This window comes from Solanum stenotomum, chromosome 4 (assembly GCF_019186545.1).
Source record: "Solanum stenotomum isolate F172 chromosome 4, ASM1918654v1, whole genome shotgun sequence".
In the NCBI taxonomy this organism is placed as follows: Eukaryota; Viridiplantae; Streptophyta; class Magnoliopsida; order Solanales; family Solanaceae; genus Solanum; species Solanum stenotomum.
Window position 1 is genome coordinate 24466037 of NC_064285.1, and position 69145 is coordinate 24535181.

The following is a 69145-nucleotide window of genomic DNA, read 5'->3' on the forward strand; positions in this document are numbered from 1 at the left end:
TTTATACCCCTGGCAAGGTATATTGGGTCCTCTCGATGAGGCATATACATAGGACTCCATGTTTAGCTCACGTGGTTGATGTCGGTTAATAGTAGCTCCCATAATCATACTCTTACCGCATTAACTATGTTATTGACATTTATTTCAGTATTCAGTTCAATATATTATCTTCATGATTAGTACTTGGTCATTGCATTTAGCTCAGTTTTTAATTATACTTCAGTACAACCTATTTCCATAATCAGTCTATATTGTTAAGTCTATATTGTCAGTATTATATTGTTAAGTTTATATTGTTCAGCTTAGTATCTATATCCTGCATGCTCAGTTTATTCAAAGTACTGACGCATACTTTGCGCTGCATCATTTTATTATATAGGTTCAGGCGCACAACATCCAAATAACACTTAGTTTGACTTCCAGCCGATACTCATCAACTTTAGTGGTAAGTCCTATTAGTTTAAGGATGTTTCTTTATTCTTGGTTTAGTTAGATTATTTTAAGTTTTTCAGTTTTTTTTAGTTAGATGGGGACTTGTCCCAATAGCTCATCAGTAGTAGAGGCTTTTAGACATATAGTCAATGTTCAGTGTTTTGGGGTTATTTCCCACAACTATTCAAATATATTATCATTTGAAGTCCTTTAGTTTTGACTCATTTATTAGTTATGCTTCCGCTTATCTTTGTTATATATATATTTAGTATGCTTGTGATATGCCAGACTTAGGGTTAGTTTGGGATCACTTGTGATCCTAGGTCCCGTCTTACGTCTAGAGGATAGCCTTAAGGCGTGAAAAATCTCACTTATGATTTTTGCAGTGTTACACTTAAGGGAAGATCTAGGGAGACAAAGAAGAAAAGGACCGGTGATGGTTACTTTTCACATTCAAGGTTTGATGGATGTGGTTGTTCTAGGTTCCAGCAAAGGTTTTCCGGTCAAGGCTTCTAAAATGCTCCTTCTAGATTCAACAAAGATAGGGTGTCTAACCCCAAACCTCAAGGAGTAAATGGTAGTGGATCTTCATTCTCTACTTGTGCAAAGTGTGGAAGGAAGCATGAGGGTAAATGCTTAGCCGATATGGATGGTTGCTATGGTTGTGGTAAGAGTGGCCATAAGATAAGGGATTGTCCAACACTGACGGCTAAGGGAAGAGAAGGTAGGAAAGCTCCTACTAGTGGTTCAGGTTCAAGTGCTCCAAAGAAAAAAAAATTATGCACTCTGATGTACCGTAAGTTTATCATATTTTGATGCATTAAAATTAGAGTTTTGCATGAGTCTTAGGCATTTTGTTATTAGATATGATGGTATTTTAATCTAATTTTGCAGGAAATATTTTGGAGTAATTAGTGTTGAAAGTGTCTGAAGCAATAAGATTTTGGCAACAGACGAGCCCACCTACAAGCCGTCGTTCAATTGACGAGCCGTAGGTGGAGGTGTGGATCAAGAGTTCAAGGAAGTCTGACTAAGGGTGGAACCATAGAAGCACTGCTAAGGTGTGAATCAAATGACAAACCCTCGTTGATGGGTCATCGATAACTTCAGAGAAGATAAGTTCCAGTACTTGAACAAAGATTGAACAATATGGAATGTGCTTATACTATGGGCCATAGGTCGTGACCGTCGTTAACATCCACATGATTTTTGGCCAACTGCTGAGCAATGGTGGAGACCACAGATCGTAGGTGGCCAGCCGTTGACAATACTGCCCAAACTGGAATTTCCTAAACTTCCTTTTGCTACTTGGTTTAGGATTTAGTTTATATAAATATTAGTTCTAATTTTCGTTTTTGGGTTATTAGACTTTTACTTTGTTTTATTCTTGGGAATTATTTTGTGAATACTTTGGACAATAAATTCTTGAAGCTTCGTTTATGATATTTTTATTTGATTTTCAATTCAAGATTCCATATTTCATCTATTCTAATTGTAAGTTCATGATTTATTTTATTAATCCTAATATGATTGTGAATTCTTAAGCATGAGTTGCTAAATACACAACTAGGGTTGTGGGAACCATGAGTAATTAATAATGTATGATGAATAATTAAGTAATTCTGAAATAATGTTTATGCATGTATTGTTAATCTCTTCGTTTTGAATGCTTTTTAACAGTGCGCAACGTTAGAACTTGCCTCATTCCTACTTGACCGATCAAAAGAAGTAATGACTGAGAAAAGGGTTGAACAACACAGATTTAGACATGATAATCCGCTATCTAATAGCCTAAACCACCTAATGTGAGGGCTAATCTGAGTTTAAGGGTAAGGGTTATTAAAACATACACCAGTAGGCTGATCAAGTTGTGTGGTGAAATTCCCTACTTGGACGATCAATCACTTAGGAGATACTTAACTTACAAACCTTGCATGTTAACACTAGGAAAGAGTTATTATTAGGAATATTGTGTTAAGAGCTTATGAGGAATACATATGCCCTAGTTTTCATCTCATATTGATAATCATAACTGCGAATCCTGATTACTTGTTACTACAAATCAATCAACTGTTATTTTATTTACAAATCCCCCATTTTTACGGAAAATAAACTTGACGAAAAGTACAATTAACTGTGAATTAGCCTAAGTCTAGACCATATTCCTCGTGGGATCGATCCCAACCTCAGTTAGGTTCTTTATTTGGAAACAACTGCTTATACTTCTTTAGGGTGGTGTAATTTGGGCGTGTTCAAATTTTGGCGCTGCTGCCGAGGAATAAGGCTTTTAGATTAGACTCATTTTGTTATTGGACTTTAGTCAATTATTTCCTATTTACATTATGTCTTATTTTTGTTTTTGTTTTCTACAGGACTTATTTCCGGTGTAATCCAAGTACACAGAGTCAAGGCAATCCCCTGACCCCTTACGATCCTGAACTAAGAAGAACTTTGATAAGAATGGCTGGAAGAGGACTAAATCTTGAGGCATCGAATGATCCAATCAGAGCAGGTCTAGGGGGTATTGTTGGAGTGCAACATCCTGGGGTTGTGGAAGTAAACAGAAATGTCCAAGTGAACCCGCAAGTTGAAAATGCTGAATAAGCACAAAATCAGCAAACACCCACTGTGTGTGAAAACTACAAGGTTGATTTTAATGTTGTGGGGTCAACTGGTGCTATTGTTGTTCCTCCACTACCTCCTGGACATACTTTTATGGTGACTAGAAGTCTGATGCAAATGCTTACATCTAGAGGGTTGTTTGTTGGGTTACCTTCGAAGGATTCATATGCTCATATGAGTAAAGTTAAGAGTGTTTGTCTAAGTAGCGTGGGATGACCAGATTTAGACATGGATGTGATCGACTTAAGAATGTTTCCACTTTCGTTGACAAGTGATGCTATTGTATGGCTATCTGAGCTGCTATATAACTCAATCACCACTTGGGATGAGTTGTAAAAAGTATTCATGGAAAAGTATTTTCCATTGTCGAAGAATTTAAACCCCAAGGATAAACTCAATAACTTCATAGCATTGCATGGTGAGTCAGTTAGCAGTTCTAGGGATAGATTCACTGGGTTTGTGAGGAGTGTGCCTAATCACCGCATAGATGACGAGTCGCTGAAAGAGTATTTCTATAAAGGGCAAGATGATAATGGAAAAGATGTGCTAGATACTATAGCTGGAGGATCTTATGGATCAAACACATTCCAAGAGATCGCTGAGAAAATTGAAGAGATCTCTAAGAATAACAAGGCATGAAGCACTAGTATGGCGAATACTGGAAGGAATACGTTGCAGTCCAAGCCATACCAAATCAGTCCAATGATGATATTCATGAGGAGATGCACTATTGAGAACATAGGTTGGCTTGGTATTAAAACATGTGAGTAGAAGTGCAAAGAAAGTCAATGTAGTGAACTACCAGAATAGGGCACCACCAACTGATGAGTATATTTATGAAGAGGATGTGAATCTTGTGAATGATCAGACGAGGATTTTTTGGACCAACATCCAAGGATCAAATTCAGATAATTGGCCCTAAAGTCAAGGAAACCAAGGTCGGATCTATGGTAACTACAATTTTGAAGGGAACTATGTATATGATGGGAACTACAATCGTGGCAACAACTACAACCACAATGAGTATGGTAACATGAATGATACGAGTGGACCCTATGTTCCACCAGAAACCATGATGCTGGATCTAGTGTGAATTACATTAAAGACATAATGAATAAGACGATGAAAGGATTTGATTCAATTGATGACAATGTGAAGGAGATGTGTAATGACTTATCGGGCATTTGTCAAAAATGTAAGTCCCGTGCAATATCGATTAAACAAATTGAGCAGCAGTTGACACAATTATCCACAAGTGTAAATCCTCGTCAGTAAGGGACATTTCCTAGAAATACTATCCAGAATCCAAAGAATGACGAGAATTGTATGATAGTTACTACTAGGGGTGGAAAGCAAACTATAGACCATCCTATGCCGATTGGAGTGGAAAGTGCGAAAGAGTAAGATGAGGATGAAGTTGAGGAGCCAAAAGATCAGAATGAGAAAGAGGTTGAGGTGATGGAAAAGATCATCTCTATGACGAGACCTCCACCTCCCTTCCCACAAAAGTTGGTAAAGAAAGCAAAAGAAGGAAAGTATCGCAGGTTCATAGCTATGCTGAAGTAGTTGTCCATAAATGTTCCTTTGATTGAGGCACAAGATAAAATTTAGGGTTACGCAAAGTTCATGAAGGATTTGGTGACTAAGAAGAGGGTTGTCAGTTTCGAAGGCGATGACAAGTTGCAACATTGTAGCGCTAATGCTACTAGATCATTAGTGTAGAAGAAGAAGGATCCTAGAGCATTTACTATTCCATGTATTATTGGTATGTTTCATTTTTCAAAGGACCTATGTGACTTGGGTGCTAGCATTAACTTGATGTCGTTGTCTATCTACAAGAAGTTGTGTTTAGGAAGCCCTAAACCGACTAAATTCAGCTACTTATGGTTGATAGAACTGTGAAGAAACCTATTGGAGTTCTTCAAGATTTCCTTGTGAAAGTTGAGACATTCATTTTTTCGCCAAACTTTGTGATACTAGATTGCAAGACTGACTTTGAGGTCCCCATCATCTTAAGGAGACCATTCCTTGCTATTGGATATGCTTTGGTTGATATGGAAAGAGGGCAGATAAAGTTTCAATTGAAAAATAAAGAGGTAACTTTTAATAGCTGCAGATCTATGAAGCATAGAAGTGATCTTAAGTTGGTGTTGGTAGTAAATCATATTGTTGAGAAAGAACCAGAAGTGTCTATTGAAGAGAGGGTGGGTGTTAAAGGACTAGCGGTTGTGATCATGAACTTTGATGGAGATGGTATTGATGAATATTATGAGCTAGTTGTTGCATTTGATGGGGTAGATTTTTCTCGTCGTCAACCAAAGAAACTGAATCTGGACTTAAAGAATCGAGACACTTCTCCTGCAAAACCACCTGTTGATGAGCCTCTGAAATTGGAGCTTTAGGCTCTCCCATCTCACTTGTGGTATGTGCTCTTGGGCCAAAATAGTACTTTGCTAGTTAATTTTGTTGCTAATTTGAATGAAGGGCAAGTAGAGGCTTTGACATCGGTATTGAAGCGATTCAAAAGGGTTATAGAATGGACTATTGCTAACATTATTGGTATTCTACTGGGTATTTGTTCTCACAAAATTCAACTTATATCAGACAGCAAGCCAAGTATTAAGCACCAATGAAGATTGAATCCACAGATGCAAGAGGTTTTGAAGAAATAAATCATTAAGTGGTTAGATGTTGGAGTTGTGTATCCTATTATTGACAGTAGTTGGGTGTGTTTAGTGAAATGTGTGCCAAAGAAGGGAGAAATCACTATGGTTCCCAATGCAAATAATGAGCTCGTGCCAATGAGGCTAGTTGGAGAGTGTGTATGGATTATCACAAGTTGAATGTGTGGACTGAAAAAAGATGCCTTTCCAATGTTGTTCATGGACCAAATGTTAGATTGTCTTGCTGGAAAGGGTTGGTATTGTTTCCTAGATGTGTATTCGGGCTACAATCAGATCTTCATATCTCTGGAAGACCAAGATAAGATTATTTTCACTTGTCCTTATGGGACTTTTGCTTTCAAGAGGGTGCCATTCAAGTTGTGTAATGCGTCGCCGACTTTTCTGCATTGCATGATGTCTATATTTTCTGATATGGTGGAAGACACAATAGAGGTATTTATGGATGATTTCTCAGTTGTTGGTGACTCGTTTGATGATTGCTTGGTTCATTTAGGTGAAGTGTTGAAACGGTGTGAAGAGTGCAGTCTTGTGATGAATTTGGAAAAATGTCACTTTATGGTAAAAGAGGGTATAGTTCTGGGCCATAGAATTTCACCGAAAGGAATCAAAGTTGATAGAGAAAAAGTTGAAGTGATAGAAAAGCTACCACAACTCATTTCTGTAAAAGGTGTTAGAAGTTTTCTAGGGCATGCAGGTTTTTACAGGAGGTTCATAAAGGATTTCTCAAAAATTGCACACCCATTGTGCAAACTACTCGAAAAAGAGTCAAAGTTTGAGTTTGATGATTCTTGTCTGAGAGCATTTGAGGGGCTAAAGGAGAAGTTGGCTTCTGCACTAATTATTATTTCATAGGATTGGGGACAATTGTTTGAAGTGATGTGTGATGCGAGTGGGGTGACACTTGGCGTAGTATTAGGGCAGAGGCGAGAGAAGATTCTTCATCATATATACTATGAGAGCAAAGCTTTGAATATTGCTTAAAAGAACTATACTATTATTGAACAAGAATTGCTTGTTGTAGTCTTCGCGTTTGAGAAGTTTAGATCCTATTTACTGGGCACTAAAGTTATTGTGCATACTGATCATTTGGCATTAAGGTATCTTGTGGCAAAAAAGGATGCAAAACTAAGACTGATTAGATGGGTATTGTTGTTACAAGAGTTCGACTTTGAAGTGAAAGATAGAAAGGGAATAGAAGCCCAAGTGGTTGATCATTTGTCCAGATTAGAAGAAGAGGCAGTGATAAAGTTAGCTGAAGGAGTTGAGGTAAATGATGTGTTCCCGAAGAACATGTATTGGCTGCTTCTTTTGACCTTATCCCTTTGTTTGATTATTTTGTCAATTATTTGGCAAGTGATTTGGTGCCTTCAGATCTATCATTCCACCAAAGAAGAAAATTCATGTCTGATGTGAAGAAATTTTTTTGGGAAGATCCTTACTTGTTTTGTATCTGTGCTGATGGGATTATTCGTTGCTATGGGCCTGAGGCTGAGATGATAAGTATATTTGTAACATCCCGGAAAACTAGTACGTGAAACTAGAGCCTTACGTGAGATTTTTTGAGTTTGGTGTGGGGTTTAGAAGTGAAAAATGATTTCCCAAACTTAGGCAGAGGGGTTTAGGGGTTAAACACCAAGGTACGAACCCCAAGGACCAACCAAGGGGTCCTTGAGGAGGACCCTAAAGCCTAACCCCAAGTTGCCCCAAAACTGCCCAATTATGTGACCTACGGATGGGACCTACTGGGCGTAGGTTCATCCATCCCCCGTGGAACCAAGTCGTGGATCAAGGGCCAAGTTGAGGAGCTGCAGACCCCAACCCACGAGTGACTAGTACTGTCCGTGGGTCCATCCACGCCCCGTGGATGGGGCCTGCAATGCTGCCTCAATCTTGGCCAAATGTGAATTGTTTTAGGAAATTCCTAATTTTATTATTTTAGCTTAGGATCATTTTATATTATTTTAATAGACCTATATAAGTATTTTTAGACCATTAACTAACCTATTAACTTCATAAATCACAAGACCCAAGTCATTACCAACTTCCCTCTCCAATATCTCTCTCTCTAAAACCTCCATTGAAGAAGAAGAAGAAGTCAACGTCTAGGGCTCAAGAACTCATCTTTTCCACTCAATTTCGTGAGGAATCTTCATCAGGTATGGTGGCTTTTCATCTATGGGCAGCCTTCACCCATAGAGTCCTTTCAAAACTTGATTTCAAAGCTTCCAACTTCCCCCAAAAGCTAGGGTTTCAATCTAAGTCATGGGTTCTCTTTCAAAACGTTTTCAATGGTTGATTTATGATGGACTATGATTGAATTGATGATTTATGATGAAATCCACCCATGAACCTAGGAATCCCCCATATTGCTAAATTGTGACTTCATTATGTGAGTTGATTGATTAAGAAAGTATGTGAATTGATTATGTATATATTGATTGAGTTTATATGATGCCATATGAGTACAATTGATTAAATCATGTGGTTGGATTACCTTGATAATTAGGTATACATGATTATCATGTGAGGCATTGCTTGAGAAATAAGGCTTGTAGCATGAAGATGACTTCTAGGGCCTTAAGGGAAGCTAATTTGAATAAACCAAGGATGTAAGGCTTTAAGAAGGAAGCTATTATGTATGTTGAATTGTATATGGCATTATTGTGAGAGGACTTCACCCACATGACCTATAATATGAGTACATGAGTTTATGCATGAAATGAATGATTTACTTGAATCATGATATTCCCCTTATCTAATGTAGTAATTCTAGATGTTTGGGTTGAGTTTGATTCAAAGCCCTTGAAGGGCACATTATGAGGGTTTGTACATGTTGATAAGAATTGTGTATGAGCTTGTGACTCACTTAGAAAGTGAAGGTACTATGATTATGATATTAGGTGAATGTTTTATGAACACTTTGAGAGTGAAGTGTCTATGATGATAATGTTGTTGTTATGTTATTGAAAGGACAATCACACACACCCCATGCATGAACATGACTATGATGTGACTAAGGTGTTGTTGAAAGGCTAATTCTCATATGCACCTTTACACATGACTATGCATGAAATGTATATGATTATGATAATGTTGTTGTGTTGATTGAAAGATTATTCTCATGAACACAATATGAACATGATGTGAAAAGTTTAATCACATATTAATGATTCTAAGGTTGAAAGACCATTCTCACCTAATGAATCTATGAGCTATCATGATACCATGTTAGTTTGAGTACTAGGGCATTCTTTCATGAACATGAACTTAAGTAAAGACTTAACATGAACTTAAAGGGAAATATGTTTAGCACCGAGTGGATATGAATATAAGATGAAATCTTTTACGCCCGCAGTCCACTTCCTAATGGGTTCCTTTTATGCCAGTAGTCCGGGTTCCCAAAACAATTATCTCATGAGATGGAAACCTTCTATACCAGAAGTTCGGGTTTCTAGTAGCAATCTCCCTATCCAGGAACTATGTGCCCACGTAGGTCTTTAGCTAGTGGATCCACCTAAGCTAGCAAACTAGGTCTACCTTAGGCAAGTAGGACACCTCTTTTCGGTGTGGGGCAGTACATCGGATTCCATGTAGCTCACATGGTCTATGTCGGTTAAGGCTTTTTCCCTCCATGAACAAGAACATGATTTATGTACTATGGTTCCTCAAGAGGTTCCACTTAGTATGAATGGGGGTATGAGACTTCATTCATGTATTGCACAAGTAGGCTTTGGGAGTAGTCGTGGTATGTTTCTCTTATGACATGATGAATTATGAGTTAATGTATGCTTTAAATGAATTATGAACATGAACATGAACTATACTTATGACTTCTCAATGAACTCTACTTAGTATGAGTGAGGGTATGGGACTTCACATATGCATTGCACAAGTAGACCATGAAAGGGGTTATGGTGTGATTTCCTTATGCTATGAAGATATGTGAATTTAAGCATGTATGTTGTGGATTGTTGCTAAGAGTGGTTTTCCTTGTTATAAGCTATGAACATGAATGTTTCCTTGACAATGAGTATTGACTATGGATGGGATCAAAGCATGATAAGTATGAGCATGGTGGCCTAAAAGTGGTACTTGGTGTAGATGGTATTATGGGATCTTATCTATGCATTGCACAAGTATAACATAGGGTTACGTATGTGATGGTTCAATTATGATGAGATGATCTTAGTATTTAACTACATATGTGAATTATGTCTTATGATGATTGGGGTATGCATTATGTTTATGTTGGAGGCTATGCCTGTGATTATGTTGATATCCTTTATGCTATGATGAATTGTACATGAGTTGTCTTATGAGCTACTTTCCCCAACTATTTCAAAGATGATGTTCAAAGGCATATAGCATGGTTTCAACGAAAATGTCCCTTTTTGCATGTTTTAAGAATTTGTATGCATGGCTTCCATACTTAGTACAATTTTGTGCTAACCCATATTTCTACATTTTCTATAAGTGTAGGGTTCAGCGATATTGACTTCCACCTTCGTGGCTAGGACCATAGTAGATCAAGAAGAGGAAGATTGGTGAGTCCTCATAGTATTCGAGGACTTCACTGTTAAGTCCTTTTTGTCTTTCTTATGTTTTAGACTTTTGTAAGGGTTGTGTCTTAAGATTGTATTCAAGTGTTATAGATGGTTTGAGACATAGTGTTGTAGACTCCCACTTGTTTTTATAAGATACTTCGATTGGAAAGAAAAGTTTTAAATTTCCGCACTATTTCCTATGTTCTTATGTTATGATATGCTATGAGGCTTTTCGGAGTCTTGTACGCCGTGTCACATCTAGGGGGTAGACTTGGGTCATGACAATATAGGAGGATTTTCATTCGTCTACTATTGGTGGACATCATGGTGGTATCCAGACTACTCATAAAATCTTGCAGTGTGGGTATTATTGGCCTATTATTCACCAAGATGCTCATGACTTCTCCAAGTCTTGTGATTGTTGTCAAAGAGAATGAGGTATTTTAAGGACGCAAGAACTCCCAATGAATCCTATACTGGTGATTGAGTTGTGTTATGTTTGGGGTCTTGACTTCATGGGCCCGTTTGTAAGTTCAAATGGATTGAAGTATATACTTGTAGCAATCGACTATATGTCTAAATGGGAGGAAGCAGTTGTGCTTTCAAACAATAAAGGGAAGAGTGTCACCAATTTTTTGAAAAAGAGTATTTTCTCTAAATTTGGTACACCAAGGGCGATTATTAGCGATGGAGGTTCTCACTTTTGTAATAATTTATTCAAGACGTTGCTTCAAAAGTATAGTGTTCGTCACAATGTAGCAACTCCTTATCATCTGCAGTCTAGTGGGCAAGTTGAAGTATCGAGAGATATTAAGCAAATCCTTGCAAAGACTGTGAATGCGAACATAATTGATTGGTCAACAAGGCTTGATGATGCTTTATGGGCCTATCGCACTGCATTCAATACTCCTATAGGTATGTCCCCCTACCAACTTGTATTTGAGAAGTCTTGCCATTTGCCTGTAGAGTTAGAGCATAAAGCGTTGTTGGCACTCAAGAAGATGAATTTGGATTGGGATGCCGTATCAAGTCAAAGATTGAATGAGATGAATGAGCTCGATGGGTTTCACCTAAAAGCGTATGAAAGTGTAGCCTTGTATAAGGAGAAGATGAAGAAGTACCATGATCAAAAGATTGATAAGCGTGAGTTTGTCCCCGGTGACTTGGTACTCTTATTCAATTCAAGGTTACGCCTGTTTCCTAGCAAGCTAAAGTCCAAGTGGACCGGGCAATTCAAACTGGTACAAGTATTTCCACATGGAGTGGTTAAACTTGAGAAAAATGACGGATTGAGGTTTAAGGTGAATGGTCAAAGGATCAAAATCTACTTGGGGCAATCGAAAGAAGTCAAAGAGGTGATAGAGGAATAGGGTCTTGATGAAGTCTGAGTAATCAAGGTGTCTGCGTTGTACTGTGATGTTAAATCAAGAGCTACTTGGGAGGCAAACCAAGATGTAAAATTTAGCCAATTTAAGGAGTTTTTAGTGATTTTTATGATCTTTTAGGATTTTCTATTGAGTTTCATTTTTTAATCTTAGTGTTGGCTATATTAGGGTAGAATAGGTCTTGTGTCCAAAAAGAGTCCAGAAAATATAAAAAGGAAGTCCTAATATTTGCTACGTGTGTAGGAAAGCAAAGAAGAATATGCAGAAAATTGTTGGTGCAAGGGTGTACAGTTCCATAGACATTCCGTCGTTCAATTGACATATCGTAAATGGCATCCATAGATCTCAATATGTTGTCTAAATATTCACTAAGTGATAGTGGAACCACGGACCCACCCACAAGTCGTAGTTTTAACTACGAACTTCGACGGGGTTTTATTAGTCCAAGTCAGTGAAATAGTTGACCCGAACCACGATCGAATTAAAAAAAACCTTCATTGTAAACATCCCTAATTTCCCTCTTCTTCCACAAACAGTTACAACTCTCTAATTAACCAACTCTACAAATTTCCAACCGTTCAATCCCCCATATCACATCTATATTTTCTCCACCTCCTCTTCCCCCATACTCTCTTCCTATTTTCAACCATTTTTCTTCCCTCCAGATTCTTCTCATTCTTCTAAAATCAAATGTTATGGTTTCAATGTCAATACTTGTTTGGAGTCTAAAAGACCTTTAAAGGAACACACTCACGCAACTTTGCACTACTTGTAAGGTAATGATTTCAAAACTTGAACTATTCAATTTGTATTTGAAATCACAAAGTTGTTACTTGACCTTGGGAATAAATTGCATGCTAAATTTGATATAAATAGTTCTAAAGTACCCCTGAGACGATGGTTTATTGAGTGTTGTTGATTAATTTGATTAAAGAAAGTGATTGTTACATTCTAGTTGTGTTTTTGACTTAGGGTTTCAAAATTATAATTGTCGTATGTATAAATTACATGATTAGAACCCTAGGGACGATAGAATAACATGAAAATATGTTGAAATGTATGCTCTAGAAGTGTTTTGGTAGTTGCAATAATGTTTTTGTGATGTTTGGCATATTGCGAAATTTTTTATCTGCACCCAGTACTGGTCGACGACCATGACCTATGGACCTTGGGTCTGGTTTTGTTAATCAGATGCACAATTCACTAGCCTAAGTTGTGAACCACGATTTGACCGAGTAGCCTAAGTTGTTAACCACGATTTGGCTTATGGTCCATTGTTCTATCGACGGACCATTCTAGTGAACCGTCGTTCCAACTTCAGAGGCCTAAAATGTTACTTCTTGACCTAGGGTGGGCATCGATGACCCGTAGGTACTAACTATCGGTCCCAAAAATAGTCACTGTCCAACAATTATTTTATGCTTCAAAATTTATTTTGTTTGTTTTATTGATTTGTTTTGAGCACTTTGGAAACTAACAAATCTTTAACAGTGAAATGATGCCAAAGAAGGTCAATCCGTATAAAAGACAAAGGAAGTCTAAGTTTGTGGCACCCTCACTCCGACTAATTGATGAATATAGTGGGTCAGAGTATGTACTTGAGCATACCAGAGGCTCCCCGCTACACCTCGAACCATGAGGCAAAAGTATAGGCAGGTTGCGGTGTCGGATGAGGAGAAATCCCCTAGTCATGATAATGCCCCCATTTTGAGGAGGAGGCCAAACCTTCAAATACTAATAATAGGAAGTCGCGGTCTAGCTTCGATTTTAGCTCTGATTCAATAGCTGCCTCAGCATTGAATGCTAGTAGTTCTGGCGAAGATCATGACCCTCCCGGTGCCAAATATGAGCCATTACACCTGCCCACTTTACCAAATATATGGTACATCCAGGGGCAGTTCCAGAAATACATGGATGGGTTATATGTGAATGAGCATCAGAAATTCACCTGGACCATTACTCAGAAGCATTAGGTACTTACAAGAAGTCTCCACACAGTGCCTAATATGCACGAGCTCTTCAAGAGGCACAAATGTGACTGGATGGCGAAGAGTCCAGGCAAGTATAGCTCGTAAGGGAGTTCTACGCTTCATATGCCGCTACTGTGAAGGGCACCATGCGATTTGGAGCTAAACCATTGGCTCAGCCCCTACTACTGACTACTCTGGTGCAGGGTATCCCCATCGACATCTCTGAGACCACCATCCACTATTTTATCTATGGCCTGACGCATGATCAGCTGATTAATACAACTAAAAATGATTATCCAATAGGGAGAGTGTAGAGAGGGACTTTTATGCGGGACCCTGAGCAACGACATGGATTACTACGATGGATGGCTCGCCACATTGTTGATGAGGGAAAGAGCACTGAGTGGGTGTGTGATATGACACAGGTGATCTGGAAGGCGACCTTGAGCTTTGTGGCCAAGTTTTGGTGGTTCGGCCAGATTGTCCTTCACATAGGCGAACAATGTTGTGACTTGGGATCATGCGGTTATGCTTACAACATTAATGGTGGGGCTAGAAATTGATTTCTCATGGATTATTACACTGGAGATACACGAGAGGGCCTTCCGCAAAACTACTACTATGCCCTTTCCATGCCTTATTTTTCACATTTGTAGGGGGGATATAGTTTTGGTGTGGCATTGTGACAAGCTCATTGAGGTAACCAAGACAGTTGACTTGGGCTTGATTAAAGATGATGCGAACCTAGCATCTCCTCAGAAAGGTATAGATGTTGACTTGCCACATTTGGGTGATGCTATTATTGTTGATGTTGAGTAGGTTGGGGTCGAGCGGGCAGATGATGATACTACTACTGCGGAGCCCAATGTGAAGGCTCCCCCATCCACTTCATGTGGCCATGATGCGAGCATAACTCGTGCTCCTACCCTTTCTGGGTTTGCTTTGCTGCCTCTTGCTTGTGTCCATAAGTTAGAGACACAGATGGTCACCCTTTTGCAGCACATTCGACCTTGGATGCAGAAATCGGTGGAAGAGTCATAAGTTCGTATGGAGAGGTTTATGGATGTGAAGATTCAGGTGGTGCATCAGAGGATTGTTGCATTTGAGCTTAGAGTGATGGAGATGCCTCAGCCTAGGCCCACTATTTATCTTACTATTTTCCTAACGGAGTTAGCCAAACTCTGAGCTGATGTTGATGCGTTAGCTACTCTAGAGAAGGATGTCCCAGAGCTTACACCAGAGGTAGATACCGGTGAGGTGGTGATGAATTCACTATTTGGAGAGGAAGCACCTTCGCTTTACCCATCTCGTGCAGTTGGAAAGTGCACATGCACTTTTGCGCCCACTATTAATCTAGAGAAGGAGAGACAAGCTAGAAAAGAAAAGACGCAACAGTTCACGGCATTCCAACAACAGTCTATACTTGATGAGGAGTTGAGGCAGCGGAGAGTTGTAGAGTTGGTTGCGGGTGCATCTGGATCGAGGAGAACTACTGATGGTGTTCCCACTACGGTTGGGGGCGTTACTGATGGCATCACTCTTGCTGATCCAGTGGTTCCAGGCAACAGGACCCACCCACTTTTTGAATTTTCTTCGGTGCCTATGCTCTACAAGTTTTGTATCACCCGATGTATTACATTCTGTTTTTGTGCATTGAGGACATTGCATCATATTTTCTGTGAGGGTGAGGTGAATGGATTGTGAATGTTAGGGTGAAGTCTGAATAACCCAACTCATAACCCTTCCTTGGGGTTTTCTTACCTATGTTTTTTTTCTCTAAAGAACTATTTTAATTTCTATTGAACCAACATGTTTAGGATAGTATAAATGTAGAAGTAGACTAAAATGAAAGCATGATGGCATAAGAGCATGAAAATTGAGATCCCTCCAAATTTTGATAATATGTGCTATACATGTGGGCTTGATGAGTTAAATGTGTTGGATCTTCATATGACATGATAGGAACTGATATGACAACATGACTGAAGCTATAACATTTACCAGATGCATTAATGATTTAATAGTGAAACAATGTGCCATGTGTGTGAGAGTTGTTTGTATATTCATATAGTGTGTGCCAATCTAGAACCTGCCCCATCAGTCTTGCCAAGATGATTTGTACTGTAAATTGGGAAATGATCATAGGCTATTGTTTATAATGAGTCCACTTGAGCCTAAAAGCAACAAACCAAAAGAAATAAATGCTCCCTTTGATCAAAATGTTTGAGCCTAACGAATACTATTTCTTTCAATACACCCAACTCACCTTCCCTAAAAATTTGTTTGGCCCTGGTCCCTCTTGGAAATTGTGCACCCCAACTCAGGCTGAAAGCCTAAGTTGAGGGTGGCTATTTCTGAAGTTACCTTAATCTTGGCCCTGGTCCTCCCTAGGACATCGTGCACCTCAACTCATACAAATACATAATTTGAGGGTGGCTATGGTGAAGGAAAACTTAAAAAAATGGTATGAAAAGAGTTGTTTGTAGAAAAAGATGAGCAAAATAGTAGAAAATGGTGTGACGAAATAAAAAAGAAACAAAAGAATGATGATGCTTGAATAAAAATATGAAGAAAAGATGAAACAAGCAAGAATTATAAGTCAAATTCACACCCGCACATAAATAAGTCATAAGGAGAAGAGGAGAAGAGCAGAAAACAAGACGATGTCAAAATTGGTTGTGCAAGAGGTAAAATAGCCAATGTAATGTCAAGGAGGACAAAAAAGTCACTAAATATCCAAACATACCACACCTGACCCTGAGCCTATGTTACAAGCTAATAAAGTCCTATAGTGATCCTAAGTAACCAGCCTGGAAAGTCAAAGCTGAGAAAATAAGGGCAAGCCTATGGTATTGAGCACTAGTTGTATTTGAATTCAATTCTGAGTGTGAGTGTATACTGAGTCCCTAGCTAAAACATCAAACTATGTGTGAAAAAAGGACTTCTTTGTGGTAGGGGCACAAGTCACATTGATAAAGAATTGGTATCTTGGTGATTGTTGTCTGTGTATGTGAACTGTCTATTGGTATGTCTATGTCATGTATTGATCCGCATGAGTTAGCTTGTTGAGTCTAAATGAGAAGATTTGCATTGTGTTAAAAATAGTTGAAAAGGGTAATTGATAGAAAATGTCATGTGATTTCTTGAGTTTGTGTGTTGCTTCTGCATAAATGTGTCCTTTAGAGGTTGTTGTGCCACTTGAAGACAAGCAGCAATTTATTAGATGTGATGGTATTTTGATCTAATTTTGTAGGAAATAAGTTTGGAGCAGTTAGTGTTGAAAGTGTTTGAAGCAGAAGGATTTTTGCAGCAGACGAGCCCACCTACGAGTCTTCGTTCACTTGACGAGCCATAGGTGGAGGCGTGGATCAACAGTTCAAAGAAGTCTGTCTAAGGGACCATAGAAGCACTGACGAGGCGTGAATCAAATGACTTACTTTCGTTGATGTGTCGTCGATAACTTCAGAGTGGATGAGTTGTAGTACTTGAACAATGGTTGAACAAGACGGACCGTGCTTAGACCTACGGGACGTAGGTCATGACCGTCATTAACATCCTCATGATTTTTGGCCAACTAGTGAGTAACGGTGGAGACCACGGACCGCCATTCCTTCAACGGACCGTAGGTGACCAGAATTTCCTAAACTTCCTTTTCCTACTTGGTTTAAGATTTAGTTTCTCTAAATATTAGTTGTAATTTTCATTTTTGGGTTGTTAGAATTTTTATGATACTTTGTTTTAACTTTGGGAATTATTTTGCGAACACTTCGACAATTAATTCTTGAAGCTTCATTTATGCTATTTGCGTTTGATTTTCAATTCAAGATTTCAGATTTCATCTATTCTAATTGTAAGTTCATGATTTATTTTATTAACCCTAATATAAATTGTGAATTGTCAAGCATGAGTATCTAAATCCACAACTAGGGTTGTGGGAACCATGAGTAATTAACAATGTATGACTAATAATTAAGTAATTCTGAAATAGTGTTTATGCATGTATTGTTAATCCCTTCGTTTTGAATGCTTTTTAACGGTGCGCATTGTTAGAACTTGCCTCATTCCTACTTTCCCGATCAAGTAAGTAATGAATGAGAAAGGGATTGAACTACATAGATTTAGACATGATAATCCGTTATCTAATAGCCTGACCCACCTAATGCAAGGGCTAATCTGGGGTTAAGGTTAAGGGTTAGTGGATCATACACCCATAGACTGATCAAGTTGCATGGTGAAATTCCCTACTTGGATGATCAATCACTCAGGAGATACCTAACCTACCAACGTTGCATGTTAACACTAGGAAATAGTTACTATTATTAGGAATACTGCGTTAAGAGCTTGTGGAGAACACATATGCCCTAGTTTTCATCTCATATTGATAATCCAAATTGTGAATCCTGATTACTTATTACTTGTTACTACAAATCAATCAACTGTTATTTTATTGACAAATCTCCTTTTTTTATGGAAATAAACCTGATGAAAAGTACAATTAACTGTGAATTAGCCTAATTCTAGACCATATTCCTTGTGGGATCGATACTAACCTTAGTTAGGTTCTTTATTTGGCAACGACCACTTATACTTCTTTAGAAAGGTGTAATTTGGGCGTATCACACTCCAGACTCTCCAAGAGTAAGAGGGTTCTTCTGATGTGGTTATCGGTAAGTTGAAATTCTTTCATCTTGATGTTATGTTTTGCTTGATCCCGGTGCTACATTGTCTTTCGTGATGCCATATGTGGCTATGAGGTTTGATATTCTTCCGGATGTGTCGTTAGACTAGTTTTATGTCTCTACTCCTATCGATGAATCTATTGTATCTAAGAGAGTCGATAGAAATTGTCCCATTTTCTTATCCCATGGAGTAACTCATGCTGATCTTGTAGAGGTTGATATGCTTGATTTTGATGTCATTCTTGGTATGTATTAGTTGCATTCTTGTTATGCTTCTATTGACAGTAGAACCCGAGTGGTCAAGTTTCAGTTTTCAAATGAGCTTATCCTAGAGTGGGAAGGAGGAAATTCTATGCCGAAAGGTCGGTTTGTTTCTTGTCTTAAATCTAGAAGATGATTTCTAAGGGTTGCATATACCATCTAGTTAGGGTGAGGGATATGGATTCCGAAACCCCTACTCTTGAGTCGGTCCTAGCTGTAAATGAGTTTTCGAAAGTGTTTCCAGATGATCTACCCGGTATTCCTCCCGAAAGGGAAATAGACTTCGGTATTGACCTTCTTCCAGATACACAACCTATCTTTGTTCCTCTTTACCGAATGGCTTCGACAGAACTTAAGAAAGTGAAATAGCAATTGAAAGATTTATTGGATAAGGGTTTCATCCGACCCAGTATGTCTCCATGGGGTGCTCCAGTTTTGTTTGTTCAAAAGAAAGATGGTTTGCTTCATATGTGTATCAATTATAGTTAGTTTAACAAGGTTACCATTAATAATAAGTATCCTCTCCCAAGGATAGATGATTTGTTTGACCAACTACAAGGAGTAAGTTATTTCTCTAAGATTGACCTCCGATTGGGTTATCATCAATTGAGGGTGAAGGAGGATGATATTTCTAAAATGGGTTTTCAAACTCGGTATGGTCATTATGAGATTTTGGTGATGTCCTTTGGCTTGACTAATGCTCCATCCGCTTTTATGGATTTGATGAATAAGGTATTTAAGCAATACCCTGACATGTTTGTTATTGTGTTCATTGACGATACATTGATATATTCAAGAAGTGAGGATGAGCATACCGATCATTTGAGGATTGTGTTGTAAGTCCTCAAGGACCGACAACTCTTTGCAAAGTATAGTAAATGTGAGTTTTGGTTAAAGTTTGTGGCTTTTCTTGGTCACATTATTTTCGGAAAGGGTATTGAGGTAGATCCTAAGAATATGGATGTAGTAAAGAGTTGGCCTAGACCTCTATCCCCTTCGGATATTAGAAGTTTCTTAGGCTTAGCTGGTTACTATAGAAGGTTTTTGGAAGGGTTTTTGTTAATTGCCTCTCCATTGACGACATTGACCCAAAAAAAGCCAAATTCTTATAGTCGAAAGCTTGTGGAATGCTTCAAGAATTGGGTTAGGATGTGAACTTATGCAAAATGGGAAAGTCATTGCCTATGCCTCAAGGCAACTTAAGGTTCACGAAAAGAACTATCTTATCCATGATTTAGAACTACCGGCGGTTGTGTTTCCTTTGAAAAATTGGAGGCATTACTTATATGGTGTTCATGTCGATGTTTTTACTGACCACATATGTTTGCAATATGTGTTTAATCAGAAGGATCTAAATCTTCACCAAAGAAGGTGGTTTGAGTTACTAAAGGACTATGATATGAGTGTTCTCTATCACCCCGATAAAGCAAATGTGGTGGTGGATGCTCTTAGTTGATTGTCAATGGGTAGTGTTGCCCATGAAGAGGATAGTAAGAAGGAGTTGGTTCAAGATGTTCATACATTGGCCTGGATGGGTGTTCAATTTGTAGACTCCACCAAAGGTGGTGTTGTGGTTCAAAATGGTTCAGAATAATGTTTTGTGGCGGATGTGAAAGCCAAGCAAGGTCTTGATCCGGCTTTGGTTAAATTGAAGAAAGCGGTGCTTAAAAAGTTTGTAGAGGATTTCTCCCAAGAGGGAGATGGTGTGCTTCGTTATCAAGGTCGTTTGTGTGTTCCCAATGTAAATGATTTGAGATAATATATCTTATCAGGAGCCCATAGTTCTCGATATTCCATTCACCCAGAAGTTGGGAGGTTTGTCTCAAGATATCAGCATTCCTAGATGGAAGTGGAAAGACGTGAATATGGACTTCGTTGTTTGTTCACCTCACACCCCGCAACAACATGACTTGATATGGGTTATAGTAGATCGTATGATGAAATTGGCTCATTTTATTCCAGCCAAAGTTTCATATTTGGTGGAGGACTATGCTAAGTTGTACTCGAGGGAAATGGCTAGGTTGGATGGAGTACCCTTGTCCATTATCTCCGATCGTGGTATCCAATTTACTTCTCAATTTTGGAAATCCTTCCGAAAGGGTACTCGTGTTAAGCTTAGTAGGGCCTTTCATACACAAATCGATGGGAAAGCGGAGTGTACTATCCAAACTTTGAAATATATGATGAGAGCGTGTGTAATTGACTTCAAGGGTAATTGGGATGATCACTTGCCTTTGATTGAATTTGCGTATAATAATAGCTATCACTCAAGTATTGGTATGGCTCCATTTGAGGCGCTCTACGGTAAGAGGTGTACATCCTATATAGGTTGGTCTGAAGTGGGTGAAGTTGCATTGATAAGTCTCGAGTTAATACATAAGGATATGGAGAAAGTTTGGCTTATTAGAGAAAGGTTTAAAACGACTCAAAGTCGACAAAAGTCTTATGCTGATGTTAGAAAAAGAGATCTTGAGCTCAATGTGAATGATTGGGCTACTTGAAAATTTCACCCATGAAGGGTGTAATGAGATTTGGAAAGAAAGGGAAGCTTAGTCCCCGTTATGTGGGCCCGTATCGGATTTTGAGGCGTGTTGGTAAGGTTTCTTATGAACTTGAATTGCCTAATGACTTGGCATCGATGCATCTGGTTTTCCATGTCTCTTTGTTGAAGAAATGTGTTGGTTATTTGACATCTATAATTCCATTGGAGAGTCTTGGCATAAAGGATAGCCTTTCTTATGAAGAAGTTACGGTTGAGATCTTGGAGCGGCAAGTTCGAAAGTTGAGAAATAAAGAAATTTCTTCGGTGAAGGTTCTTTGGATGAATCAGGTAGTTGAGGGTGCTACTTGGGAGGCTGAGGCCGATATGATATTTTGTTATCCTCATCTCTTTCCCTCCATCCCTACTCTAGCTTGAGGTATTTAGTTTCTTATGGTTCACTCTTTTGGTGTCATATGTCTTAGATATTCCCATTATTCCTCATTTATGCATGTTCATGAAAAACTTGATTTTTGAGAAAAATGAGTTAGTTTGATTGATTTCTTCATTCTTATGTGCATTTGAGTATAAGTGGCATATAGACCTTATGAAATGATGTTTTGAACATGCTTTAGCTTGGAGTTGAAGTTTCCTCGTCGGATATGTGCATTTATATAATTGCATTCATGTTGGGTTGCTAGGTCTAGTTTCTACCCTCCTTATGATGTTTTGAATCTCATTCGAGGATGAATGTTCCCAGGGGATATTTTGTACCACCTCAAATTAGAGAAAGGCTAGAAAAGGGGTCAAACGGGCATGTCGAGAACCCAAAAGTGGGCCATGGAACCCTCCATGGAGCCTTAGATGGGCTGTGTAGGGGACCACATTCTATTTAGGCGCTCGTGGTATGTTCCAGAACCTGCCCCAGGCAAGTGTCCCTCCCACGGACGCCTAGACGACTCGTGGTGAGGTTGATGGACCTTCCAAGGGCTCGTCAAGTGACCTACTCAAAATGGGCTTCTCCCGTAGTCACTGGTCAAAGACCACAGACGCCTAAACGGACCTTCAAGCCCTACACGGAACGTGAAGTCATTCGTGAAGGTTGTTTATCAGACTTAGAGCTTATGGTCAACTTCAAATGATCATATATTTTAGCACAAGACGAATTATGTGGCCCATGACCTATCAAATTAAAGATCTCTGAGTGCTCTTTCCAACGCCACCGAGATTACCAAATTCCAAGCTTGAAGTAAAAATTTATGCCCAAAACAGTGCAGCTCTGTTGAACAGAGTTTCTTCACGACCTGCTAGACGGGTCGTGGTGGTCTAAGATGACCCGTGAAGGCTTCCTTGAAGTCACTTCGTCAGCTTTTAAGTCAAGGTCTTTTCCCAATTGTTTTAACTCAATATTATGTTGTTTTACCTTCTACCCAAAGCCCTATATAATGATTTTTACCCCCAAAATCACCCAATTCAATTCATTCTCTCAAATTCCCAAAAAAAGATCAAGTCCTCTCAAATAATTCTCTGTCTAAGGAAGAAGAAGAAGTCAAGTTAGGGTTTCAAGATCAAGTCTCCAAATTCACCAATTGCTTAAGGGCTTTGAACTCCAAGGTATGATAGTGTTCACCTATGGAGCTCTTTCCTCCATAGGGTTCCTAAATTCTCCAATTACAAGTTAGAAATCTCCAATTGAAGTTATGGTTTTCTTCTATATCATGGGTTCCATTCAATGTTGATTCAATTGATTGTTTTATGAACTATTATGCATGAATTGTGATAATTCCATGTTTTCAAGATGAATCCCCATGAACTCATGCATAACCCATATTTTCTAAGCTATGATGATATAATATGGGTTTTGAACTATGAAAGATGAATTTATGAAGATATGCATGTTTTATGAAAGTAATGCTTATGACTCAAGAAAGCTTATAGATGAAGGTATCTATATGTTTAATGAAGCTTGGCCACATGACATAAATAACATCTATATTTTCCCTCAATGCTTTTCGGGATATTTTTATAGATTAGGTCTTGATCAATATGGTATCTGGATATGCCATTAATGATTATATATCACGCTTTCAAAACTATTTCCATTAGTAGTAGGGCATTTCTAGCATGAAGTGAATGACTATGGGCCTTAAAGCTATTATGATAAAAAAGATCATGGATGGTGAAAGGTTTTCTCACGCATGGTCTAGGGAGATCCTATGATAAGACAAGTGGAAAATACCCATGTCTCTTAATGATAAGACAAGTTAAGATTAATAACTATTCCGTGGGATTTATGATTAGCACCGAGAGGATATTGAGATGGAAGCTCTCCCGTAGCTAGAGGTCAAGTTTCTAACAGCAATCTCCTTATCCTATACCTATGTTCCCCCATAGGATGATTGTCTTAAGATAGACAATGATTATCTCAGATAGACATTAGCTAATAGATCCACGTAATCTAGAAGTTCATGATTCTACCTTGGAAAGTAGGACATTCTCCTTTCAGTGTGAGATGAGTACACCAGATTCCATGTTATAGCTCATATGGTCTCTATGTCGGTTGAGGCTACTTTCCACAATAATGATGAACTAAGGTTACTTCAAGAAGTATCTCACCAGTGTTCAAAGATGAGTTTTACTTGCATTGACCATGATTACGATTATGTTTTCTAACCTCTTATTTTATGATTTTACTTGGTCTTTTCATCACATGAAAGGTCCTTTTAGCATGATTTTATAACTCTATGCATTGCTATCATACTTGGTACATTTTTGTACTAGCGCATACTCTTGCCTACATTGTTTCCCAAATGTAAGGTCCGACATTCCAGTTTCCCATCTCTGTTGCTAAAGATCACTTAGTAGATATTGAAGATTAGTGATTCCTCATGTTCTGAGGACCGATCATTTATTTCTTATTGTCTTTACTTTTCAGTATTGTTTGTGATGTACGAGTTATGTCCCGATCACTCTTGATGTTATAGATGGCTTTTGAGACTATGTAGACTTCCGCTTTGTTTTGACAAAACTCTTTATGATATGAATTATCTTTTAAAATCTCTTATTTTCTATTATCTTGTTTATGCATGCTAAGAGGCTTGTGTAGGGCCTCTTGGGGTCCTATACTCCATGCTACGTCTAGGGTATACTTTGGGCCGTGACAATGATTCTATAGTAGCTAAGAGAGCTTATAGAAACTCTTTTATTTCCATTTCTCATAGAATAACTCATGTTGATTTTGTGGAGCTTGATATGTTAGATTTTGATGTTATTCTTAGGATGGATTGGCTTTATGCATGCTATGTTTCCATAGACCGTAGGACGCGATTGGTCACATACAAGGTTCCAACAAACCTATCATGTTATGGGAATGGGGAAATTCTATGCCTAAGGGTCAGTCTATTTCTTGTCTAAAGGCTAGGAAAATGATTTCTAAGGGTTACATCTATCATCTAATTTGGGTTGGGGATACTGATTCCAAAACCACTACTCTTGAGTCAGTTCCAATTGTATGTGAGTTTCCGAAAGTGTTTCTCAATGATCTTCTTGGTATTTCTCCCGAAAGGGAAAAAGACTTTGATATTGACCGCCTTCCAGATACGCAACCTATCTTTATTTCTCTTTATCGTATGGCCCCGATAGAACTTAAGGAGCTAAAGGATCAATTGAGGTATTTGTTGGAAAAAGGTTTTATTAGACTGAGTATCTCACCATGGGGTGCTCCGGTGTTGTTTGTTCAAAAAAAGGATGGTTCACTCCAAATGTGCATTGACTATCGACAATTAAATAAGGTTACCGTTAAGAATATGTATCCTATCCCAAAGATAGATGATTTGTTTGATCAACTCCAAGGAGTGAGTTACTTCTCTAATATTGACCTCCGGTCGGGTTATCACCAATTAAGGATGAAGGAAAGTGACATTACGTAGATGGTTTTTCAAACTCGATATGGTCATTATGAGTTTTTGGTGATGTCTTTTGGTTTTACTAATGCCCCGACAGTGTTTATGGATTTGATGAATAGTGTTTTTAAGAAATATTTTGATATATTTTTTATCGTGTTTATTATTGATATTTTGAGATACTCACGGAGTGAGGATGAACATGTTGAGCATTTGAGGATTGTGTTGCAAATTCTCAAGGATCGTTAGTTGTATGCTAAATTTAGCAAGTGTGAGTTATGGTTGAGGTCTGTTGCTTTCCTTATATTGTCTCCAGTAAAGGTATTTAAGTCAATCCTAAGAAAACCAAGGCAGTTAAGAATTGGTCTAGACATTTGTCCGTTTTGGATATACGAAGTTTCTTGGGCTTGGACGGTTATTATAGGAGGATTCATGGAAGGATTTTCCTATATTGCTTCTTCTTTGACAACCTTGATTCAAAAGAAGGTGAAATTCCTATAGTCAAAAGCTTGTGAGAAGAGTTTTCAAGAATTGAAAGATGTACTCACTTCAACCCTATATTGTTATTGCTGGAAGGATCGAATGGTTTTGCGGTTTATTATGATGCTTCACAAATTGTTCTTGGTTGTGTTTTGATGCAACATGGGAAAGTCATTGCTTATGCTTCAAGACAATTAACAATGCATGAGAAGAATTACCCGACTCATGATTTGAAGTTAGCAACGGTAGTGTTTTCCCTTAAGATTTGGAGACATTACTTGTAAGGTGTTCATGTAGATATGTTTACCGACCACAAGAATTTGAAATATGTTTTCACTCAAAAGGATTTGAATCTTTGTCAAAGGAAGTGATTTGAGTTATTGAAGGACTATGACATGAGTGTCCTCTATCATCCCGATAAAGTGAATATGGTGGCCGATGCTCTTAGTCGACTATCAATGGGAAGTGTTGCTCATGTAGAGGATGATAAGAAGGAGTTAGTTTGTGATGTTCATAGATTGGCCCGATAGGGTGTTCACTTGGTTGATTTCAATGAAGGTGGTGTAGTTGTTCATAATGGTTATGAATCCTCTTTTTATCGAATATGAAAGCTAAGCAAGATCTTGATCTGGTATTGGTTGACTTAAATAAGTCAGTTTTCGAAAAATCCATTCAGGCTTTCTTCCAAGGAGGAGATGATGTCTTTTGATACCAAGGTCGGTTATGTGTTTCGAGTGTTGATGAGTTGAGGAATCAAATTTTGACAGAGACTCACAATTCTCGGTATTCTATTCACCTAGGATCTACCAATATGTACCGTGATTTGCGGGATGTCTATTGGTGGAATGTGATGAAGAAGGATATTGCGAGATTCGTGGCTAAATGTCTGAATTGTCAACAAGTGAAAGTTAAGCATAAAAAATTGGGTGGTTTGTCTCAAAAAATCAGTATCCCTACGTGGAAGTGGAAAGATTTAAACATGGACTTCATTACGGGCTTACCTCACACTCGTCAATAGTTTGATTCGATTTGGGTCATTATGGACCGAATGAAGAAATTGGCTGACTTTCTTCCTATTTAAACTTCATTCTCATTAGAAGATTACGTCAAGCTTTATATTTGGGAAATGGTAAGGTTACATGGAGTGTCTTTATCAATTATCTTCGATCGTGGTACTCAACTTACATCTTAGTTTTGAAAGTCATTTCAGAAAGGTCTTGGTACTCAAGTGAAAATTAGCACGATTTTTCATCATTAGAAGACCGATGGACAAGCCAATTGTACTATTTAGACTTTGGAAGATATGCTAAGAGCTTGTGTGATCGATTTCAAGGAAAGTTGGGATGACCTTTTGCCTTTGATTGAGTTGTTTATAATAATAACTATCATTCTGGCATTGGGATGGCACCGTTTGCGGCTCTTTACGGTATGAGGTGTAGGTATGTTATTGGTTGGTTTGACGTTGGTGAGGTTGCTTTGGTAAGGCCCGAGTTGGTGTACAACGCTATGGAAAAGCTCTAACTTATTCGTGAAAGGTTGAAAAAGGCTCAAAGTCGACAAGTCTTATGCCGATGTTAGAAGAAGAGAGATTGAGTTTGAAGTTAATGATTGGGTCTACTTGAAAATTTCACCCATGAAAGGTGTGATGAGGTTTGGAAAGAAATGGAAGCTTAGCCCCCATTATGTGGGTCAATATCAGATTTTGAGGCTATTGACAAAGTTGCTTATGAACTTGAGTTGCCTAATGATTTAGCATTAGTACATCCAATATTTCATGTCTCTTTATTGAAGAAGTGTGTTGGAGATCTAAAATCTATTGTTCCTTTGGAGGGGGAAGTTAAAGGAAATCTTTCTTATGAAAAGGTTCCGTTGAGATTTTAGACCAGCAAGTCCAGAAGTTCATAAACAAAGAAGTTTCTTCTGTGAAGGTTCTTTGGAGGTACCAATTAGTTGAGGGTGCTATTTAGGAGGATGAAGCCGATATGATGTCTCGGTATCCTCATCTCTTTCCCTCCTCTTCTGTTCTAGCTTGAGATATTAGTTCCTCACGGTTCATTCTTTTAGATCCATGTGTTTTAGTCATTCTCATGTTTCCATATGCTTGTATGTTCATGAAGACTCAATTTTTTATGTTATGAGCTAGCTTTGAGTGATTCTCCATGTTTATGTGCATTTGATGAAATTTGCATCCATGATAGGTTGTTAGTTTCTCTCCTACTTTATTCATGCTAGCTTGCGTCCCATTCGAGGACGAATGTTCCCATGAGGGAGATATTGTAACACCTCGGAAGTTGGAAATATGAGAAAGGAAAGAAAAAGTGCAGAAATTCTCTGAAGCATTGGTCTATGAGAGAGACCTACAGCCCGTAGGAATTCCAACGAGCCGTAGGAATGGAATCGCAGGACCTAGAATGGAGTTGTGGAAAATTAAGTTTCTGAAGTTTGACATACGAGTGAACATGATGAACTATAGAAAAATGACGAGTTTAGATGGGTTCCGTAGGAAGGTTCCAGACTTGGTGAAATTTTGGACTTAAACTTGGATTCAACAGATGGGATCTATGAACTGTAGAAAATTTGACAAATCGTAGAAAGGCCTCGTGGGAAATGATTGGATTTTTGGGTTTCTAAAGTTGGTTCCATTATTGACCAAGTTAGGCCTAGAAACTCTTACGAGTCGTAGGTCATAACCGTATGAGCCATCTGACAGTTATTTTTAAGGGTATTTGGTCTTTTCCTATGCATCTAATACCTAGACTACGTCGTTTTACCCAATTTCTAAGTCATATAACTATTTTTTTTTATTCCTAAAACTGGCTCAACTCTCTCAATCTCTCAAATCCCTAAATCCCATCCAAATTCATCCCCTCCAAATCTTCTCAAGTTTCAAGGGAGAAATCTTGGGTTCAAACTTCAAGTCTTTTTTTTCCTCCATTGCTTTTAGGCTTAGAACATCAATGTATGTAGGGCTTCATTAATGGGTTTCATTCACCCATTAACCCCTAAGATTTTCTCTAATTCTCTAATTCAATTTCAATCAAGTTGATGAGGTTTTCATTCGATTCTTCATGAGTTCTATTTATGTTGATTCAATTGATTGAATTTGATCTTATTATAATTATTCTAACCCAATTATATTCTTTCCTATTGAAATCACATGAATCCATGCATTGATTATGAGTTTGACTATGACCCCTAAAAGACATGAAGTTTTGAAGGAACTATGAATCTATGATTTGATGTTTTCATGAATCTATGCATGATTTATAAAAAGGAAATGTATTATGACTTAGGTTGCTTTAAGATGAGCATCAACGAAATTGTAAACGATTTTCTCACACATGCTTTATTCAAGATTCAATGAGCTACTCTATGATGTTTTAAGCTTGGACTAGTATTTGAATTGTACTTTCCCGTGGATGATGATATGTTTATGAAATTGACTATTCTGTTGAGATTTAACATAGCACACTGAGAGAACTTTGAGGTGGAGGCTCAAATAGGGGAGTCTCTAGTAGCAACCTCTAGTTCCAAACTATGTGCCCCCGTAGGCTTGCCTTAAATGACTTAGCTAGTGGATCCACATATAGCATATGATATGATGCAGAGAACTACCTTGGCAAATAGACTCTCCCTTCTCGATGTGGGAGTTACATCGGATTTCATGTTATAGCTTGCATGGTCTATTGTCGGTTAAAGCTAATATCCCACAAAATGATCTATGTTTTATATCAAGATTTTAAATGAAGCTTTCCTTATGATTTTAAAATGTGTTGACCATGTTCGTGATTTATGATGTTTCTTTAAATATTTTACTATGCTTAGCTTGGTCATGTATTTCATGTTTCGATTATGTCTTCTTATTATCATGTCTTACGTTTCATGCATATCTCTCATGCTTAGTACATTCCATGTACTAATGGATACTTGTTCCTACATTGTTTCACTAATGTAGGGTCCGGTGATCTTCTTCATCCCGTTAGTGGCTAGTTGGCTTGAGCATTTGAAGTTCAAGAGTTGGTGAGTCCTCATGTTTCGGGGACCATGTTACCTTTACTTCATTGTCATTATGTTTTAGTTTTCAGACATTGTACATGGGGTACGGGTTATGTCCCAACCACTTCTTTGATGTAATAGATGGTTTGTCAAGGCTATGTTAAAATTCCACCTATATGTCAAACGTTTTACTTTGATATGATTTCTCTTATTTCTATTATATTGTTTGAATGTATGTCAAGTGATTTGTGTAGGGCCTTTCGGGGTCTTATACGTCATGTCACGTCTAGGGTGTACTTTGGGTCGAGACATATAATTAGCTTATTCTTTAACTCAAGATTTGCTCGGAAGAGAAATCTAAGGCTTAAGATACTCTAATCAACTATCGAATTCAAGAGAATCTATAGAACTTATATGTGATAAATGAATGTGGTCAATTCTCAACTATCATTATGCATTTGTTTCGTCTTGTACCTTATCTTCTATTATTGATATTAAACTTTATAGTTACCAATTGTTTTTAATTATCATTTAGTCGATAATAGTGGTTCATAACCATAACCAACTCTCTTCTTTTGATCATCTAAAATTCTGAATAATAGTTAGCAAGATCTGATTGAATTATTATCTGTACTAATCCCTGTGGAGACGATCTTTATACTATACTATCTTTGACTAGTGAAGCTAAACTTATAGTGTATTTGTGCTTGCCAGTCAGCAAACTCAAAATAACTAGTTTTAATGGAGCTAAGCTGCTTTAAAATAATATGCCAAACTTTGCTAGAATGATTAGCAATAACTTATAAACTAAAGTAAATTTACAATGATCAAGGCCATCAGGTTGGTCTTGCTTACTACTTTAGCCTCCACAGAGCTATTTCACACGTTGTTTTATTTAGGTGACAAATACAGAACAATATGGGACCAGGAATGTCATTGTCAAGCTATATTCTACTCCTACTTAATTTCAGTCTCAATGGAGCTCATTTTAACAAGCATCAAATATAACATAACTCGAAATGGAAGAAATATCTACTGTGAGAAGAAAATTTTCTTTTTGGTACAGTGCAGCTATCCATTGCAAAGGGATGTGGATATCCTATTAGAGTGTACAAGGTTGCTACTAAGAATCTCAAAAGGATCATCAAGCTTATGTCCACATTGTGTAATAGTTTCAATCAATTACAAAAACTTGGAAAGAAATCCTGCCGGACAGATTAAAAAACAACTGAATACATGTCCATCGAGCAATATTCAATCTTCCCTTAAAAGTAGTTTGGTTGATCAGCAAAGGTCAGCTAGGAGATTAACCATCATGCCTGACCATTGGACCGACTTGAAATCTGCCTTGTAGCTCATTGCCTCTTCTTCGTTCACCAACAAAGGAAAGAATCGAGGTAGAGAGGATGCATAAATCATTTCCATTTACTTAGCTCACTGCACAGCCAAAAAGAGGTTAAGAGTTTTGCTAGGTTGACCTTCCTCCGAATGCCACTTTCTCTTCTCTCAAGTATACAACAAACAAGTGTGCTGAGAGTTTCTTACAGGTTACAGCAAGCTTATTAAATTACATTGGCATATCTCTGGCATTACTAATGCTGCTGGCTCAATAGTGGCACTAAGTCCAGTGCCGAATGGATCGGTCAATCCCACAAGACACAAATGCAGCTTCTACTGGGGAATACTCAAGCCAACGGGGTGCACCAATATGGTTGGAGGGCCATCTAGCCACTATTTCTGTTGTCAGAGAATCCCATGCGACAATCTGTGACCAGCATCCTAATTAATCTCCGTAGTGTTACCTGTGTACGTATTAAAGAAAGACAAACTTACCTCATTTAGAGATTCATCAATTGATAATACAAATTCTTCTGTATCATTGAAAACAGCCTGCATTGAAAGCAATTTTCAACTGTCAATTGTCAACAAGAATGTGAGAGCATACAAGTAAAAATATCAAAGCTCATAGTAAAAAAAAAACAAGAAAACAAAAGGAAAACACTTTGATTGGTGCATATATAAAATGCATCCTAATTACAGAAGATGAACATGAAGATGCGGAAATCCATGTGGAACACTTTCATTAGGTGTTCTCTCTGACTATCACATCTCAAAATTACCTGAACTTCAATCAAGAAATTAACATAAGTTTACATATTCCTACATCTTAAGCAAAAAATTATTTTTCCTTTCCATGTGACAGAACATTGGATTGAGATGGATCTAAATGGGGTACCTGGATAGGAAGATTCATATAGACGACCCAACTAGCTTGGGATTGAAGCATAGCTATTATTGTTGCCATGATACTTCAAATGTATTAGCTTCTATTTTATTCATGCAATTCCATAATGATCATGATAGTTACGGAATATCTAAGAAGCTATTACGAATCCAAGTTGAAGCTTTCACAAGAATGATAAACTGACGCCAGCAGCTTTGCCATATGATACCATGTATTGCATATTCAATAATGATAAGCAATCGATATGTAATGACCCTCCTGGTCATTTCTATGTCTTGCCTGCCTTCTGTGTGTCATTTAGAGCGTTCCTGTAGCCATTTAAAGCATTCCTGTAGCGACCCCAAGTCATTAATGACTTGCTGGGACTGACAGTTCGGTCACCTGGTCGTTCGTTTGGTCTTGGTGCGAGTTTTTGTGTTTTGGAGCTTATGAACCTTGAATGATCATTTTCGATCAAAAGTTCAAGAAGATGACATTGGAATCCAATTCTGACGATTGCTTCGGAAGGGTCATTTTAGGCTAGTAGCATGATCGGCATGACTCCCGAGGTTTTCAGTGTGAGTCAGTGCGATTAGTTAACTTTAAGTTTAAGCCTAAGTTTGACTTTGGTCAACATTCTGAGTAAACGTGATCGGATGAGAATTCCGTCAGCGCAGTTAGCTCTGGAATGTCGAGTTTGGTCTAGATTGACCCTTCTTTTGTGCCCCGAGGTTTTCGATATCTTTCTGAGCCCTTTTGTGGGTTTTGACTTAAAATGACATTTGAGTGTGGGATCCACTTTTTGTCAAGATGACCTCGTATGAAAATTTCGACTGCGCCGTTGCATATCTTGTTTGGGTGCACTACGAGTTCGGAGCACCCCGTCGGAGTTTTAAAATTTTGGGAAAAATTGCAGAAAATCTGCTATTTAATGCAGATAAATCAGCAACCATTTCCCAAACTTAAAACCCTCTTAACTCTCTCATCTCTCATCCAAATTAGGCGATTCGAAGTGCGGGAGCTTCGTATTTTCGGTGGCTTCGCTGTAGAGTGTTCGAAAGTTGTCAGGTGCGCGTAGTTCGAGGTAATTTCGCGATAAACCTGACTGTTGTATCCCTTTTTCGAGCCTTTGTTTTTGGCATTCTTGTTTTGGTCATATCTCTTTCATTTTAGCTCGGTTTTGGGTGATTCGAAGTCCCACGTGTTGAGAATTGTTGTGACTTCGTCGTAGAGTGTTCAAGGAGTGCTAGGCACCATTAGATCCTTGTAGATTTCGAGTTTTGACTGTTGTAGGTTTTCTTTTAGTTGATTAAAGTGTGGTTTCTTACTTGTTGGTTTTTGCTGTGTTTTGAGCCTCGAATTGTGTTCCATTTTGGAACACAAGTTTGAGGTGCTGTTTAGGGTCTCTTGACGGAGTCAAATTCCAACAGTTCGGTGTGGGTCCCACGATTCCCGTTTTGACTCTTAAATTGACCCGTCTCCGTTTGTTGTGATTTTGGTGTCTAAACGACCGTAGTAACGTTGTGATCTTATATTTGATAGAGTGACAGCATTCAAAGGTTGTTCGGGAAGGAAAACCTCTGGTAAAGTGATTTGGAGAGCGCGACTTTTAAGGTAGGCTACGGCTTCCTTTCTTTTAGATTGAGCTTAATTGTGTAAAAGCATGTCGATTAGAGTGAATTAGGGGTGGGTACCAGTTTCCTACCTTACTTTGATTAGATACCTCATGTTAGGATCGATTGGTCATATTTCCGGTATAGTATCATGTTAACCGGTTTAGTAGAGGTGCATGTTTATGTACTAAATGCTATTGTATGCTATGTGTTGTATTCCTGTATGCTATGTGTTGTATGCCTTGTTCATCCTTAACCGTAAGCATGATGTCCTTAGTCTAGGTTAGGCTAGCATTGCCTTAGACTTATGACCTGTGTGGGCTAGATAGCCTTGACTTTCTGCCGAAGTCGTTCGGATGACTTAGCTCCTTGTAGACTGGAGTAGCAGACTTAGAGTCTGATAGTTGAGCCTTAGATTAGGCGTTATCGCTGCTTGCTGCACTTCTGTATATCTTCTCCCTCTAGTTCTGACGCGTTCTCGAAGGTTTAGTGCATCACTAAAGGTGTGGGATTGAGATAGTATAGGCTTGGAGCCTTTTCTGTGATTTCTTAGAGTGGACGGCGTTCCACGGTGGTAGTTGTTGGATTGAATCCTATTGGAGATACCATCACCCCCGGGGTCGTTCTTTCTAGCTGGGTTGGGAGCGTATCGCTGGCTGGGTAGACTCGGTGATATCAGCGATCGCCCCCAGGCCTCTCTTTCTAGCTGGGCTGGGAGTGTGCTGCTGGCTGGGTGTCCCTGGGTCGTTCTTTCTAGATGGGCTGGGAGTTGACTGCATGGTAGGACGACTCGCGATATCTACCTCACCCTCGAGTCCCTCTTTCTAGCTAGGCTGGGAGTGGACTGTTTGGTTGGGTGCCCCCTAGGGTCACTCTTTCTAGCTGGGCTGGGAGTGCACTGTTGGCTGGGTGGAATCTGATGGATTATCTTAGTTACTTTGGGCTGGGAGCCCAATTTTCTTCTTTCTCAGTAGACTTAACTTTTCTGTGTACCTGTCGGGCTTATGGGGGTCCGATCAGGTTTTACTTAAACTTGCGCACGAGTGTACCTTCTGGGCTTATGGGGGTCCAGTTAGGTTTAGTTTAGTTGTACTTAGTTGTTTCTGGTATGCTCGTGTGCTTTCTTTTCATATCCGCTTTGACCTCTCTGTGTCTAGATTCTATCATTTCTTATTGTTTTTACCCTTTTTGCTCAGTCGGCCTTTGATGCCTACTGAGTTCCTGTTGTGTTGGTACTCATGCTACGCTCTGCATCTATTTCGTGATGCAGGTCCCAGTACCAGTTACCAGCAGTGATTAGCTCCAGCCTTCTTTTGCAGATGTGATTCGGAGACGAGGGCGAGCACTTGGCGTTTAGGGTTGTCTTGTCTCCTTTTGTTTTAGCTAGTCTTGTTGCCTTTGAGACACGCTTTGTTGTGGTCCACTTTTGGGACTTGTACTCTTTATTAGATAGCTCTGTACTAGTGACTTCCAGGTTCTGGGAGGGATTTTTGTATATATTTATTTTGAATTGCTTCCGCCTTGTTATTCTTGTTTAGCTTATTGTTTTCGCTAGTTTCTGCCCTTTCGCTCATTGCTTGATGTTCTGGGTTACGGGTTGGCTTACCTACTGGTAGGGTATAGTAAGTGCCATCATGACTCGAGAAATCGGGTCCTGACACGATATTTGCATAAATATGTAACTCCATATTATTGCTTCTGTTTAAGCCTATATCAGCTTAACTACAGGGAGCAACCAAATTAGGCTTTGCTAATACATAATTAAAAAAAAAATGTTCATCAAAATAATAGATAGTAAAAACTGTGACATGAAACATGAACTCTTCAAAGCAAACTGTGTGAGCCTGACATACCTGGCAGCGCAACTGTGTATGTGCAGCTCCAAGATATTGTTTGACCAATCTTCCTGTGCCAACTTCCCAAAGCTTCACCGAAGAGTCTTTTGCTGAAGAGAGGATATACCTAGGACATATTTAGAATAAACAAGCTTCAGTAGACATTATAGCTCTATATACTATAGCATGCTGTACTACCCTGTACAAATCATTTCAAAGGTGTTTTAACCAGGAGACTTAAACAAGTAATTGGCGGATTAGTGGGATGCTCCCAATCTGCATTTGTTGAAGGGAGAAGCATTATTGATAGTATATTGTTTAGTCATGAGATTTTAAAGTGCTATTCTAGGAAATGGATCTCTCCAAGGTGTGCTCTCAAGGTGGACCTAAGGAAAGCTTATGACACTTTGGAATGGGGCTTTATAAGGAAATTGTTAATAGACATGGGGTTTCCTGCCAAATTTATACATTGGATTATGACACATTTGTCTATAGTGTCCTATTCCTTGATGCTTAATGGAGGATTGACTCCTCCTTTTATTGCCAAAAGAGGCATTAGACAAGGGGACCCTATGTCCCTTTATCTTTTTGTCTTGGCTATGGAGTACTTGGGAAGAAAGTTGAATCAATAAGCTAGGAATGGGAACTTCAACTTTCACCCAAGGTGAAGGAAGTTGGGCAGTGTACATATTTGTTTTGTAGATGATCTATTGATGTATTACAGGGCTGACATTATCTCTGTTAGGTTGCTAAGTGAAGCATTCACGAAGTTTCCCAAGGCATCTGGGTTACAGGCTAATGTAGATAAAAGCTCACTATATATTGCTGGGGTTGCCAATCACACAAGAGAAGAGATTCTTGAGGAGCTACGATATCTTGAAGGTGTCCTTCCATACAGATATTAAGGAGTGCCTTTAGCATCTAAAAAGCTCAGTGTGAACCATTTCTTGCCACTTATTGAGAAAATTACTGCAAAGATCACTTGTTGGTCTGCTAAACTACTATCCTATGCTGGAAGAGTACAATTGATCAAGTCAGTCTTGTTTGGGGTGCAAGATTACTGGTCCCAAATATTTTTGACTCCTAAGAAGGTGATGAAGAGTATTGAACAGAATTGTAGAACTTTCTTGTGCACTGGAAATGTGACCATACAAAGAAAGCATTGGTTTCTTGGGAGAATATTTGCAAACCTTTTGCAGCTGGGGGCCTGAACATTATAAATTTATGTATGTGAAATAGAGCTGCAATATTGAAACAATTATAGAATATAGCAAGAAATAAAGAATGCTTATGGATCCAGTGGGTACACGACTATTTTATAAGAAGGAAAATTATTGAAACAATCCAAATACCTAAGAATGCTTCTTGGGTTGTGAGGAAGATATTGGAAGCAAGGGAATGGATACTACAGGGACAAACAACACAAGGAGACTTGAGTTCAGCTTTTGATGAAACCCAATCAGGTGACAATTTCTCCATACATAAGATGTACACAAGACTGATGCCTCAATTTCCTAGAGTTGACTGGAAGGCCATAGCAATATACCCCAGAATTCATCCAAGATTCAAGTTCTTTGTATGGCTAGCTGTTCAGAAGAGATTAGCAACTGTTGACAGGCTGATTAAGCTTGGGATTCAAGTCCCTCCTGATTGTGCTTAGTGTGGATTGACATTAGAAACATTCAGCCATCTATTCTTTGAATACCAGGAGACAAAGGCATTGTGGAATAGATTGTGTATGGCTGGGTTTCTCAAGAGCTATTCAGGAGTGGGAGACAGAAGTGAAATGGGTATGTATGATGGCAAAGAAGAAGGCTGGACTAGCTGAAGTTGTAAGCAATGTTTTTGGTATGCTAGTGTATGTCATATGGAGAGAAAGGAACAAGATCAGATTTCAGAAAGGGAGCATGAACACTGATGAAGTGTTGAAGGAAATACCCGAAATAGTGATGCATATGCACATCAAGAGTCAGACCAGGGCAAAATGGATAGCACTTCAACAACTAAATGTTTATCCTTAGTTTCTGATTAGATACAGATAGCAATAGATCACTGATCTATATAGAAAGTACTGTATAGAAGGCTATGGATTAGTAGAATCTGTTTGTATAGATGAGTGAGAAGGTAATCCAATACTGCTCTGTTTGTAAAGACACACTTTTGGTTAGGAATGAAAATATGCAGTTTACCAAAAAAAAACATCAAGACTATCTCATTGTCAAAAAAAATAAAAAATATCAAGAATATCTCACATAAAAAGTAAAGCAAGTTCCACGTGTAAATAAGAGATAAAACCTGATGTCAAATAGACCACATAGGGTCGCAAATAACAATTTGATACAAAAGATGAATATCAATTCTTTTTGTCTAAGAGCATGAGCAGTATACCAGATAAACTTGGTAGTCAAGCAAGCCATACTTTACTGGAATTTCTTTGTGACAAAACATGAAGATAAGATTCTTTTTTGTTTTGATGACCGTAGTGTCCGGCCAGCTTTCGCGTACCTCGACTAATTCCTCGAGATACCTGTCACCTCCCACCACCAACGCCAGGTACCAAGTAACTCTGTCCACCAAGTCTAGGACAGATGGGAAGAATCACCTAGTGTTTTTGTCTCGGCTGGGATTCGAACCTAAGACCTCATCGCTCTCATCTACTTCATTGACCACTAGGCAACACCCTTGGGTGCGACGAGAAGATTCTCATTGGCAGCTCTTTTCACAAGTTCCCCACCCTCCACAACGTAAAAAGAAACAAAAAAACCTATTCATACCTAGGCAGTGGTTCAAGTGGAATAAACCTCTTGTTCTTTTTTCTTTCTTTGTCTTCTTTTCTCTAATTGAAGAAAAAGTTCCTGGTCCTAACTTGTAAGCTGTATCCATTAGGGATCTCTTACCTTTGATCCTTTGTGAAATTTGCACTTGTAGCCTCTGCCGCTCCATGTGCATCATCTATAGATCGCACGCAGCTAGCTGTTACCCCATCCCATAACCGAATTGCACCATCTTTGGATGCAGTTACATACATTCCACCAGTAGATGAATACCTAACCTGTAAGGAAATATAATGGTGAGTAAAGAATCCTCTGACCAATGCATACTAGATACCCAATTTACCTGATTAATAGCACCATTGACACCCATATCTTGGAAATTTGGTGGCAGGTAGCATTTGAAAGTGTTAATGTCATATAGGTGGGGAATTGAATGATCAGTTCCTGTAACAACCAACATTATCATGAGACAATTTAGCCAATCAGCATAATGCAAATCGTGTTCAATACTGCTGCTGCTTCATCTGAATGAGTTAGCAGTAAATGATATGGAAACATAGGACAATAGACAATCTTATGATACATAATCGAATAATTGGTTCTCTAACCAATTTTAACTGGTTAGATTCCAAGTCTTAAGAAGAAAGCTTACCGTCCACTATGGTGGGAATTTTTATTAACAGTTTTTGTACTTGAAGTAATTTCACTAATGTGAATAATTCCTAATGCTCTCTCTCTCTCTCTTCTAACGCTCAATGTCATTGAACGGTCTTCTTCCCCTCCCCACCTCCCTTGGACCTAACTCCGGTTGGTGACCACCAGGAGGCTGCACCAGGTAAGTCATCTTCTCCTCTCTCTTCTTCTCAGACCGCTTCTCTCTCCTCTCCACCCCTTCTTCTCTCCTTTGCAGAAACCCTAGCTGCTAATCTAGGGTCTGCAACAGTCTTCTTCCCTCTAGACTCTAGTTTATCTCTTTTTCTTCTTTTCTTTTTTCTCTTCACCGAGAACCATAAACCACCAGCCCGCTGCTGTGGGTTTAGGATCAGCCACAGTCATCGCCCCACCTTCTCTGTCCTCTTGTTCTTTTCCTTTTTAGTTGCTTCTTTCCTCTTCTTTTTCTTTTTCTTTTTCTTCTTTCTTTGTGGTCTGGTAGTACAGGTGCACACTGAGCAGCGAACAGTAATCTCCAGTTGCAGGGGCAGCAGCAGTATGTGTCGGAGGGTGAGCGTCGGCAAATCATTTCAGTCTAGACCAGCAGCAGAGCGTAGATATCTCTGGCTTACACCCACGTTCTATCCGCCAGGAGTTGGTACCTCTGGTTGCACTTTTCAACCCTTATCTTCCGCCCTTGTAGAGATATATATTGCAGTAGCATAGTGTAGTGTTGTGCGTATATTCCATTGTCTTAAGACACTTCTCTTTTTGTAGATTAGTGGTAGTGTTAGTATCTTGCAACATAGGAACTCTGACGGGGAAGTGTATAGAGTTAGTGAAGATTCTCAAGAAGAGGAAGATCAGTATAACTTGTGCTCCGGAGACCAGATGGGTGGGTTCTAAGGCTAGGGATGTTATCGGGTATAAGTTATGATATGCGGGTGGAAGTTGCCTCTGTGGTGGACAAGATACGGGAGGCTAGGCTGACAAGGTTCAGACATGTCAAGAGGAGATGTACAATTGCCCAGTGAGGAGGTGTGGGAGGTTGACACTGGAAGGCAGGAGGGAAGGTAAGGACTAAGGGTAGCCGAAGAAGTATGGGGGAGAAGTGATGACATGGCAAGACTTTAGCTTACCAAAGACATGACCCTTGATGGGAGGGTATGGAGGTCGAGGATTCGGGCAGAAGACTAAAAATAAATAGTTTTGTATATGGTCTTTCTTGCTAGTAGTATTAGTATTATTTTCGATATTTTTATTATTTTACTTTTTCTGTATTGTTATTATGTTTCTACTACTTGTCTTGTATGCCTCTATATTCTTACTATACTGCTATTGTTTATGCATTCATAAATGTTGTGTTTATGCTTTCTCTGAGCCTAAGGTCTTTCGAAAGTACGGGTAGAGATAAGGTCTGCGTACACTCTACTCTCCCCTGACCCCAGTCGTGGAACCATACTGGTATGTTGTTGTTGTGGTAGTTTTTGTAGTTCATATTAGGTAGTTACAACTTACAACACCTTTGGATCTATATTTCCTCTTGGTTGGAGTTGAGATCAATCATCGACGAGCTGCCCTCCGGAGCTTCATTTCTCTTTTAAGATTTATAAGCCAACATCACATGTTGATTCAGTCAACCAGGTATCATATCATAGATAGAAGGCTTTTTTTTCTCAACTGCCTTAACATTTAGTTTAATTTTCATTTTTTTTTTTAAAATGGTAATTGTTGCTATTTCTATAGCCTATGTACTGAAACCCGTATCTACACAAGGAACTCTAATAATACCGACTTATCCCTATAATGAATCTAAGACATCAATGATAGAGACGGTATCATTAGAGTAAATTTGATTACACCAAAAACACAGAGTCAAAATGCAATTCAGTTTAACTTGTTGCATACTATTCTCCCTATCCTCAAAAACTCTAAGGTTCTTCTCTTTCTATATTGTCCACCAAATTGTGGCAGGGACAATTCTCTAGTTACTTCTGTTTTTTGCTTGTGTCCCTGCTTCTTCCCAGCTATGTAGAGCCTCTGAAATTCTCCTAGGCATGGACCAGGAGATGTTTTTAAGTCTCAGGAACAAATTCCACAGCTGGCCAGTGACTTCACATTGGATGAACAAATGATTGACTGTTTCTGCAGTTTTCCCACAGAAAAAAACATCTAGAGCAAAGTGTAATTCTCCTGTGTCAATACTGCTTCTTTAGCCAATAACCACACAAAGCAAGACACCTTGTAGCGGATCTTGGCTTTCCATATATGTCTCCAGAGCCACTTGAGTAAATGCAGATTTTGATGGTTCAACTTCTTATATGTTGCACCTATTTTAAAATCCCTTTACTGTTTCCCAACCACTGCAATCTGTCCCACCCTATTTCCAGACCACTAAATTGATCAATGCATCTAAAAAATTATGTTACTCTTGCAATTTCCTAGTCATTGAGGTGTCCTCTAAATACAAAATTCCACCCTTGAGGAGTCCATAAGTCAGCTATAGTACTTTGTTGCTGAAGAACTAAATTGTGGATGTCAGGGAAGAGAGTCTCCATATTTCCTTCTGCATGCCAATCATCCTTCCAGAATCTAGTTTTTATGCCATCTACCATTTTGATCTTGGTGTTAGGTCTGAATTCATTCCAAAGTTCTCTAATGGATTTCCATAAGCTAACACCATAAGGGGTGTAACCTCCTTTGTCATCCAACTATCACTCTCTTCATATTTTGCCTTTATGACTGAGCCTTATAAATTCTGATTATCATTTGAGTACTTCCAAAGCCACTTCATCCTCAAAGCTTTGCTCTGGTTCTTCATGTTCTTGATCCCCAGACCCCCAACTCTCTTTTCAGTGATCACAGTTTTCCATTTGACTAAGACCCTCTCCTTTCCTTGTTCCCTTGCCATAAAAATTTTCTCCTGATGCTATCCAACCTATTGATGATTCCCGGTGGGGCAGGAAACAATGACATCATATATGTTGGAAGTGCATCAAGCAAAGAATTAATCAAAGTTAGTATTCCCCCTAATGAAAGGTACTGAGACTTCCACCTTGCTAGCCTCTTCTCACACTTCTTAATCACCCCATCCCAGATCTCCATAGACTTGGATTTTTCCCCAAAGGCATACCCAAATATGTGGTTGGGAGGACAGATACTTCACCTCCCAATATTGACTTCAAAATTTCCATGCTTGGTACTTCATTTATTGGTTACAAGAAGCTTTTCCTCCGGTTGACATGTAGCCCAGACATAGCTTCAAAAATAACTAGAATGAGTCTTATTATCATTGTATAGAAAATGCTGAACAATTAGTCGATCTTTTAGGATTACTGTAATTAGTCTCTTGTTTTAGCTTGTTACTACCTTTTTGGAGGTCTCCAGCATACCTTAATGCTGAGGAATAAAACATTACCAGTTTCAAAAAAAAAATTGAAGGTGGTCTTCCTCGGCATCACAAAAGATCAGGGTGTCATCTGCATATTGTAAATGAGTGATCTCTAGACTTTCCCTTCCAACTCTAGCAACTTCAAAACCTCTCAGCCACCCTTCATTGCATGCATTCTTGATCATATTGTTGAGTCCCTCCATGACTAGTATGAAAAGGAAGGGTGATAGGGGATCACCATGCCTAAGACCTCTCTGTGACCTAAAATATCCTATTGGAGAGCCATTTACCAATACTGAGAAGTTCACTAAAGATACGCAAAATTTAACTCACTGTCTCCATTTGTGACCAAAACCCATCTTCTCTAGCATACCCATAAGAAAGTCCCAATTGACATGGTCATATGCTTTCTCAATGTCTAATTTGCATAGAATTCCTGGTTTTTTTAGACTAACCTGGAATCTACAGCTTCATTTAGCTATGAGGACTGCATCCATTATCTGTCTCCCTTTAATAAAAGCTAATTGTTATGAATCGACAAGCTTGGACATCACTTTTTTCAGCCTTTCGGTAAGCACTTTTGAAAAGATCTTATACATACTACCTAAAAAAGCTAATAGGTCTAAACCTCCCTTGTTCATGGAAGATTTCAAAATTCTCCATTACGTCACCTTTCACCACCTCCCAGCATTTGATTTAAAACCCCATAGTAAAGCCATCTGGTCCTGGTGCTTTATCAATTGCACACTGCTTTAAACACCTTAGAACTTCTTCCTGGTCAAAGCTTCTTTCAAGATCCTTCTTTTCCTCCCCTGTCAACCTTGGGCAATTCAAAAAATTGTTGGCAGGTCTCCACTGCAACTCCTATGTATAAAGCTTCTGATAGAACTCCACTATTTCCCCTTGGATTCTTTTTGGTTCTTGGATAATGTTCCCCTAGACTAGAAGTTGATATACATTATGGTACCTCTTGTGTGCATTAGCTATCTTATGGAAGAACTTGGTGTTCTTATCCCCTTCGTTTAACCAAATTGATCTTGATCTTTGCCTCCAGTAGATCTCCTCATTTTTTTATCAAATCCTCCAAGTTCAGAAGTAAACTTGCCTTTTCTGTTGCCTCATCCTCAGTTAGACCTCTATCAGTAGCAATGTTTTCCATAGCAGCCAGCTTTTCAAGTAAAACTCTCCTCTGTCGGACAAGATTCCCTTGCTCACTTCTGCTCCACTCCTTCAATTTGTGTTTCAAAGCATTTATTTGGATGCAAGGATGTAATCAGGCCTCCCAATATAATCAATAGAGTTCCATCATATCCTTACGCTGTCAATGAAACCTTCAGTCCCTAACCACCAGTTCTCAAACTTAAAATAACTCTTGCTCTTCTTCCGGGAACCACCTTGGAGTGTGATTGGAGAGTGGTCTGACACTATTCGATGTATAGTGTACTGTTTCAAGTTGCTAAAAGCATCATCCCATTCTTGAGATACCAAGACCCTGTCAATTTTTGAAGCTATCAGGTGGTTATCCCCTTTGAACCAGGTGAACTTTGCATTTTCCAGTTGAAGATCAACTAGGTTTAGATCCTCGATCAAATTAGAGAACTCCCGCATCCCTATTGTTCTCCTTATACAGTTCCTCTTTTCTAAGGCATATCTAGCCTCATTAAAATCACCACAAACTGCTCATGGACCTTCTATTAAACCTCTGATAGAGCCAATTTCTTCCCATACTGGTCTTCGTTCCACATAGCAATTTGGAGCATATACTCCTGTAATATGGCATGAGGGTATATGTTCCGATCTCTAAAACTTCCCCTTTCCATATTCTACTATCCCAAAGCATCATTATCCTCCTCTTGTCCCACTAGCTTCCAAACATGCCATTCTGATCCATCTACCACCCCAAATCTGCATTACTAGCCCAGTAAGATCCCCCTCTAGTTTGGTTTCTTGAAGACAAATAATGTCAGCTTTCCAATCCCCCGTAATGTTCTTGACAACCCTCCGTTTGTCCCTACTGTTCAAACCCCTTAGATTCCATGAGACAAGTTTAAATTGCATCAAGAAATAGTTAGGAAGTTTCTCCCCTTATCTCTACACCCCCACACTTTTGAACTTCACATCAAAAGCTACAAAAAATTTCAATTCATTACAGCCCTTGAACCTTGTCTTCTTGTCCGGCTTGTCTGGCACTGTCCACCTGTAGTAACAGTTCCATAGCTTCGTCTTCATGACCTTGGAAATCAGCCCCAAACAATTTTCCCAGTTTGATCAAATTCTGTTTCACCCAAGCAGAAACTTCTCTCTTTTTCTGTGATTAACAGTTGTTATTGTGTGTATAGTGGCTCTGCTTCTTCAACTTCCCATTCTTCAACAGAGGTCAAAGTTCTTTGGTCTTCACTATTGCATACCTCTTTTTCCTCCCTCCCAATCATCACCTCCCCAATTGGAACTTGTGCCTCTGGTTCGGCCATATTTAGCACAGCCACGTCACCCAAAATACCACTCAAATCTGTTGTTGTTATCTCCTTCTCAGTATTCTGTTGTGCTCCTTGCCATGTCTTTGAGCAGAACTATGTTTCTTTATCTTGAAGAATCCAATCTTCTACTGGATTGGGCTGGGTGGAATTGGATATGCTATTAAAAATAAATAGGCTTGTTGGATCTGGTCCATTATACTCTTCATTTAATTGTTCTGGCCTATACCCAAGGCCCATAATAGATTCCTTCATTAAAGAGGTCACATGGTTCTCATATGACTCAGTGGGTACCACCACAGCTGTCAACTTTCCATTCCCCACATGGGTATTTGTACTAGGATCCCTAGTAAAAGGGGATTTTTGTACTGTAGTAGTTACTCCTTATTATCTCCTGGTCCATAACATACCCTGCTTTCAAATTGTTCTCCGGCAAGATTCAAAACTTTTTCTAGCAAGATTTCATATCTTGCTTTGCCTTCAACCCATACCAGAAAATGGTATCTGATTCCACCACGCGAAATCGAAACCTCTTTCGGTATATTTCTACCACTGTTTGCAACCAAAATTCTTGCCCACGTCATATGGTTCTTCAACTCTGTCTCCTCTTCCATTGCCACCCAACCACCACAGAGTTGCCCTATTTCTTCAAATACTTGTTGTGACCACAGATGTAGGGGGATCCCTATAATTTTTATTCCAAGTTTTTTTAACTTCCACAGAGTTCGGCATGCAGCCTACAACTGGGCTCCACCATTCTAGGTTGAAACTTAAGTTTCTCCATTTCCACTAACCTTGAAGAGTTTGTTCCGCCATGAATTTATTGGGAAATTCTGATTTCAGACAAAGAAGGTTTCTCTTTGTTGGCCTTCTCCAGATACCCTACAAGACACCTACCCAAAAGCCCATCCTCTTGCTTTTCTGCTGAGCTTGTCTCCTTGTGGGTTTTTTATAGCCATTTGCTGTCCCTTACAGCCTTTGAGTAGGGGTATCCGGAGTTTACAAGTCTTGGTAAACTCGTTGGTATCGACCTTTTGGTGCATTTAATGAAGTTTTCTATCTTAAATGCTAAATCGTACCATCCAGCATTCAAGACTGGTTCTGGAATAATGTTAACAGATCTACCCCCCACATTAATGGCTACAATGCTCATATATCTCTCATATTCATTATGTTTCCTAGTGCAGAAGTATTCCTCTTTTCTTTCAGTATATCTCCATCTCCTTGTGACTTTCTTATGATCAGTGGAAGCTTCTCTTAGCAGGAAACAGATCCATTCCATCACCTTACTGCTCACGGTAGTTCTTCTCATCATTCTTCGACTTCTTTCCACCCACTCGTACCAAACAGAGCCTTCATCATTCCATTTGGTAATATCAAAAGACTTGAAACTAGCATTAAAATAAATCCTATTTTCCCCCATGGCCTGACTAAGCAAGAGAGTAGAAAGAAAAGAAGAATAATCACATGAGGTAATTACCAGAGGCAATAGGTGTGCGGAAGGGTGCTGGAGGAGAGAGAACTGCCTCGAGAACTGTGCCAGAGAGCATTTCTAATTTAACTTTGTTAACTGTAGTTTAATTTTCATTTTGTGGATGATGTAAATGATATTTTGGATTTCATAGGTTCTGTACATTTGTTATTGGGATGGCTTTACTCCTGTTATTCACAGCATTTTCTTAGTGCTGAGTTTGCTGAATAATACAAAGTTACGTTTCTTTGTTCAGTGGTGAATAATGCAAAAAATAATTACTTAACAAAAAATCAAAGTTACCTGTTTCAAAAAAAAAAAATACTTAACAAAAAAGACACCTAAAAATCTAGTTAGAAGTAACTGCACGGAATGGATTAGCACATACACAAAGAATATATTGCATTACGAGATTTGATCACCAATACCGGAAAGATGGACAAACAGATTTTTACACTTCATAGCATAGGCAAAGATTGCTTGTTTTGTTCTGGTAGAAACCTGTAAAAGTATGACTTCCCTATTTCTCTAGTATTTGGGCAAAAGATCATAGATAACTTCAGGGATAAAAAGTTGTCCGACATAGCATCATTAAATCAGGTTTAAATTCACCTCTGAAATAGCATCATCAAATAAGATTTAAGTTCACCTAACTAGTAAATAGTAGCCCACAGTACAGTATCTAACTTGAAAAGAAATTTACTTGCCTGCCAGAAGATAGTCCCCGGAAGGATGAAATGACACCGACCTTACATTATGTGTATCCTGTTGAAACATTTAATCCAAATCAAGTAGAACAGTTAGTATATTTTCTAAGCCAAAATCAAGCTTAATGTTTGGTTTCAAAATTTAATAACATTTGAGTGACCTGAATCACTCTAAATGCTCTCTTTGCTACTGCTTTGGAAAAATCAAAGAACCTGAAAGAAGCCAAAAGGAAAAAGTAGTTAGGTAATATTCCAATGACAAACATATTAGGCAACTTCACAGTTAATAATAAATCCTACTTGATGGTGCGATCTTTTGATCCAGATATGAGTACTGTATTTTGTGGATGAAAATCCAAGTCATTTATAGGCTGCAGTTATGTACAAGTTTTGGGTAAGAAACAGGGAAAATCCTGACATAGTCACACATCAGAAACTGAGATTCATAGGAATAGAGAGAGAGGAGGTGCTATCAGTAATTAAAGGGAAGCACACCATCACATTGCCAGAGATAATATGACGTTCAACTTACTCAGCTATATACTCCCTTTAGAAAAAATGATAAAAGAGATATACCCACATTTTATATTTTTTTACCATTTTATGAGAGGAGCATCACAGGCAAAAAATCATACAAACAAGTCCAGTGAACTTTAATTTGATAGAGTAATCCAGTAAACGTCTTACTTATATAGTGGATAATGAGAGATCTTACTTGTTGATGATCATAAAAAGTCCGTATAACAGGCCTCACTGGGCCATCCCTAGCTTCTGGCTGCATCATTTGCTTAACTTTTGCAATCTGCACAAGTTAACGCTTTTGCATTAGAAATAGAAGAATGAAAGTTAAGAGTTCTAAAGAAATGATACAATACCTCAAACAATTTAATTGATGTGTCTGCACTTCCAGTAGCAAGAAATCTTCCATCAGGGCTAAATCTGGCACACCTTGCAACATTCTAAAAGAAAATTCTTGTGTTAAAACTTAATGCTGGAAATTGGCAATTGAAACAAAGACGAGAGCTCATACAACCTACAGTTTTGTTTAAGATACAACCTTGTGCTCAGAAATATGTCGTGACTCATGCTTTGGGATATTTTTTGACGGCCCTTTTGTATCGTTCATGCTACTGTTGCAAAGCAAATTGATTATCAGAACTCCAACAAATGGCAAGCTTAACATCATTCATAAATTTGTTACAAGAAAGAAGAAACATTTATCACACAGATGCAGATCAAGCCAGCAAATGGTCTTTACATGGTCCAGACAGATAAGTTAATTTATGGTGAATCCTGAAATCTGAAAGTGAGCCCACTCTGGAAATCTTGAGACATTCTTCTTAGGTCAAACGACTATGAGATGCATTTTGATGGCCCTCTATAGTGTATAAGCCACTGCTAGATCTCTTGATGCATGGATCAAAAGGATCAAACTTACAGTGTCTACAAAGAAGAGTTCTATGATTGACATGACCTAGTTCAATATGAAAGCTGTTACACAATAAAGGCTCACCCTCATGCATAAATTCAGTACAGAACTTAACTTATATACAGAATAAAAATTATGATTGGTTCAAAAGGTGCAGCAGCTAATCAGTTATTGAAAGATGTAACTAATGAAAAAAGGGAAAAAGATGACCAATCGGATACTCTAGTTTTGGAAAAAGATAGTCAATTGGACACTCTAGTTTTTCCATACATAAAAACAGGCGAATCATTCCCTAATTAGTTATTACTCTTGATTACAGAAGATTAGAACTCAAGTATCCAAAACATTTCCCACAATCACCAGATAACTTCCTCCTTTTCACTCATAGTAGAACTTGTCAACTGCATACATCAGCATGGGACAAGGATTTTAAACTCTTGGTCAACCGATAACGCATTAATTGCACTTCAACACTCAAACTTATAAAAGAGAACTTTTAAACCCTTTAGGTTATTAAGAAAATAGTGTGATGGGAGATAAATTGCCTGAAATCAACAGATGCAGCCCGAGGGGCTGGCATTGAGCCATATCCAGCAGTTACGATTGGATCAAAAGGTACAGCTGTAGAAACTCCTCTCAGTGTCTCATCTTTGTCCACTGCAAGACCCTGTTAACGGCTTAGAGTGATAAAGAAGTTTTTATACATCTATTCTCTTACCCCATGTTGAGCAGCTGAAAATCACTGAAAGCATAACAAAGTCAAACGCTACCAACTGATAAAAACCTTTGCAACCAATTCCAGTAGCTTGTTGGGAGGAGCTTCAACACTCATTGGTGTCATTGTAGCTGAAGCTACAGCACTTGCAGCCTGTCATACATGCATAGCAGAATTCATCAAGACCTCTAAATAACTTAGCTTAGCTACATACCATTTCTATTCAAAACATGTATAAGACACACAAACTGATGTGCTCAACTTTGTTTTATTGAATCCAATCATAGTGCTAGATCAAGCAGTTAAACCCAGGAAAAGATGACTGTGTTAGGAGACCTCACTTGCAGCCCATATGTTATTACAGATATGTTATGGAAGGTATCCGCATCATGTATCAGAGACAGCAAGAAACATGAAGCACAATGACCAAGGAAAACCAAGAATACATATGTTGGGCTCCACAAAGAAAAGTTTAAAGTCAAATTTTGTGGAGTTCTTGTAGACATTTCCTTGTTCTAGGGGATAATTGCAGTGTGAACTCTAGAATTTTATGAAATTCTGTAGCAAGGAAGCTAGGATAGTCATGGGAGATTCATATTAGCTGAAACCGCAAAAAAAACATCAAGTGAGGTTTGAATATCAAAAACCTTAGATATGCAACGTAGCGTTCCAAATGCCATGATAACAACCATGATCATTTGTTCAATCCCCAATAAATTCTCTACAGATAGAAGCCATCTGGGATGCTTGTTGCCCAAGGGCTATTTTGGTCATTTCGGGCAAAATAGTTACTTACTCTGTTTAATTTGTTCTTCTGATTTTTCTTTTTAATTTGTTAAATATTTGAAAGTTAGATAAAAATTACAATAATGAGCAACTTAAATAATTTAAAAGACATAAAAAATTTGATTGACTCTTGAAATTCTAAATTGGGACAGAAGAAGTAACATGTTTTATGTGAAATGCCAGAAAAAAAAATTATAAATCACAATAATAAATAACTTAATAAAAGACATAAAAAAATTAAATGATTCTCGAATTTCTATCAGTGCCACATAAATTGAGAAATGAGATAGAGAGAGTAACATATATTATTTGAAAATTATGAAAAATGTACTATAATTCACAATGATTGACAACTTAAAATATTCAGAAGACATAAAAAATTTGATTGACCTTTGAAATTCTATCAGTGCCACATAAATTGGGACAGAAGAAGTAACATATAAAAATGACATAAAAAGTACTATAAATCACGGTAATTTACAACTTGAAAATTTAGAAGACATATAAAGAATTTGTTGACTCTTAAATTCTATCAGTGCCACATAAATTGGGACAGAGAAAGTAACATATATTATTTGAAAATTACGTAAAAGTACAGATCGTCAGTTTGGAGGTCTATCAGAAATTTGTGGCCAAAACTAGCGAGGAACATATGCTACAAGGTGGGTGAGGGGACTAGGATACTTTTTTGGAAACACAAGTGGATAGGACAGAACTCCCTTATGGAGGACTTCGTAGATTTGTACTCTTTTTGCGACAACCCTGGAGCATCTATTGCTGAGATGTGGTCTCAGCAAGGGTGGAATATAACCCTTAGGAGGCTCTTAAATGACTGGGAGGTGGATAGAGTAGCCAATTTACTGCAAAGGTTGGAAGATTTTCCGGGACTCAACACTAATCCTGATGCAATCAGATGGAAACATTATAGGGATGGGGAATTTTCTGTTGGAAGAATGTACAAAAGAGACCTGGCAACACACCCGGGGGGCATTTTTGGACCTTGGAAACAAATTTGGAAATCCAACACCCCAACCAAGATAAAGTGTTTCACATGGTCAGTGTGCAGAAGAGCATGTCTGACTCAGGAGAGACTGAAAAAAAGAGGATTTCAGATTGTTTCTAGGTGCTTCTTTTGCCATGAGAAGGAGGAAACAAACAATCATTTGTTCCTTCACTGTAGAGTGACTTCCCAGATATGGTATATGTTTCAAAGCATTATTTAAGATCCTTGGGTGGTGCGTGAGAATACTGCTGACCTACTAAACTGTTGGATGAGAAGAGGGGGGAATAAAACACAGAAAAAATGGTGGAATCTAGTTCCATCTTGCATATGGTGGTCAATTTGGAAGGAAAGAAACAATAGGTGCTTTAAGAATATTACTAACCCAATGCAGAAAGTTAAAGAAAACTGCATTAATACTCTATATTTTTGGTGTAAAGAAGAGGGTATATATGAAGTAGATCAGCTAGTAGATTTCCTAGGCTCTTTGTAATCATGACTACTTGGCCTTTGAATTTTTTTTTTTTTGTTTGGTTGCCAGCATACCCTCATTGCTGATGAATACAACTTTACCATTCTCAAAAAAAAATGAAAAAAAAAATTATTAACAAATTAAAATATTTAAAAATTTGAATGTGACATAAATTGAAACCAAAAATAATATTTTGGGCCTGTGCTAGCACAGGCTCCTGTATCTAGTATTACAAGACATGGCAAGTCTGTTTAGAATGATTTCTCTTATGGTCTAAGAGGTATGATAAACACGTCACAGTGAGAAATTGAGCATCACGGAGGTATGAAAACAGACCATGAATAAAGGACAAATAAGAGAAGCATTTTCCAAAGCTATGCAACCTCATAGGTTATATGTAAAAGTTCTTTACTCCAGTAAGTCTAGAACTAATTACAATTGCAATGAGGCAACGAGAATTGTAGTATTTGAGGTACAGTTTAAAGACACTTTCTTCTGAAAGACAGTAAGTTGCAAATGAAGTTCCCATTTTCTACAAGCATCCAATTTTGGTCATCACCAATGTCTGAATTGAACTGAGTCACTCAATCACCTAAGACTTTAAAATCTCTCACCTAACACTCCAAAACCTCTTATGACATAGGGGTACCCTTGACAACTTACTGAATAAATATATAGACCTCAAGTACAAATCTCCATTTACCCCACCCCCACCCCAGCACTAAAGAAGGAATATGTTCTTAATGGCACTCAAAGGTGTGGCCTAGTGGTCAATGGTATGGGTAGAGATTCATGAGGTCTCAATTTCAAATCTCATCGGAGGTAACACAATTAGTGACTACTTCTCATCTGTCAAAGCCTTGGTGGATAGAGTTACACGGTACTTGTGTTGGTGGGAGGTAGCAGATACCCCGTGGAATTAGTCAAGGTGTGTGAAAGTTGGCCCAGTCACCGAGGTTAACATAAAAAAAGATATGATACTACCATTCAATGTTTGAACACTCTAAATTCTTATCTCTTCCAAATAATTGTTATAGTAATAAATCTCAAATAAAGCAGATTTATGCGTACACAAGTACAAATCAATGCATACATCACCTTACGAAGAAGAATCCTACCGTTTCTTCTACTTTTCCCTTTCCATTTTCTCCTTTCTTCCAAGGATGACATACTCAATTGTCTTTCCTGGCTATTAATCAAATAACTTTCTTAACCTGAGCAACTATAAACAAGAAACAACTCATTCTAGGATATGATTTGATGCCACGACCTTGTCTACACTATAATTTGATTTAGTTCAAAGGCTAACTGGAACTTCCTTGCATTTAACATTCCCTAACTTGCAGGGCATCAAGTTAAGGAATGGTCACTAAAAAGTATTTTCTAACTTGATGCTCTATCAAATAAAGCCTAATCTCTCACACATTCTGAGAAGTTGTTCATCCATCAAGCACCTAAGGGTGTGTAGCCTAGTGGTCAATGAAGTGGGTTAAGAACCATGAAGCCTCAAGTTCAAATCCCAGCCGACACAAAAACAGTAGGTGATTTCTTTCCATTTGTTCTAGTCTTGGTGGACACAGTTACCCGATACCTATAGTTGGTGAGAAGTGATGGGTTTCGTGGAATTAGTCGAGGGGCGCACAATCTGGCCTAGACACAACGATTATTTAAAAAAAGTTGCCTATCCATTGGTCTAACAATAGCTCGAACAGTGTTGTTGAGAATATAATTAAGCAAATAAAAGTTTGCTCTCTAATAGTTTAATCCTTTAGATAAGATGGTCACATACTTCAACATGGTATCGTAGCAGACAAAGGTCTTGGTACTAAATCTCACCACCACTCATTATCAAAAACAATTTCCACGTGTTTGCAGTGTTATCAAAGGAGAAAAGCGCAAAAAAACTCTAAGGTCCATGGGGGCTTTAAGCGCAAAGCACAAATAAAGCGTGGGCTTTAATGAAAAATGGCGCAAAGGGAGAAAAGAATACAAATATATATGTTTAGTCCAAGACTAATAATTATAAATATGAATGACAAATATATGACCAAAGAAATTGAAAAAAATTTATGGTTAAGTGAAATATCAATTATTTAGTTTCACTTCTTCATAAAAGTCTCATTGGCAAGGAAAAGCTTGCCTTAGAACCTTGATGACGACACTGAAGTGCACATAAAGCGAGGCGAAGAGCTCAACACGTTTTGAGCCTCGCTTCCAGGCTTAAGCACGCTTAAAGCGCGCCTTTGATAACACTGCGTGTTTGGCCATGAAAAATGAATTAGAGCCACACGTGAGGGGACGTATTGAGAATATAAATAAATAAAAACATGCTCTCTCTAACAACTTAAACTTTTAGATGAGATTCACACTCAACAAGTGCAACATAATAAGACTCCCAGAAATCTACCATGATAAAAAACATTCATATATTAACAAATTAACTAGCATGATGTAATTTTATGTATCATCTACAATTCAATTCCAAACTAGTTGGGATGCCTACATGAATCGTGGTATTCATCATAGTTTGACTATCTTCTACTCCTACCTTCCTCATTTACCTAGGTATAGTTGTTGGGGAAACTACTACATTGAAACTTAATAGATATAAGATAGTAACGAGTAATCAAAACAAATGTGGTGCGTGGCAAGCTATTGCCTTGAAAGTGATTTTAGTCCGACTAGGTTGCACATTGTTCTAATCGGTCGCTCCTCAAGTTTCCACAACACTGATGGCTAGAAGCTTGTAGAAAATGAATTGCCTAGAAAAAAAGAAAGAGAAGAACAAGTGTGGAGAAGAGAGAATATTTTTGAGGTAGAGGAAAAGGCTTGCAAATGGTCTGCTTGTTAGACAAATTTCTGGAGTTGTTACAGAGGGGACTAAATGAGTTGTAACATAATTAAAATGGATGTTATGAGAGTGATAAATGTTGTTACGGAATTTATTCTAGTAATGTATCTGGATATATTCTTGTAAGCATGTATTTGGACACTTTCTGGTAGGCTTAAAAAGTTAAAATTACTTTTTCCCAAAACCAAATTTAGATTAGGTCTTCACATATATTTTGCTCGCAGGCAAGCCAAATCAACCAATTTTGCCTTCAAGTCTTTTCTCCTGTGCACAAGGCCACTCCCACTAACTCTTTACAAGCCCAATAAAGAATAATTTAATATATAAAGAGAAGAAACAAATTATTCTTAATCAATGAGGTACTTTTGTCTTTTACATAAGACAAGTAGTTAGGGAAAATGGACCCATAAAAATTATTTATTCTTTGTATTATTAAAAAGAAAAAAAGGAACAATTCCAGCAATCCTCTAGACCTCCACTAATGCAAGGGTAAAGAAAAATAAACACTAGTTTAGGACAAAGGAAGGATATATATTTATGTGTCGATGTCTTTTGATTTGAATTGATACATAGTGACATGGGGCAACAACCAATATGCACAAACTGAAGTACTCTTGAACTGAATGGACTTTAGTTGAGACCCCCACAATACATGTTATCCTAAATTTTAAGCAAACTCCACAATACTTACAAAGTGCGTTTATGGTCACGCTCATACCTTGGGTCTCTTGAGTGCTTTAGAAAGACAACCCAAATCTTACATAGAAGGCATCCATACTTTCTATTTTTTTTTTAAACTGGTAACTTGAAAGCATCCATACTTTTACACTCTCTTAGATGATTCCATCAAGTCTATCGCAATATAGACCACCATAAGGCTATGGAATCATTAAGAGCAAAATAAGCTCAACCTAACAAAGCACTACCACACGCCATAGGAATAGGAAATTTGGTCTCTTGCTCTACCAACTCAAAAGCAATGAATTTTGATTCCGTAGTAGACTATATGATTAGAAATTATAGTCTAGAGAACTTTTTATAGCCTCTTTCCAAAATATAGTATATATTCACTTTTTATAGCCTCTTTCCAAAATATAGCATCTATTCACCTTTTTGATTCATCATAAATCTAGTAGACACTAATTCATCATTTAAAACACCAATGTAAAAATTCTAAGTCAAAAAAACAATGATAAAGTCAGGACTAAAGCTAGTCTCAACTTTATGCGTTTTACTCCTTCTAAGTTCATTTTCATGTTCATTAGCAATAACATCAAAAAAGGCACAACATGAGAATTAACATGAATAGACGTAGAAACATTATTTTGCACATCACTAGGCATATCAATTTTCAAAGGAAAAACATATTCAAAAAATTTCCCATCACTAGATTCCTAAATAGAATTCAAAGATACAATGTAACACTAATTTGAGCCTAAGGAATACAAAAAGTACCAAAAGTTTTAGGTACCACCTTTAACGTTTTTAACAAAACGGGTAGACCAACCTTAGTCAAACACTCCCATACTTTTAAAAATTTCAAGTTAGGGACAAGCTCTTTCCATGAGATATAGAGTCTTGCCCAACTTCTTTTGAGGAGCTCTATGAAGAACACGGCATGCAAACAAAACAACTTCTCTCCACATGTTGCCAGATCGGGATTCTAGAGTGTTAGTACTACTTGAACCCTATCAAATCTAAGTGTCTCAATTTTTTCTGTCCAATTGGCTCTCCACTTCTATTTTGAATTTCAAGAACATACTCTCAACCACATTCTTAAACTTAAGAAGATATAGCATATTGTATCTAGAGGAATCATCAACAAAAGTGATGTAATACTCATTTTACCTTTGCTAACAGTGTTCTTCAAAACAGTTAAGCCTGAATGTATTAGTTCAAGCAATTCATTCTTTCAACTAGTAATAGTTTTAAATGGTTTCTTGATAATTTTTGTATCTATACATGCGATGCACCGAAAAAAATCATCCGAATTTATCCCAGGGATTAATTTCATTTTTCTAAGTTTTTTAATAAAAGCAATATTAACAACCTAGTCTACCATGACAAAAGTTAACAAACTCAACAATATAAGCAGATCTAGAATTACTTGCATTATTGACAACTTCTTGAACCATATTCCGCACAAATAAACCGTTATTGAGGTACCCCTTCCCAACAAATCCTTTGTGAGAAATTAATTATTTTATCAGCTTCAAAAACAAGTTTAAGACATGCTTTGTAGAGAAGTGCTAGTGAAACTAAGTTTTTACAAAGGGAAGGACTACAGAACATTGTTCAAGGCCAATGTTTTTCCAGAAGTTAACTTAAGCAAAATTTTCATGTACCCATAACTCTAGAAATGATGGAGTTACCCATGTAGACACACTCATCATCGGTAGACTCCTCAAAATCATGAAACAACTCCTAGTTGATGCAAACATGTCTTAAGGCCCCTATGTCCAATACCCAATCAATCTTGTTAGCTACTGAGTTTGCCACGACAACAACGATAACAATCTCGTCATCACCCTCAACAAGGTGAGCTTGGATAGAAGCTTGTCCTCCTTACTTCAAGGTTTGCCCTGATCTTTGATAGCACTAGGCAGCCTTTGCCCAAAATTTGATCTTATTTTTTACCTTTTGCATTAGTGGGGGTTGATGAAATAATTCCTTACATTCCCTCAGCAAGATGAGCTTGGATAGAAGCTTTCCCTCCTTGCTTCGAGTTTTACCTTTGTCTTTAATAGCATTAGATAACCTTTCCCAAAATTTGTTCTCATTCTTTACCTTAGCATTAGTGAGGGATTGTTGGAATTATTTCTTTATTATTTCTTTTCTTTGGCATTATTTCTTTTTAAATAATGCAGAGAATAAAGAATTCTTGTAGGTCCGGTTTCCCCGAACTACTTTCTTGTCTTATGTGAGACAAAAGTCTCTCATTAATTAGAAAAAGCTCTTTTTTCTCCTTAATATAAATTGCCCTTTATTGGGCTTGTAACAAGCTAGTAAAAAGGAGTGGTCTTGTGCACATGAGAAGTGGCTTGAAGACAAACTGATCAATGTTCCCCTGCTTGCTGTATATATGTGAGACCTATCCCAAATTTGATTTTAAGAAAATATTTTTAGTTTTTTTTTTAATTTACATATAAAGTATCCAAATACATGTATACAAGAATATATCCTGATATATTACTAAATAAATTTTGTAACACAAGTCAATCACTATTGTAATAGCCATTTTTAATTAGTAACAACCAAGTTAATTGTGACAATCAACTTAATTTTGTTACAGCTCACTAAGCCTCCTTTATAACACCTCCAGAATTAACCGATATAAAGCAGACCATTTTTGACCTTTTTCCTACCCTAAAAAAATTCTCTTCTTCTCCAAATGTGTTCTCCTCTTTATGTTATTTCTGAGCTGTGGAACCTCAGAGAGCAACAGTTAACAACTATGTGCATCCTAGTAGGACTGAAATCGCTCTCGAACGCCACAACATAAGATTTGTTTCAATAAGTTGTAATTTTTCCAACAACTATAATGTTACATATTTACGGTCACCAAAGATTTCTCTTTTCCCAACGTTCTCAAGGAACCCAAGAAGGTAAGCAGTTTCAAAAGGTTAAATGTGTTTATAAAACCAAAGAATTGAAGAAACAGTACCTGATTGAGATTATTATCGCGAAGATGAGCGACTATGAGAGAATTAACATGACGGAACAATTTCCCGGCTTGCAATTTGTGCTCCAAGTTATCATTGTTATGGTTGCTCCCCATTTAACTTATTGCTGCCCTAATTTATTCAATGAAACAAACAGAAACAATACCCTCAGAATCTTTGTTGATTCACAAATTTGGCTTTGCAGTGTTCGGGATTGAAAGAGAGAAAGCAATAATGGCAAACTGATAACCCTTTTCTTAAAGCTCGTACAGATTTTTGGAAGAGGATGAAACTGAAGTACTATGAGCTTCAGAACTCTACCGCCGCCATTTGAGTACACTACAATGCTTCTTGGCAGTCCAATTTGGATTTGTTTTGCAATTGATTTAGGAAAAAGTTAATTTAGGTTTTCTTTTTAAAAAAATTGGAGTGATTTGGTTAAGTATTCCATAAGCAAGTTGCTATTAGTCATGGTATTAGTATAGTATCCGCGCGATGCGCCAATATTACAACTCCGAAATTGTTTAGGTAGTATTTAGTATTAATGAATTACTTTGTCTTTATGAGCGAACTATAACTAGAAGAAAATGGGTGAGAAAACTTTTGGTTTGAAGAGTTGGAAATTTTCTTGGACGAAATCTTAGTAAGGTAAGGTCTACGATTATCCAAGAAAAGGATTGAGAGAAATGTCTAGGTAAAGTCTAATTCCCTTGTTGCTAAGACATTAAGAAGATAATATGACTTTTCGAAAGTGAATTCGGGTGAATAGAACTCCAATCTCAATGATGAACTTATCGTGAAGTGGTTGGTTTGGAATGTCAAGATTTCAAGGTGCATTGCGAAATAGGCTAATTTTGGAGGATTTTCGAGTTTCTGTCTCGTGCAAGCCGGTATAGTGGGTGATACGCGTCTATAGCGATGGATTTAATTCCCGCTACAACAGTGCTACTATAGCGAAATTAGGCCGATATAGTGGGTGATACGCTGCTATAGTGGTGGATCTAATTCCCTCTACAACATTGCTTCTATAGCGGAATTGAACCGCTATAGCGGGGTTAGTCACAGTTAATGTAGAAAATCTCCCAAACCTGCTCATTAATTGGCAATTATGTTTTGGGGAAGAGCAAAGGAGACCTAGGGTGAATTTCATTTGTTTACCATCGTAATCATTTGTAAAGGTAAGTAAACTACTCCCCTAACTTGGTAATTCAATTCTAGAGCCTTAGAATTTGTGGTGATGATCATAGGGGAGGGTTTCTTTAATTTAATGGTGGAAAAACACTGGTTTAGGTGGGATAATTATGAGAATGGTTTTGGGTTTGGGATCAGGATATAATTCGAGTGTATTTAAATCATTTAGGTCTGATTATGTGTTATATTGATTGTTTGTAGACCAAGAACATGTTACATATCACAACAAGGTGAAAATTCATGCTTGATTTGAGGTAAGTGATGATTGTTTGATTCCCGTGCTTGCTAACTGATTCATTAATATTATTTATATAAGGTATGGTTAAGAAAATAGAAGAAGTATAAACCAAAATGATTAACTTGTGGTCAATCACATTCAATGAATGTGTTTACTTGAGTGTACAAGTGTGATTTTTATTCATTAAGATTGTGATGTGTGATTGTTGGTTGGCTTGGGTACCACGTCTAGTACATACTAACGGTTGGGCACCATGCCTAGTACATGATATCTCTTGGTTGGCTCGGGTATCACACTTAATACATATTCGGTTGACTCGGGTACCATACATGATATAGATTATCTATATGGTTGGCTCGAGTATCACGCCGGTACAAATTACTATTGATTGACTTGGATACCATGTCTAGTACATGTGATTGTTTGTGTGTGGATTCCATGAGTGAATCAAGTTGGCTTGTTGTAATGTTGGTGATCACATTTATTGCGTATATTATTTATTTAACTAAGTTGTGGTTACCTGTTTATATCTCATATATCTAGAGTTGGCCAATGATCCTACTAGTACACTATGAATTTTGTGTATTGATATTGTACTTTCTCTTTTTTGTTGAGCACAAGGCATATTTCGACGTCTTTGCGATTTGAGCTGCTTCATCCAAGCCGCTATGGATTCCTCTTTTCCATGCAGTCCATTTTTCAGACTTAGACTCTTATTGTTTTGGGGTTGCAACCCCACATTTTAGGCTATGCAGATATTTTGATACACGACTTTCAGGTTCTAGGGGGTTATTCCGTAATGTTTTGTTGATTATGTCTTGAAATGTGACTCTGTGGTTTAATTTATAAATACTATTTCCTTTTAGTTGTTTGGTGTATTACATGTTACTAGAATAGTTGGTTCTCCCACTAGGGATTTAGTGTGGGTTCTTCTCGCGATGGGTTGAGTCGTGACAAAGTTGATATCAAAGTCCTAAGTTCGTTGATCTCGTAGTACCAAAATAGATCTAGTAAATTCTTATAGAATAATATTGAGAAATACTTTTCTTCAAGAGGCCATAGGACTTCAGAATATTTTCTTTTCATGTCGTAACTTGTTTACAATTGGTATCTGGCAATCCAAATTGCACTAGACGAAACAGGGTGAGAGTACTAGCTTAAGCTATAGAACTGGTAGTGTAAGGGCGAGGAAAGGGTAGAGACAGAGGAAAGGGCAAAGGCAGAGGGAGAGAAACACCTGCCAGGGGTGGAGCTTAGGCACTGGCTGGGCCGAGGCCAGCAACCCCACCCCCACCCAAGATTCATGCTAAGGAGAATGTGGAGGTAGATTTCGAGGAGGGTGTTGAACCTGAGATGGCAACATAGTGTGAGGGTGCAGGTCTTCCCTCTATGACTTATGAGATCGTTCATCAAGTGTTGGCCTCCATGAGTGGGAGAGCTAGTACTGAGCCACTCCTACTGAGTCGACTCCTCAGGCTTCAGGTTCTCATCCCATTGCTACCACCGCTATCAAGATGGATGAAGTTTTGGGTCTAATGTGTTATTTTGTCCTATACTAGGCCTTGTCATGACCAGGACTAAGCATTAGTTGTTGACTAAGAGGGTGTTTGGATTGGCAGTTTTTTATTTCTGAAAGTGTTTGACAATTATAAAAATAACTTAAATAAATCAAAAATGACTTGAAATAAGTTAGAAGTAAAAAGTAGGGCCCCCCTACTTTTATTTTTTAACTTTAAAGTCATTTTAGTTTGACCAAGGATATTACTTTTTATACCCTTAATTCTTTTAAATAATTCCAAATTTGCCCTTATGAAATAGAACACTAACATCTCTTTTCCTCAACTTTCTTTGCTGATGCGGTGCTCCAATGCTCCAAAGCGTTAAAGCTCCAAAGCTCCCCCTACTTAGTTTTCTTGCTCTTCTTTAACATTTTAGTTTTCCTTTCTTTTTCACAAGACAAAAGTATCGACATTGCAGTAATTATTCTTCATTCTTTCTCGATTTTTGTATTTTCTTTTCGGATTATGTATTTTTTATTTTTCTGTTTTCTTTTGTTGTTGCATCTAGTAATTTATAAGTTGTCAACAACCACTTGACACCCCCCAAGAAGATATTGTCAATTTGTTGCACTTTTGGATTTGTTTAGTTTAAGTTTCTTTGGTTGTAATGGTATCCGCTCAACAACTAGATGTAGAAAAATAATGAACAATTTTAAGTTTTTCTTCATTCTCTCTCAATTTCTGTATTTTGTTCTTGGATTATGTACTTTTTATTATTATTTTTTGTTTTCTTTTGTTGTTGCAATGTTGTTTTTTGTATTTTGACTATGTATCAAATAATCTCTTTATTTAGTTAGTTGTAGTATATACTTTGATTGTGTGTAGTATATATTTGTCATCTATTATAAAATTATAGAAGTAGTTATTCTCAATTTTCTTATCAATTTTCATTTTCAGATCATTTACACCATGTCGTAAATTAATTTGAGATACACTAATGCTAAGTGGGATGATGATGCCTATCTCAAATTTATAGAGTTATGTGAATTGGAGATTAGGAAAGAAACTAGACTAAATACTCATTTATCTAAAGATGGATGAAAAAAATATGATTGATGAGTTCAATAAAAAGATGAAAAGACGCTACAAAAAAAAATGAAAAATCATTGGAATAGCTTGAAAGCCGAGTGGACTCTTTTAAAGCAATTGATGGGAGGGGATACATGTATAGGATGGAATGCCACCAAAAATACAATTATGGTAGATGATGATTGGTGGAAGCGAAAAATTAAGGTACATTTCTCACATTGTTCTATATGTCTTTGTTATTTCTTTCATTGTTGAATTTTAATTTACCTAAATTTATTTTTTATCTTTTGTTACGGGATGGTGTTCGATAATAGAAAATTTAGGAATAAAGATCTTTTGCTCATATGATTTCTCTATGATGCATTATTTTCTGATATTGTTGCTACGAGAGAAAGAACACGTGTCGCAAATCAAGAACAATTTTTTAAAAATAGGATAGATTAAAAAAAAGAATAAATGATATTGATGATGATGGTAGGAAACACTTTATTAATCCTAATGATGAAGGGGTGATTAAAGTGATGATCCACACGATATGAATTCTACTATGTTTCTTAAGCCATCACTAAAAAGACACATTTCAACTGATGGTATTGGAACTAGTAATCAACTAAAAAAAGTAAGACAAAATCAATTGTTGCATCAATGAAAGAGGATATGCACTTTTTAGTAGAGTTAATGTCTAACAAAAGTACTGCTACATCTCATGCAGTAGATGATCCCAACATTGATAAGTGTGAATATTTTGGGAAGCATACCGAATATTTTTTGAAAAGGGTGAAATGTATAACTATTTTGTGAACATGTTTCTTAAAAAAAGGCATTCAACAAGTGTTTCTTAAGATGCCTACTGAAGAAGCTCCAAAGTCTTGGATTGAGTATTAACTATCAATTATACCTTAAGAAAGTGTGAAGAATGTATTGTTATGGAAAAAATAATTTTATTATTTTATGTGTGACATTATGCTTGTACGCATAAACTTTATTTATTGTCTTTAATTTGGTTTAGACATTATGGTTGTATGGTTAAACTTTTTAAAATTTGTTATGTAAATGTATTCATTATGTTGAATTTATGTAAATGTATTCGTTGTGTTGAATTTATATATAGGTGTTTGTTGTGTTGCATTCATATAAGTGTATTTGTTGTGTTGAATTTATATATAGATGTTTGTTGTGTTGCATTTATATAAATATTTTTGTTGTCTTGAATTTATATGTACGTGTTTATTGTCTAGAATTTATATAAAAATGTATGTTGTGATTGAATTTATATAAATGTGTTAGTATTATGGAAAGTATATAAAATAGTAAAATTCTTGTTTGAATTTATATAAATATTTTTATTGTTATGAATTTGTGTGTGTGCGCGCGCGCGCGTGCGTTGCGTACGTGCGTGCGTGTGTGGAATTTATACAAAGATGTATGTTGTGACTGAATTTATATAAATGTGTTACTAATGTAAAAAGTAGTAAAATTGAAATAATAATTGTTGATTCAAAATTGTTATAAGTAAAATATATGTGTCATTACATGTAAATTAATGAAATTATTATACTCTTGATTTTTATTAATTGAAAATACTCTTATTTCCAGTTAAATGAAAGATTTAAACTTTACCATATCACCTCATTTAAGTGATTTGTTAGATGAAGAAGATAAAGAACTCAAACAAAGTAGAAGAGAGCAAAATGAGAAAGAGTGGATGGCTCTATGTCGGATAGCAGGTAAATACATTTTAATGTATTATGAAAAATACTTATGCAAAGAACCTTGCCGTACATCAAGGCGCTCCAGATGTATATTTATTCAAGAGATATTACAAGGAAATGAAACTCATTGTTAAGAAACTTTTCGATTAAAAAAGGTGGTGTTTGTTGATCTATCCAAAAATTTAAATGAAAATATGGGCTCAAACCCAGGTGTGAATTGTCTATACATGAAATGTTAGGCATGCTCTTAATGACGTGTGCACATGGGGCGGGAAACCAAAGGATACAAGATATCTTTCAACACTCAAGGGGGACGGTTCATAGACACTTTCATAGTGTTTTAAAAGTCGTTTCAAAGCTTTCAAGAGACATTATTAAATCACATTTAAATTATAATGATGGTGTTGGAACTCACAAGCCATGTATGAATAATATTTGTCTTTCTTTAAGGTAAGTAACAAGTTTTAGTTAGCTATATATTTTTAGCATTACTTGCTATATTTCTTTAGTTCATGTCATTTTATTTAATATTACTTGCAAGAGATATTATTATTTATTAGAATACTTTTTTGAGTATTAGTTACATGCCTATATTTTTAGAATTGTATTGGAGCCCTTGATGTTAAAGCTAGATTGCCACAAGGTTAACAAAGTACCTTATATTGGACGTAAAGGTTATCCGACTTAAAATATTCTTGCCGTTGTGGATTTTAACATGTGTTTTATATTTGTATGGGCTGGGTTGGAAGGAGCAGCTCATGATAGTCGTATATTTGGTGAGACTCTTCGTAGAAGTGAACTCAACTTTTCACATCCTTTAGGAAACAAATATTATTTAGTGGATGAAGGATATGTGCACACATGAAGGGATATATGGCTCCATACAAAGGAGATTATCATGACCCAAAAACACAAGTCAATGGTTCAAAGCAAGCTAATCACACAAGGCATCAACACTTAAAGCAAACAAGACTACACACTCAAGTCATGATGACATTTATGTTCTCAACCGATAGGTAAGCCAACCCAGTAATTTAATCAATTTAACTTAAAACGTAAAAAGGTAAGTAATGAACAATATCTCAAATACTAAGTCTAAAAATAATAAAATACAGAAAAAATAACATACTACCCCAAAATTTAGTGTCATAAGTACATGAGCTTCTACAATATGATACAAGTCCAAAATAAATTACAAGCCTAAACATAAGAAAACCTTTGTCTGAATACTAAGACAACAAAATAAATTAAGAGATAAATGAAGGTGTGGGCCGCTGAATAGCCAAGTAGCTCACCACAACTTTAAGGTGATCCAACTTTGACCCAAAAAGCTCCATGAGGTGTGCTTGTACTCAGAATCTAATCTGCACCATAAAAGAGTGCAACAAGTGTAGTATGAATAAGAAACTACGTGTACTCAGTATGTATCATAGATCGATAACGAAGAAGTAGTAACAAGAGTATATAAAAAATATCATTATATTTTACAAGTTTATATTACACTTATTAGCCAAGTTCCATCAAATAGGAATAATCAAATGTCATGAAATATCCAAACTGTAGTGAAACACATAATCAAACAAGAATGAAGGATGTAATGAGATGCCATACAATGCAACAACATGAAATGATATGCCTCACATTCCAAGTACTCTCTCTCAACTGTATATACGCGATACTTCTCAAAAATAAATCGAGAGTTCATGACCCATACTGACACAGACAATCTCCATGTGTCTATGCGAACGATCTCAATGCACTATCATAAAATTAAATAATCCCTAGCATGAACAATATCCATGTGCCCAATTTATAATCATAAATCAATCACAACACGGACAATCTCCACGTGTCAAACCTTTACTCATACCCAATCGCAAGTCAATGCATGTGCACAATATAATATCAATAAAAGGAGATGATCAAGAATCTCAATAAATCAAATGTTGCTATGACATATAGTCACCTAAATTATCACAAATATACGGGTTCAATAAAGAAACACAACCACACAAAAGAAACCAAGTCACTAATACATCAACTAATGCCCATATGCTTTGGCATTCTCAGATTACAATCTATCATACTATAATAGTAAGCTTTTCCTTTAATAACACCGGTACTCGTGCCCATCACCCCATTGGTACGAGACCCCCATATTTCTCCCTTACCTATTGCCTATTTCATTTTAATTTTTAATTAGAAAACGTCCCTCTAGAAAGTATAGGAAGTCTTAACATACCTTGAATGTTGAACATGTATCATGATCCTCATGATTTTACCTTTTCCTTTCGTAATGCTTCAGAACATTTCCAATCTATCAGATATGCACTATTCATAAGTAAACAAGTCCATAGACACCCATATAACTATATTTAGTTCTGGCTCGAAAATCAAGTAAAAAAGTCATCACGAGCCAACAAATTCGAATCTAAAAATTTTCTTTCAGATGATGTTCATCCATGATAAAATAAACTTGCATGCCAAATTTCAACTAAAATAGATCGTTATTCGCTCTTCAAATCAAGATTTTGTTCTAAGAACCCTAGGGCTACAATTTATTAATTTAGTATAAATTCTACACGTTTCTACCCTAAAAATCTGTTCATAATCACATAAAAATTCCATAGAAAAGATATAATAATTACCTTGATGTTTTGGGATGAAATTCCTATTTTTCTCTTCTTCTTTTTCCTTTTCTTTTTTCCCTTTTTTTCTCCAAACGTGAACTCAAAACAGAAAAAAATTATGCAGTGGAGAAAAAGAAAAGAAAGCAAGAAAAGAAAAGGAAAAAGAGAAGAGAAAAATAGGAATTTCATCCCAAAACATCAAGGTGATTATTCTCATCTTTTCTATGAAATTTTTATGTGATAATGAACAAATGTTTAGTGCAGAAACGTGTAGAATTTATACTGAATTAATAAAATATAGCCCTAGGATTCTTAGAACAAAATCTTGATTTGGGGGTTAAATAACGATTTGTTTTAGCTAAAATTTGGCATGTAAGTTTATTTTATCATGGGTGAATATAATCTGAAAGAAAATTTCAAATTCGAATTTAGTGGCTCAAAATGACTTTTTCACCCGATTTTCGAGCTAGAACTAAATATAGCAATATGGGTGTTTACAGACTTGTTTACTTACGAATAATGTATATTTGACAGATTAGAATTTTGAAGCTTTACGAAAGGAAAAGACAAATCTTGAGGATCATGATACGTGTTCGACATTCAAGGTATGTTAAGACTTCCTAGACTTCATTGAAGGACATTTTCTAATTAAAGATTAAAATGGAGCAGACAATGGGTAAGGGCAAAAGATGGGGTCTCATACAGTTGGTGTGACGGGCATTGGTATGAGTACTAGTGTTATTAAAGGGAAAGCTTATTACTATAGTATGGTAGATTGTAATCTGAGAATGCCAAAGCATATGGGCATTAGTTGATGTATTAGTGACATGGTTTCTTTTGTGTGGTTGTGTTTCTTTATTGAAACAATATATTTTTTTTATAATTGAGGTGATTATATATCATAGCGACATTTGATTTATTGAGATGCTTCTTCATCCCCTTTTATTAATATTATATTGTGCACATGAATTGACATGAGATTGAGTATGAGTAAAGGTCTGACACGTGGAGATCATCTGTATTCAGATTGATTTATGATTATAATTTAGGCATATGGAGATCGTCTGTTTTGGAGATTGTTCTATTTTATGATAGTGTGTTGAGATCATCCGTATCATCTGTGTTGGTATATGGACATCGCGAGTCCCTCATGGATCACGAACTCTCGATGTATTTCTGAGAAGTATCGTGTATATACGGTTGAGAGAAAGAGTACTTGACATATGAGACATATAATTTCATGGTGTTGCATTGTAGTACATCTCATTACATCCTTTATTCTTGTTTGATTATGTGCTTCATTATTGTTTGGATATTTCTTGTTTGATTATTTCTATTTGATGGAACTTGGCTGATAAGTGTAACATGAACTTGTAAAATAAAAAAATAATTTTTATATACTCATGTCACTACTTTTTTGTTGTCGTTATATGATACATATTAGGTACACGTGGTTTCGTAGTTATACTACACTTTTTGCACTTTTTTGTGGTGTAGATTACATTTTGAGTATGTGCGCACCTCAAAGAGCTTTTTGGGTCTGAGTTGGATCACCTTAACGTTGTAGTGAGTTGCTTGTCTATTCTGTGGCCCACACCTTCTTTTATCTCTGAATTTATTATGTTGTCTTAGTATTTAGACGAAGTCTTTCTTACGTTTAGGCTTTTCATTTTTTTTTGGACTTGTATCATATTGTCGAAGCTCATATACTTATGACACTGAATCTCGGAGTAGTATGTCAATTTTTCTGAATTTTATTTTTTTAGGCTTAGTATTTGAGATATTGTTCGCTACTTACCTTTTCACGTTTTAAGTTAAATTGGTTAAATTATTGGGTTGGATTGCCTATCGATTGGGAACATAGGTGCCATCACAACTTGTGTTTTTGAGTTGTGATAATTTGGTATCAGAGCCCTAGGTTCATCGATCTCACGAGTACAAGAGCTGAGTCTAGTAGAGTCTTGCAGGTCAATGCAGAGACATCTGCTACTTATCTTCGAGAGGCTATGGAACTTTAGGAAACTTCTATTCTTTCATTTTTTATCATGTGTATGTGGTTTGGTTTAAGATATAAACTCCATTATTTCATTATCTCGCCAATAGTGATGAGCATTCTCGAATTCATATGTTGGTGATATTAATGAAGTTATGTGGTATAGTGTGAGATGTTGTGATATGATTAGTATGATGACTAAGTAATAAGCATTGCGACTTTGAATATATCAATTGAGAAGGGTAGAAATAGTAAAAATGACTTGCTCGAGGTGTAATTTTGATAAAAATATTTCAACTTTGTTGGTATTTATTACGACCATCTCATGGTATAAATATATCACTAATAGATCAATAATTTAATATTAGAAGGGTATAATAGGATGCTATGATATCAAATGTAATCTTATGAGGATCAATCGATTAGGTAAGAGCATAGTAATCATGATCATGCTACAATGAGAAGTTGAGAAATAGCAAAAATATAAGAGGTCATCATTTATGATGAAGTATAGATGGTAGAACTTGCTATAAGATTTGTATGAAATTATGTGGGAACATTCATAGAGACATGTGTCTAGTGGTAAAGGATCGCCATACAATTCATGGACTAATATTTTGGTGGTTGGAAATATTATATCAACAAATAACTAACTTTATTGGAGTAATCAAGATTGTCCCAAGTATTGTTCAGTATGCTCTCAATTTTTATAATTTTATTTCGACTATCGATCTACTTTCCTTTAGGCACCTTGTTTCAGATATGAATATGTTTTGTGACTCTCCTTCTATGTTTGTACGTATTCAAACACTCTTAAATGATTCTTAGTGGTGGATCGATTACATCGATCTTAAATTGTTGATTTGGTAGCATACAATATATGGATAGACTTAATTATTTCAAACATGCTAGATGTTGATATCACATTGAGTATACATATCGACTATTTCCATATTATGCAATTCTAGAATGTTACGCATAGAAAATGACCTAAGATATGTTTGATATTCTTAATCTAAAATGGTAGGTCACCCGTAGTATCTATCTGAGGAAGGTAATATTATTATCAAAGACCCAATGTATGATTGAGAAAGAATATCTCACCTATTTGACTTATATTTATGATATGAGTATCGATACTTCTCCTTTAGAATCAGTATCAGTGATGAAAGAGTTTTTGGAGGTGTTTCATTTGATCGATTTTAATTTAGTATTGACTCAGAGCTGGGAATTTAGCTCATTTCTATTACTTTTAATTGGAACTCTCTAACAGAATTGAAAGAATAGTAATACGACTTTTTGAG

At 37.2% G+C, this 69145-nt stretch overlaps 1 protein-coding gene and 1 pseudogene across 3 annotated transcripts; one reads left to right on the plus strand and one right to left on the minus strand.

Moving 5' to 3' along the window:
* Nucleotides 1–30472: 30472 nt before the first annotated feature.
* Nucleotides 30473–57907, minus strand: LOC125861878 (cleavage stimulation factor subunit 50). 3 transcript variants are annotated; one of them, XR_007445996.1, is made up of 15 exons: nt 57492–57907; nt 48788–48871; nt 48549–48670; nt 47632–47704; nt 47450–47533; nt 47290–47376; nt 46875–46945; nt 46736–46787; nt 46575–46632; nt 38224–38324; nt 38004–38158; nt 35125–35233; nt 31268–31324; nt 30980–31199; nt 30473–30871 (listed from the first exon to the last, which is right to left on the minus strand). XR_007445996.1 is itself a non-coding variant. In XM_049541785.1 (14 exons), the coding sequence occupies exons 1-14, from the start codon at nt 57603–57605 to the stop codon at nt 31053–31055; spliced, it is 1314 nt and encodes a 437-aa protein (XP_049397742.1). In that variant the 5' UTR covers nt 57606–57906; the 3' UTR covers nt 30473–31052. The 3 variants fall into 3 exon arrangements, 2 of the variants coding, with proteins under 2 accessions (XP_049397742.1, XP_049397743.1); XM_049541785.1 differs by having other exon boundaries at nt 30473–31199; nt 57492–57906; XM_049541786.1 differs by having other exon boundaries at nt 30473–31199; nt 48549–48660; nt 57492–57646.
* Nucleotides 57908–61401: 3494 nt separating this feature from the next.
* On the plus strand, nt 61402–62419 carry LOC125861896 (L10-interacting MYB domain-containing protein-like; annotated as a pseudogene).
* The last annotated feature ends 6726 nt before the right edge of the window (nt 62420–69145 follow it).

What these genes read in the sequence shown, in the direction of transcription:
- LOC125861878 (XM_049541785.1), bottom strand. Translation starts at nt 57,605, where the DNA reads ATGGGGAGCAACCATAACAATGATAACTTGGAGCACAAATTGCAAGCC. An exon ending in TACTGGAATTGGTTGCAAAG is followed by an intron (nt 48,671 to 48,787) that starts GTTTTTATCAGT and finishes AGCCGTTAACAG; the next exon opens with GGTCTTGCAGTGGACAAAGA. An exon ending in TCAATGGTGCTATTAATCAG is followed by an intron (nt 38,159 to 38,223) that starts GTAAATTGGGTA and finishes ATTTCCTTACAG; the next exon opens with GTTAGGTATTCATCTACTGG.